Raw genomic sequence first — 72089 nt, 5'->3', positions numbered from 1 at the left:
TCCCAAATACACAAGATTTAGACTGCTCAGACTTTAGAGATTCAACGATTGTGGATAGAGAACCTTGACCTCCGTCGGGTTCTCAATCCCCAAGCGGCTACCATTACCACCCATGATGCTTGCATTTCTTCTCTATGAGAAGATATACATCGATTGGCACAACGCTATAGCAGTATGTTTTGTCATCGACGACGACTACAACGGAGAATGCATTATACACCTTTACGGCACTGGCCTTGACCACTTCATTGGAGTGAGCGATTACTTCAGCTCCAGCAGTCACATCACGTACGCCTTCTCTCACACCCTAGCACCACCTTCACCATCTTACTCGCCCCCAACTTCACCACCTGCACCCTGGCACTACAACACTACCACACTTGCCACACCTAGAACACACTTATTCTCCACTTTTGACACCACGTGAACAACACCCACATTATTTTCCCATGAGTTTCACTTCTTCTACCACTGTTTTCCATGCACACTCATCCTCTTTATGACATGCATCATCTCCAATGCTCGTTTCTATCACTCCCATGATACCACCACCCACTTCAAACAACCCACAACTCATCTCGGTTATGTCTACTAGATCCTCCTTATTGGCGATACCACTTGTCACATAGGGTACTTTGGTATAGTCTACGATAGGCTCCAATACATTCCTTTCCACAGCTTGCTTCTTCACCCATCTCTACACTCCCACCCTTCCTACCTACAAGCCCAATACCTCCATCTCTACCACCCACTCCACATATGCATAGTGTGGCCTCCATAGCTCCTCCTTTATAGTTCCACCCTTTTCAGGCCCACTATCCACATTACCCATTTCCTTACATGGGCCTCACCACACCTCATGTCTACCGTCCCCATGGGTCTCCCTCTCAATCCTCAAAACCTATCTATCATCCAATGCCGCCAGACTACTCTCTGCCGTACCCACCATACCCTCTCCACTTCGCTCCTCCACACCACTCTTTTCCACAGTCCCCCATGCCAACAACACCACCAGCCTCTTCCTCCCAATCATCAGAGCAGCAACAGCAATAGCAAAATTCTTAATGCCTCCCACCTTTTTTAAGACATTGTACATACCATGTTGGAGTTTCTTTCACTGTTAAATTCAATTTTCAATTTTCAGGTTCAGTACACTTTCAATTCTTGGTGCACCACTCTCGGGAAGATGAGTGGATTAGTGAAGTATCTGCTACACCAAGCTTAGCTTTCATGGACACCTTGGTGGACGTACTCCAGAGGAAACCATCTTCAATTTGGATAACACTTGGTTTGGGCGCCCATGCACTCTTGGACCGCCCATCGACCAGTGTGGATACACCGATCGGTTCGGGTGGGGCTTAGACCACCTTGGCTAGGAAGGTAGCATTGATCATCCAGAGTGTGGCCACCCCTTTTAGAGCATTCAGGAGCTACCGGACAAAACTTCTTTAGTAGCCGGGGTGATAGTGAACCAGGGCTAAGCTAGGCCATCAGTGGCCAGCTAGGTTGACTCACTGGTGGCTTTATTACTACACCACTGGCAGATACTTGTAGTTGTCAGGGTCACCTTGGCTTGATATTTTTCAGTCGGATCGGATATGTGTGGTGGTTGGACAACGCCCCTAGCTTGTGGATATATACAGAGCATGTGGACAACACAGAGAGACAGTCTTGAGAGAGTCTAACCAGAGTTCTAGAATCTGGTCCTAGTCTTGTACACTCTTGGGCACTAGTCTTGGAGCACTTCACCTTGGTGGTTTGGACTCAATTTTGTGAGCCTTGTAGTCATGTTGTCTAGTCCTATTGTGTTTTGCCTATCTGCCTTGTGGTTTTTGGTTGTACTTATAGCATTGTACTCTCCATTGCACCTCAGCCTTTACATCCCCATTGTACCTTGTTGGTAGTCGTGGACTGGGTAGAGTTGCTCATAGCTAGACTAGTCTTTGTATGGTCTTTTTGGTTATGTACAGGGTGCTGCCTTGGAGGGCTTGTGGACATTGTTAGTTTTTGTTCATTGTTCAGTTCAATTCTATTTTTGTGTCTCGTACTATTTGAGCTAGCTTGTGAGTCTGCATGCATACTGCATCCAGAGCACCCCACCACTAGAGAGAACCGTGTAAATATTTTTGCTCTACATTATGTCTACACTCATTGTGAGGTAGGCCTCTCTATAGGTCATGAACGTGGTCAGAGAAATTGTCATTTGTTGAGACCACTCTTTGGTGAGAGCTCATGAGGTGTGTGGATATGGAGAGGTGTGTGGCTATGGAGTCCTTGAGCTTATCCTTGCTCATGTGAATTTTATTAACACTAATCAATGCTTGATTCTCTTTCACTATGCATCTCTCATACTCTCTTGTGATAACGATGCTTCATTAGCTAGATCGTAACTAATTAGTGGTTAATCTCACTCTAATCTTATGTGATTGCCCTTTATTATTTTTACGTGTGCACTTGTGATTAGTGTGTTGCATGATATGATTAGTCATGTGTGCATCTTTGCGATCCATGTGTGTGCACTTGTGATTAGTGTGTTGCATGATATGATTAGTTATGTGTGCATCTTTGCAATTATTAATGTGTGTGACTGGGTTGATTTGAGGTGAATAGAAGTGGATGTGGAGATTGCCAAACATGTGGGTTAGCTCCGTCATAGGCCGAGAAGATCACTTCATAGAGTTTCCATTCGTGTTCCCATGATTAGATCACTAGTCGGTGAGTGCTTTCATGCTGTAGCCGGGTAGGTCATCACTCTAGAAAGACAATTATTGTTGGTCACACTGGAGCTATGCTACGATGGTATCCTCAACATTTGGTGCCATTTTTGGGGAGCGACAACCTCACTAATTTCACTTGTGTGCTTGTTGTTTTGTGGATTTTGGATGTGTTTCCTTGAGGCATTGTATTCAATTTCGCCTATTTTGCTACCAAATTTTGCTAGTTGTGTGTTTACACACTCTTCTTTCACATACTAATTTCGCTATTTTTTGCTAGTTAGACTAACATTTTGTTCTTATGCTTTGATATTGGCCTAATTAGAGGCTTGGATTGCATTCTAGCAATGCCGGTTTGTGCTAATCACTTCATGATTTGTTGATTTTGGAATGCAAGATTAGGGCTTTGGAGCATCGATGAAAGAGGGCTACACATTGTGTAATCAGCGGTTAGATGGTGACATTGGACTCATATCTTGTACGGTATGCTTAGCCGTTATCAATTTGTGATTAGGAACTTTTGATTTTGCATCTTTTCACGTCGTCGTATTGCCAAAATCTATTGGAATTGAATGTACAAATTGATGGTTTCATGTGCGAAGGTGCAATGTTAATTTGCCTAATTGCATGCTTGAATGGTCAATCGCTATTATGTGCACCAATATCAATTGTGTATGCATTCTGTATGTATGCCTAATTTTAGGTGTGTATGCACTATTTTGCCCTTGTGTGTGCATCTTAAAATCAATGTGTGCTTAATGATTTTGCCAATGTGATATTTGATTTGTGTTGTGGTCATGCCCAGTTAGACGTTCGTGTGTTCAATTTGCAAGTTTGATATAATTAACACTTGTGTGTGCACCTAAAAATTGGTAAAAACTGCTAATTATTAGTGTGTGCGCCTAAAAAATGCTTTAAACCGATGTTTGATTGCAAAATTGATGTGTATAATGGTTGACTACTACATTTTTGAGCTAAATACAAGGTTCTACACACTCCAAATGTGTCAAATTTTGACCTAAAATTGTTGGTTTAATTGCCTAGTTTTAGTTTTTATTGTCAAAATTAATTGGCAATTGAATTGATGTGCTAATTGAGTTTTGATTTGGCTGCACCATTCCTCTATGTGAGGAAACTTTTTTTTAAAAAAATGGTATTTTTGGCAATTTTCTGCATTATTCTTGACGAGCTATTTTGTGTGCGTATTTACGACATGATCTAGAGCGCTTTTGTGCCCTCATCGGTTAAGTTTTATGCGTTTTGCTATTTTCGGATCAGGTCAGTGATCTTGTCATAATTGATGTTTTTGATTAATAATGAGCTTTTTGGTGTGCTTGTGCATATCAAAAGTGTTTGAATGTGATTGCCGATGATCTTTTTAGATTTATGAATTTTTTTGGAAATTTTGGGTGGTTTTTAGCATTTTCGGTTAATTTTTGGGCTAATTTTGGCAATTTCAAGCACTTGAAGAAAACATAAAATTGGTTTCGATGGGTGCTGGCGGTTGATCTTTAACATTTGTGTACGCTCTGGTGAAATTTTGATATTCGTGCGCAGACTCAGCAAAGCATTTTTGACTCCCGCAAAAAATATCGACTTTGATGGGTTAGTTGGTGAGAATCTCTTCTTGAGTTTACTAAGGTCTAATTAAGTAAAAAAGAAAAAAAGCCCCCCATCCAAAAGTGCGATAAACAGCTCTTTGTCTCTTCTCCCACTCTCTTTCTCTCTGGTCTATCCACTCCCTCTCCCTTCTCTCTTCGATTAATATCTCTCTGTCCTCCCCACTCTCTCTCTCTCTCTCTCTCTCTCTCTCTCTCTCTCTCTCTCTCTCTCTCTCTCTCTCTCTCTAAAATAAAAAAAGGAAAAGAGAAAATTCATTAAAAAAAAGCAAAAATCACCCAAAAAAGAATAATAGAATAAAAGAACTTGATAATCGAAATCAAATTATTTTGGATCGTTTTTATTGTTTTGACTCAATTTTGACCCAAAATTTAGTCTAATTAGTGGGTTAATTAAACAAAGTTTTGCACATCAACCATATAGACAAGCAAATCATTATTTAAATCAATCCAATTTTCAAATTTTTTGACTCATATAAATCAATGCTCAAGTGTGTAAATTGCACATTAAGCACACATTTTACAAGCTTACACACTCTGAGTTCTTGCGTAATTTTGATGGAATTTTGGTGCAATTTGAATAAAAACAACTATATACCATAAGTAAGTCAATGACCACAAACGTATAATGGCTTTACATCAATTCATTGACACCAAACATTATTTACATTTGCACCCAAATGTCTGCACTTTGCCTACGCATATGCGCACACTAATGCACCTAAAATTTCACCAAATTTGATCAAACTAATCTTCAATAGAAACCTACACCTAAATCAACGAATTAGTGGGCTAACACACTCACAATTTCATCAAGAATTGTGTTAATTGACGCCTACACACATGTGTTTGTACTTAGCCCAACTCATTCACTGCAAATCACCTACAGTGAATACATAATGCCTTAATTACACATTCAAAATCACTCAAATCCATATAATATATTTGCAATTTTATTTCAAAAGAGAGATGTTAAAGCCTATAATTGAGCACGCACATATGTTTAGCACACAAGTTGATAGTAAATTAGTCACAAATTAGTGATCAATTTATAAAAAATTGAAAGTTTTCTACACCTAAACCTACTCTTAAGCACTCAATCTTCTAAAAAATTCTCCTCTAACTTAAGCTACCATCCTAAAAAACGGTGCCAAATGTTGGCTCCCCCATAGCATAGCTCCAACCAATCAACAAAATTATCAATTTATGGATGGTAGCGACTTGGCTAGGGCATGGAAGCATCACATATGGGTGAGTGTGTGAGAGTAATGAATAAGAAAAGAGTGGATAAATCATGAGAGGCCATCTAGAATAGGAAAAAGAGAGAACTAATGGAAGGGACTAGTGTCACACACATGCTAACCCTTATTCTTATCACACACTGATCTTTGTTGTCTTCCCTACTAGCATTTGTAGGCACATCCTAAACAAGAGTGCTCTGATGCTCATGTGGTTATGATTAAAGTGATAAATCATCAAGAAAAATATGAACCCTCTAGGGGCCCTTTGAGATTAAGGTTAATTAGAGGCCAATCAATAGGAAGAGGGGGTTGGACACACTCTACAACTAGGAGGATCTAAGTGTGTCATAGCTTGTCCCCTCCTTCCCTTGGTTTGCCTAGGTCAAAACAACCTTTTAGAGGAGAATACCATGCTCTTACAAGCCTTTAAACATGGAAAAGGGGGTGTGACAGTGAGGTGACTATTGGACAAGTGAACATGACATGAGGGTACAAGGTAATTTGAATTTGGGGAGGGGGGAAAGGGGGGGTGGGCTTCAATATCAACCATTAGATCCTTTTTTCATCCAAAGGATCTCATCTCCAAAGCTTGAGAAGGAGAGAGAGAGAGAGAGCTTTCTTGCTTCACACATGAGATTGTGGTAGAGTGTGTGTGATAATGCATTGCAAAATCAGCCCCCTCTCTCTCTTGGTCGACCCCTCTTGCAATTTAATCTTGCTAGCACCCCATTGGACCGTGCAAAGCTTAGCCTATAATTACATTTAAGCGTGCGAGGGGGGGGGGGGGGAAGGTGTACTTTGCAAGGGCTGTGAGTTTGCCCATTGACTAGAGTTAGAGAGTGTTAGGAAATAAGACGTAGCTAAATAGATAATTGAGTAGATTACTTAATGGAGAGAGACAGATTTATATACACGAGATTATAGAGTAGAGAGAGAGAGAGAGAGTACACACGATATACGTGGTTCACCCAATGTGGGCTACGTCCACGGAAAAGCAGCCACTCAATGGCTTTAGTACTTCAAAACAAGAAGTAGTTTACAAAAGGATTATACCCTTAATGGAGCTTCCACCTTGCTTCACTCTCACCACCTCACACTCACCTTGTTGCATCAACTTCACACTATGAAATATGTGTAGAAATGGCCTCCTTTTATAGGCCAAAAGGGATGCCCTCTCTTATGAGAGACAGCCATGTGTAGCCGCCCTTGTGCGAATAAGTACAAATCGGACCCTCCAATCCGCCCATGTGTGGCCACCCTTGCGAAGACAAGTCCGCTTTTGAATTCGGCCACCGGCCACCGGCCATTGACTTCCGACCACCGACCACCGGCCATTGAATTCCGACCACCGGCCATCGGCCATTGACTACCGGCCACCGGCCAACCGACCGGTTGTTTTCCGACCACTTTCCGGCTACCGTGTGGCCATAATATTCCGGCGAAAAAGAATATTCCGGTGCAAAAAAAGTCCCGGAGGCCTCCGCCCCCGAGGCCTTTAAAGTTGCCCCTGATTCTTGTCCGTGAAAATTTTGGTTTCCGGTGAGTGATTTTCCGTCATGCACGATGGCTTCTCCTCATAATGGGGGCCTTACAAATGTGCGCTTTTACCACAGAAAATTACAAGGATAAATCAGGCTCCATACTTAACAATCTCCCACTTGGAGACTGATCTCCAAACCAAACCTTTGACTGCTTTCCATTCTGGCTTCTTATCCTTGAATGCCGATTGAAGATGAGCAAAAGCTCAACTTCTCCTTGTTGACCACCTTTGTAAACATGTCTGCAGGATTTTCACTTGTATGCACCTTTCCTAGCTTTACTTGTCCCTCTTCCAAAAGAGTACGTATGAAGTGATATCTCACCTCAATGTGCTTTGTCCTTGAATGAAAGGCTGAGCTCTTTGCAAGATGGATAGCGCTTTGGCTATCACTGTACAAGACACAATTGTTTTGTTTGAATCCAAGCTCTTCTAAGAATCTCTGAAGCCACAGAATTTCTTTGCTTGCCTTCGTCATTGCTATATACTCTGCTTCCGTGGTAGAAAGTGAAACCACTTTCTCCAGCTTTGAAGCCCAGCTTACTGCTGTGCCTCCAACCGTGAACACATAGCCAGTAGTGCTCCTTCGAGTATCTTTGTCACCTGCCATATCTGCATCAGCATACCCTTCTAGAAAAATATCAGTTCCTCCAAAATACAAAGCATTTGTTGTTGTCCCTTTTAGATACCTAAGTATCCACTTCACAGCTTGCCAATGCTCTTTACCTGGGTTGTCCATGAACCTACTCACAACTCCCACTGCATGTGCAATGTCTGGCCTTGTCCAGACCATAGCATACATTAGAGAACCTACCGCTGCAGCATATGGAGCTTTAGACATATAGGCTATCTCCTCTTGTGTATTTGGACACATATCCTTCGTTAGTTTAAAATGACCAGCCAAAGGTGTGGAAACTGGTTTTGCATTTTGCATTGCAAACCTTTGTAGTACCTTCTTGATGTAATCTTCTTGAGATAGCTTTATTGTCTTCTTCGTCCTGCCCCTTGATATTTTCATACCAAGTATCCTCTTTGCAGCACCTAAATCTTTCATTGAAAAAGATTTGGACAGCTTCTCTTTTAGGTCTTTGATGTCCTGCATGTTAGCACTTGTAATCAACATGTCATCAACATACAACATTAGGATGATGAATTTCCCATCTCCCAAATTCTCCGTGTAGACGCAGTGATCCGAGTTGCATCTTGTGAATCCATGATCCAACATCCATCGATCAAACTTCAAGTACCATTGTATTGATGCTTGCTTTAAACCATACAAGCTCTTCTTTAATCTACAAACCATTTTCTCCTTACCTTTTACTTCATACCCCTTTGGTTGAAGCATGTAGATTTCCTCCTCTAAGTCACCGTGAGGGAATGCCGTATTTACATCCATTTGCTCGAGATTTAGATCATGAGCAGCCACAAGGCTTAAGACAAGCCTAATTGAGTTCATTTTTACAACAGGAGAAAATATTTCATTGAAGTCAATACCTTTCTTTTGAGAAAAAACTTTTACCACAAGCTTAGACTTGTACCTTTTCTTCCCACCTTCTTCTTCCTTTAGCTTGTACACCCATTTGTTTTGAAGTGCCCGCTTACCTTTAGGCAACTCAACCAACTCCCATGTTTGGTTGCGATGTAGTGAGTCCATCTCCACTTGCATGCTCTTCGTCCATTCTTCTTTGGATTCATGTTGCATAGCTTCTTCATATGATTCCGGCTCTCCAGAATTTGAGATCAAGAGATGGTTGAAGGAAGGAACAAACCTTTCTGGAGGTCTACTTGCTCTTGTAGATCTTCGGGGAATAGGTTGAGGCTCCTCATTTGGTTGACGTTGTTGCACATTGTCACCGTTTGCAGTCCTTGAGTCTTCACTGTCCTCAAGCTCCATGTACTCATCACCTGTTTCTTTTGTTTGTTTTCTTTCCAAGTAATCTTTGTACATATTTTGTTCGTTAAAAATTACATCCCTACTCCTTAAGATTTTACCATCTTCAGGATTCTATAGGCGATACCCAAAGTCTCCTTCTCCATAGCCAATGAAGAAACACTTTTTGGACTTTGCATCTAACTTTGATCTTAGGCTTCTATCTATGTGCATGAAAGCCTCACACCCAAATACTTTGAGAAATGCATAATTCACCGGTTTACCTGTCCATGCCTCTTCTGGAACTCCCCCGTCCAATTCCATTGAGGGTGACCGATTGATTAAGTACATAGAGGTACTTACAGCTTCTGCCCAAAGCTCAAGAGGTAGGCCTACATGTAGCCGCATGCTTCGTGCTCGTTCCATGATTGTCCTGTTCATCCTTTCCAAAATCCCATTTTGTTGAGGTGTCCTTGGGGTTGTCCTTTGCCTCCAAATGCCATTGCTAGCACAAAAGATTTCAAAAGCTTGGCTGCAATATTCGCCTCCATTGTCGGATCTGAGGCATTTAACCTTGGTACCTGTTTCATTCTCCACAAAGGCTTTGCACCTTTGAAATATGGAAAATACACCGGATTTATTCTTCATGACATAAACCCATGTTTTTCTAGTCGCATCGTCTATGAATGTTACATAGTACAATGAGCCACCAAGTGATGGTGTACTTGCAGGACCCCAAACATCATAATGAACCAACTCAAGTTTTTTATTTTTTCTTTCATTTTGCTGATTTTTGAAATTTTACCCTCTTTTTTTTACCATAAACACAATCTTCACAGAACTCTAAGTCCACTTTTTTCAAACCTGGTAGAAGCTTCTTTGTTTGAAGGATTTGCATTCCTTTGGCACTCATATGCCCAAGTCGGTAGTGCCACACCGCACTGTCAACTTCTGTAGTTGCTGCACAAGGTGAAGGTTGCGTGCTAACAGTACACAAGTAAAGTGTACCGACTTTTTCACCCTTGGCAACCACCAAAGATCCCTTTGAGATCTTCCACCGTTTGTTTCCGAATGCAATGTTGTGACCTTCATCGTCCAATTGTCCTGTAGAGATCAAATTTTTGCGAAGAGAAGGAACATGCCTAACATCTTTAAGCTTCCATTCCTTTCCGTTAGCAGTTTTGACAGAAACTGTACCTTTGCCGACAATCTCACAAGCTTCATCATCTCCAAAGTATACATACCCAAAATTACCTTTGGTGTAGTCTTGGAAATGTTGCTTGTGTGGTGTCGCATGGAATGAAGCCCCGGAATCTACTATCCAGGAATTAGACACATTGTCTAATGAGAGAATTAGAGCATCTTGCTCTACTTTACCTGCCACATTGGCCTCCAATGTTGGCTTGTTTTCTTGAGACTCTGTCTCCTTCTTCTTCTTGGACCAGCAATCCTTCTTGACGTGGCCCTTCTTGCCGCAGTTCCAACATTCAAGAACTGACATTGTGCGTGACTTGCTTCACCTTGAGCGATCACGACCCTTTTGGTTTTTGAACCTCTCCTTAATCCTTCCTCTTGTTTCCACTGATAGTGCAGCACTTGATGATTCTCTTGTGCTTCTCCTTCGCATTTCCTCGCTTAGGAGAACACCCACAACATCATCAAACTTAAGAGTATTTGTGCCAGAGATAGAATTACTTACAGCCATCACAAGGCTGTCCCAACTATCCGGTAGAGATGATAGTATAAGGAGAGCTCGCACTTCGTCATCGAAATTGATTTTCACTGATCGAAGTTGACTTATGTTTGTGTTAAAGTCATTTAGGTGTTTTGCAACTGAACCATTCTCTGCCATCTTTAGATTGAACAAGCGCTTCATAAAAAATACCTTATTGGATGCCGATGGTTTCTCGTAGAAGTCGTCAAGTGACTTCATCAAGTCCTCCATGGTCTTCATCTCTGAAACATTGAAGGCCACCGTTGAAGCCAAGCTTAACCGGATTGTTCCCAGTGCCTTTCGATCAAGGACAATCCATGCTTCATCTGCCATTGTTGCGGGCTTCTTCGCAAGACCGCCTAGTGGCAAATAGAGGTCCTTCTGGTAGAGATAGTATTCAATCTGCATCTTCCAATGTTGGTAGTTTTTGCCGTTGAACTTCTCAATCTTGAGCTTCCCTTCCCCCGCCATAACTCCCACTCAATTCAAGGAATCCTTTCCTTGAGATAATTTAGCTACGAGCAAACCTTGCTCTGATACCAGTTGTTAGGAAATAAGACGTAGCTAAATAGATAATTGAGTAGATTACTTAATGGAGAGAGACAGATTTATATACACGAGATTATAGAGTAGAGAGAGAGAGAGAGAGAGAGAGAGAGAGAGAGAGAGAGAGAGTACACAGGATATACGTGGTTCACCCAATGTGGGCTACGTCCACGGGAAAGCAGCCACTCAATGGATTTAGTACTTCAAAACAAGAAGTAGTTTACAAAGGGATTATACCCTTAATGGAGCTTCCGCCTTGCTTCACTCTCACCACCTCACACTCACCTTGTTTCATCAACTTCACACTATGAAATGTGTGTAGAAATAGCCTCCTTTTATAGGCCAAAAGGGCTGCCCTCTCTTATGAGAGACAGTCATGTGTAGCCGCCCTTGTGCGAATAAGTCCAAATCGGACCCTCCAATCCCCCCATGTGTGGCCGCCCTTGAGAAGACAAGTCCGCTTTTGAATTCGGCCACCGGCCACCGGCCATTGACTTACGACCACCGGCCACCGGCCATTGACTTCCGACCACCGGCCATCGGCCATTGACTACCGGCCACCGGCCAACCGAACGGTTGTTTTTCGACCACTTTCCGGCCGCCGTCCGGCCATATTATTCCGGCGAAAAAGAATATTCCGACGAAAAAAAGTCTCGGGGGCCTCCGCCCCCGAGGCCTTTAAAGTTGCCCCTGATTCTTGTCCGTGAAAATTTTGGTTGCCGGTGAGTGATTTTCCTTCACGCACGATGGCTTCTCCTCATAATGGGGGCCTTACAAATGTGCGCTTTTACCACAGAAAATTACAAGGGTAAATCAGGCTCCATACTTAACAGAGAGTGGTGTAGAGTTTCCCAAAGGTAAGAAGTAAGAAATTGAATTTTACTGGGGGGAGTTTTATAGATTGTTCACTGGGGGGGTGGTATAAGTGAAAAGGGGGTCTAAAAAAGAAAAATGGGGGGGGGGGGGGGGGGGGAACTAAAATGTGGCAAAGGAGGGGATAGATGGTAGGGAGGGGTTTAAAAATAACTTGAGGAAAAGTGATGAAATGGAATTCCGAAGAACTGGTGTATAATGTACAAGACTGGGTGTAAGGTGCTAATAAGGCGGGGGGGGGGGGGGGGGGGGGGGTGATTTGAGAGTTTAAAAGGAGCAAGGGGGAGTAGTTTGTTTCCCAAAAAATGGTGTTCCAGGAGTATATTACAAAGGGACAAAATTTGGAATGTAGGATCAAAAAATGTGAAAGGGGTGTCCGTGTTGTTGAAGAACTACGGGCTTTGAGAATCAACCTGCAAAATGAGCGGTAAGAGTTAGGGTAGGTTATAAAGAATATTCATTTGTAAAAATTGGGTTTAAATATGGTTTTTGGATTTAGTTAGAAGAGTGCCTAAGTTTTGGCCATTGGTTCAACATACGATGGGTTGGTCAAGATGCGCAAGGGTGGGGGAGAGTTTGCAAGCCGTATGGATAGGCTTACCAATTATTAGGGTAGGGTTTAGTCTACGAGTTTCTGGAGAAAAAGATAGTTTGAGGATGATAGGGGAAGGATTTTTTAAAGATGGGGTTTTGGTTAGGAGAGTGGTTTGTTCCTTGTAAGAGATCAATCCAAAGACCGTAAGGAGGAAGTTTCTTGGGTAGCCTCTATGAAGGAGCCTTATGAAGAAGAGGTTTCTCAAATGATAGAATCCATCAGGATTGCTTTTCCTGATAAGATAGCGTCTAAGTTCTGACTTGATAAAGGCTAATTTTTGGTGGAGAGGGTGCCAAGAGATCCAAGGTATATATTGGTAAGAGTTGAGAGGCTTTTGGTAACAATTGGAGTCCAAGATACCATACAAGTGGAAAGTATGTCCCTTGTGGAAGTGGACATGTAGGATGGTTGCTTCAAAAGTGGATATGATGGGTGAGATCTCTATTTGTTCTTGTAGAGGGAAGGCGTAGGAAGTGAGAGCTTTGGTAAGTGATTTACGAGAGCCGGTCCAGACCCCGAAGGCATAATCTATGTATCTCTTGTAATAGGCTAGGTTTGGGCTAGAGATAAGTAGAGAGTTGTTTTCTAAGTGGCAAAGGAAAAGACACGCATATACCACTGCGAAATTGGATCCCATTGCGGTGCCCTTAATTTGCTTCCATACTTTGTCTTTGAAACAAAGATAATGGTGTGAAAGAATAAGGGTGGCAAGTGAGATGATGAACTCTAATTTTGGGGTGTCGAAGAAATTAGTAATGGTGCTTCTGAGGGCTATGAGACCGTCAGTCATAGGGATGCTGGGGTAGAGGAGGTCACATCGAAGGTAAAAAGGAGACAATGGGGGGGGAAGGTCTTCGAGTGGAGATCGATGATGAGGGATAGCGAGTCTTTGAGGTGTTGTTTTTGTGAAAGGAGGACAGGATAAAGTTGGAAGTGTAGCCATTTGGAAGCATTTTCAAACAAGTATCCACGGTAAGAGCAAATAGGACGGGCTACAAGTATAGGTTTGTGTAACTTAGGGAGAAATTGGATAGGGCAGGGTTTGAAGGGTTTATGGAGTGGTGTGAGGATAAAGGTGGCTTCATCTCGGGTGAGGAGAGTGTATTTGAGGGTGATGGAGTGGAGTAAAGAGGCAAGGTAATTATGTGGTGGTGGGGTTAGGGGTTGGTATGTGGAGGGATCATTGAGTTTTCTATGGGCTTCTTGTTCATACCATTCCCGTGATAGGATGGTAAGACCTAGATTTTTATCCGCCGGTTTAATGACTATAGTGTAGTCTGTTGAAAGGGTTTTAAGGGCACGCTTGACAAATTTGGGAAATTTTGAGTGCAAAGTTTTGTAATGCATAAGTGTATCTTTCAGATTTATGAGGTTAAGGGATGTGATCTCCTCTAGTGTAGGATCTAAAGAGGGGGGTATTCAAGAGGGATTAGGGGTTTTGAAAAGGGGGGGTTTGTCGGACATAGAAGATTGAAAAAACATATTGAGTTGTAATTTTGTTGCCAAGCAGTTGTGGGCTTTAATAATGAGTTCCGCAGGGGGGTTAGGGGGAGGGGGGATGTACTTAAGCCCTAGATCTAAGCATTTCTTTTCGTCGATAGAGAGGGGGCGGGAGGTGAGATTATGAACAAAGTTAGTACAAGGGTTATTGACCAAGGTGCAGGAAGAGAGCTTACCAAAAACTATAAGTTTGTAGGCGTGCGGATTTATGAGTGGAAGCCAAAATTTATGCCTCTTCCTTCCTCTATTTGTGGAATCTTTCCTAAGAGGGATGTTGGGGGCTTCATTTAAAAAGGATAGGGTAGATGGTGGTGAGGTAGAGATGGAAGGGAGAGAGCGTTGAGTGTTTTTCCAAAGAAAAGGGAGGAGGGGGGGCTTGTCTAAAAGTAAGTGTAACCAAGAAGTTGAACAAGAATGCCCTAATCCCTCATCCCTTTTCCTTTTCCCAAATCTTTGTGGGTGTTGTCGTTGTGGTTGGTGTTGTTGTTGTTGTCGCCATCATGAGAAAGATTGGGAGGTTTGGTTAGTTTGTTATAGGGGAAAGGCTTAGGTTTATGTTTAGGATTGGAGGAAGAGGGGATAATTGGTGTGAAGAGGTTATGAATGCGATTGAGGGGGTATTTTGGGTTTGTCGTAGTTTTATTAGGAGAGTAAGAGAATGTTTTTTTGGAGGGCGGGGAATAGGGAGGCGAGTGGGGTGGTTCTTGTTTATTGAGGAGGGTTGGGATTGTGGAGGCCTTGGGGGTCCTTTTGGAGGTTTTGATGTGTGATGATGGAGGGTGTGTAAGGTGGGAGGATGAGGAGAGAGAGGTTCTAGGGGGGTAGAAGGGAGCTTTGGCCAGGGCATGGTTTTTTAAAGATTTTGTGAGATGGGTGTTAGTGGTGATGGGTGTGGAGATAGAGGGTTTAATGAGAGGGAGAGATTGGAAATGTTTGCGCACTTCAAGTTCTATGAGCTCCTTGATGGTTTGCTCCTTACGGAGGTGGGTGATAGTTTCTTTCAGGGTGGAGATGGTGCGCTTTCTAGTTTTAAAAGCTTCTTCTTCTTTGGTGGAGGCCACATGGGATTTAACTATAAGGGATTGCATTTGAGAGAGGAAGAGTTGGACGGAGGTGTCTTTCCATTGGTTTAGGTATTTGAGCCAATCTCCCGAGGCTAATCGGGGTAAAGTAATAGACGAAAGCTTGTTGACGAGGTCTGTGAGGCGGCTTTCTACTTCAAGGTGGTAATTATCCACTATCGTTTGGAGGTTTTGAACAAGGAGTTTTTGTGCTTGGATGAGGGCAAAAGTGTAATCTAGTTGATATTAGATTGTGAGGGAGGTGAACTTGGCGTTAAGAAGGGCTTGAGCTTGGGTATCTTCTAGTTGCAAATGAGGGGATTTCATGTTAAGACTATTGGGGTTGGCATTATTTTTGTGTAATTCCGTTAGGTGTGCGGTGTAGGTAGAGGCTTTGGCTAGATTTTTGTGTAGCTTGGTAAATTCAAGCAGGGAGAGATTGACGATATCATCGAACTCTTTGGGTTTTGAAAGAGAGTGAGGGAAAGGTTTGGGAGAGGGAGGGGGTGGTGGTTGGGGTTCCTTGGTTGAAGAAGATACCAAGGGTGTGGTTTTGATGGTGGAGAGGGAAATATGAATTTTGGACTGGGACTTCTTTGGAGGGTTTCAGTATGGAGGGAAGGGCTCCGTGTTGGGGTTTGGGTCTAGGCCAACGGGTGAATCTTCTACCCTAAGATCGGCTTGATGAGGGTTGGGGGAGAAGTCAAAAGATTCCTCCGAAAGTTGCTCGAAGTCGTCATCATCCATAATTTTGTAGGGGTCGAGCATGATGTGGTCAAGTTGTAGGTTATTTTCCAAGTGATAGGTCAATCCATGCTATTGTTGAGGCCTTATCCGTTATTGTGGTGTGCATCCATGTAGAGGTTACCAAGAGTGTTTGATGGTTGTGGCCTCTTTTTTTTTTTTTTAAGGGGGGTCGAGGAAGATGAAGAGTTGTCCTTGAAGACGCAAGTGGAGACTCCGGCAAGAGCCGACTTTGGTGACGAGGGCGAGGGAGAGTGCTCCAAGGTGGTTGAAGCTTGACGGCTGCGGCTTAGTGAGAGGCTGCTCAGCGCATGGTTGTAGACCTTCGGGTCATTGTAGTGTTTTGTCGATTAGTAGGTCGCTGAGTAGGGTTAAGACCATTAAGCTTGAGGGCCATTATGATTGAGGGCCGATTACTTGCGGGCGCAAAGAGTGTGAAGAGTGTGTTGTATTGCATTGAGTTGCAAAGCCGATTTCTTACAGATGCGAAGATTGTGGTGTAGTGTAGCGCACTGGGTTGCAGGGCCGAATATTTGCAATAGGATTAACTGGCAGTAGGATTAAGTGGCAAAGCAATCATAGGTAAAAACTAATATGCTTTACAGTGGGATTACCGGGCAGAGCAGACTAAAAAAAAGGTTATGCGCCATTAACGGGCTGAGTAAGCTAAAGTGTTTAACGCCATGTAGTGGAAGTTACCATTCAATAGTATCTTTTTTTGGTGTCGTTAGTGGGTAAACTAGGAGGCGGGCTCTGTGAACAACAGCGTGAAGATAACTGAACGTGCATGAGGGGTGAGATACCATGCTACGCCATGGCTTGATAATGAGTGGTGCGCAACAGCTTGTGACGTGTAAAGGATTGGATTGTTAGACTTGCTGGAACTGAGCAGTGGGAGTAAAGATGTAGGGTGACACAAAGCAGGCGGGAGCAAGGCTGAGAGTGTGCATGATAGGCGGGAGCAAGGCTTTGCTAATGCAGTGGTGCGCAACAGTTTGTGACGTGTAAAGGCTTGGATTGTTAGACTTGCTGGAACGGAGCAGTGGGAGTAAGGTTGTAGGGTGACGCAGAGCAGGCGGGACCAAGGCTGAGAGTGTGCATGATAGGCGGGAGCAAGGCTTTGACGCAGCTGAGAGTGTGCATGAAGGGAGGATAATGTAAAAGTTTAAGCCCATAGGCTTGTGGCGATGGTTTGTGTAAGCTAGCCTTAGGGCAGGAGCCCGGGATGGGGTAGGTGAAAGGTTGACAGAGGAGTAGGTTACGGCGAAGCGCATTACTGCACGGGTGATGAATAAGTTTCAGTGTATTGTACAGCGAAGCAAGTGAATTTGATTAGCCTTAGGAAAATATAGAAGGTCTTTTACTGCAAAGGGTTGAATTTGATTAGCCTTACGAAAATATAGAAGGTCGTTTACTGCAAGGGGTTGAATCCAATAACCCCCATCCAAAAGTGCGATAAATAGCTCTTTGTCTCTTCTCCCACTCTCTTTCTGTTTGGTCTATCCACTCCGTCTCCCTTCTCACTTCGATTAATATCTTTCTGTCCTCCCCACTCTCTCTCTCTCTCTCTCTAAAATAAGAAAAAGGAAAAGAGAAAATTCATTAAAAAAAAACAAAAATCACCTAAAAAAGAATAATAGAATAAAAGAACTTGATAATTGAAATCAAATTATTTTGGATCGTTTTTATCGTTTTGACTCAATTTTGACCCAAAATTTAGTCTAATTAGTGGGTTAATTAAACAAAGTTTTGCACATCAACCATATAGACAATCAAATCATTATTTAAATCAATCCAATTTTCACATTTTTTGACTCATATAAATCAATGCTCAAGTGTGTAAATTGCACATTAAGCACACATTTTACAAGCTTACACACTCTACGTTCTTGCGTAATTTTGATGGAATTTTGGTGCAGTTTGAATAAAAACAACTATATACCATAAGTAAGTCAATGACCACAAACGTATAATGGCTTTACATCAATTCATTGACACCAAACATTTTGTACATTTGCACCCAAATGTCTGCACTTTGCCTACGCATATGCGCACACTAATGCACCTAAAATTTCACCAAATTTGATCAAACTAATCTTCAATAGAAACCTACACCTAAATCAATGAATTAGTGGGCTAACACACTCACAATTTCATCAAGAATTGTGTTAATTGACGCCTACACACATGTGTCTGTACTTAGCCCAACTCATTCACTGCAAATCACCTACAAGCAACCAATCACCAAAGACTTATGTATATCATCAAACCCATGGAAATTAAATACATATCATCAATGGAAACACATCCCAATGCTTGATTTATCTATACATAGCATTAAACTTACATGCAATCAGTGAATACATAACGCCTTAATTACACATTCAAAATCACTCAAATCCATATAATATATTTGCAATTTTATTTTAGAAGAGAGATGTTAAATCCTATAATTGAGCACGCACATATGTTCAGCACACAAGTTGATAGTAAATTAGTCACAAATTAGTGATCAATTTATAAAAAATTGAAAGTTTTCTACACCTAAACCTACTCTTAAGCACTCAATCTTCTAAAAAATTCTCCTCTAACTTAAGCTACCATCCTCAAAAATGGTGCCAAATGTTGGCTCCCCTGTAGCATAGTTCCAACCAATCAACAAAATTATCAATTTATGGATGGTAGCGACTTGGCTAGGGCATGGAAGAATCACATATGGGTGAGTGTGTGAGAGTAACGACTAAGAAAAGAGTGGATAAATCATGAGAGGCCATCTAGAATAGGAAAAAGAGAGAACTAATGGAAGGAATTAGTGTCACACACATGCTAACCCTTATTCTAATCACACATTGATCTTTGTTGTCTTCCCTACTAGCACTTGTAGGCACATCCTAAACAAGAGCGCTCTGATGCTCATGTGGTTATGATTAAAGCGATAAATCATTAGGAAAAATATGAACCCTCTAGGGGCCCTTTGGGATTAAGGTTAATTAGAGGCCAATCAATAGGAAGAGGGGGGTGGACACACTCTACAACTAGGAGGATCTAAGTGTGTCATAGTTTGTCCCCTCCTTCCTTTGGTTTTCCTAGGTCAAAACAACCTTTTAGAGGAGAATACCATGCTCTTACAAGCCTTTAAACATGGAAAAGGGGGTGTGACAGTGAGGTGACTGTTGGACAAGTGAACATGACATGAGGGTACAAGGTAATTTGAATTTGGGGAGGTGGGAAAGGGGGGGTGGGCTTCAATATCCACCATTAGATCCTTTTTTCATCCAAAGGATCTCATCTCCAAAGCTTGAGAAGGAGAGAGAGAGAGAGAGAGAGTTTTCTTGCTTCACACATGAGATTGTGTGAGAGTGTGTGTGATAATGCATTGCAAAATCAGCCCCCTCTCTGTCTTGGTCGACCCCTCTTGCAATTTACTCTTGCTAGCACCCCATTGGACCCTGCAAAGCTTAGCCAATCATAATTGAGAATCATAAGTGATAGCCTTGTGACATGTGTCCCCCTTTCCCCTTTTGTGAGAGCTTTAGGTAATTAAATAATGCAACTTAACTCTCATTGGACCCCTTTGTCTTCTGGCCAATAAGAAGCAGGCAGGCCATTGGGTTGTTGAATGCTCATTGGACCCTTGGGAGACTGTCCAATAGTCTTCTAGAGAGCTTAATTCTTATTGTTTCTTTTGTTAAGTGTTTTTAAATGAATTGAACTAGATCTAGTCTAGCCTAATTTTCATTGGTCCACCTCTATGGCCATCCAATAGGATTTGAATACACCTTGTGGGCAATTGGGCTAGGGAGCTGACATGTGTCCACTATGCCCTTTGTGTAAAGGGGCTTGAATGAGTGTGTATGTGTGTGTGTGTGTGTGTGTGTGTGTGTGTTTCTCTCGCATCCCCTACTAAAAGGGCTCGCCCCTTCTCTTTAGGATCTTGCAAAGACTTTTTGTACACTATCAAGCATCCAATTTTCCTAAGCATTGACCATTGGACTTAACCTTTGAATTTTGGAAACTTAGCATTTTGGAAGTCTTAATGGGCTCAACCTTAGGTCTTTGAAGCGATTTTCTTGCACATTGCTCTTCTGCAAATGGTCCCCCTTGGATCCCTATTTTTCCTCCTTTGGATCCCTATTGTGACCAGTCTGCTAGCCTTACCAATAATCTAGCTTTTTATCCCCTAGTATTTTCCCATATTAAATGATCACTTTAACATGAGAAAATCATTTAGGAGAATTAGATATTAGTTATTATGAAAGGAGGGAAGAATGCTTGAGAAACCCGCCATGTAAATATTTATTCTCACATTAATTGTATCGTACTGTTTTCTTCAACAATCACATGTGTGATAATTTGAACCATTAGGAAGAGAATGGGCTTTAGGAGGGCCTCTTTATTTGGAATGAGATTATGAACGTGATTCACATTCTAACAAATAGGTGCATGCCATGTATGCAAGAATTGTTGGTGTGTAAGAGTGGTCAAAGGATGCATGTTTCACCCCAAAAGGGGGGTGAACAACTTTATAATTATCAGTCTTCCATAATTCCTACATACTATCTCCAATTTGAGCGGAGAATCTTATAAATTTGTGATCTATATGCCAAGCTCTTTCCTTAGATATGCTACATTATATGGTTTTTTTCGCTAGATTTGAAACTTAATTCTGGGGAGAAAATTTGAATTTAGATAAACTAGCCATTTTGCCTATTTGAATTCAAAAGTTGTCCTTTGATTGCTTTTTGAATAGTAGAGGATTGAATCCTTTAAACTGCCAAATGAAGAGACTCTCCCTAATATTTAGCTAGAAGCAATAGGCAAAAGAGTGTTGGCGGGTGAACACAGAGAAAGCTTTTTCCAACTTTTTGTATCAATATTTTTTAGAAACGGAATGACATTTTGTAATGGTTTAAGAGGCCAATACTCTTTGTGCGAATGAGCCTCTAAGGAGGAACTGTATATAAGACAATTTTTGTAACCCTAAACCAACTTTTGACTTAATCTAATCTCACATTTACTGTGTGCTGTGTTTGAGAGAGAGAGAGAGAGAGAGAGAGAGAGAGAGAGAGAGAGAGAGAGAGAGAGAGAGAGAGAGAGAGAGAGAGAGAGAGAGATTTCTTCTCTTCCCTACGCACTCTATGGAGCCTCCATTGCAAAAGAAACACCACCAATGTGTTAGCAACAACTAGAGCTTCTATCCAATGCCAAGCTTGCACGATTCTGGTGTCGTCGTGAAGTGAGCTCCAAGCTTCTGGGTTAGTTTTCTTGAAAACCGTGTGTGTGATTGGTGATTTCTTTATACTTGTGGGTTTACAGCGAGCAAAGATACATATTAGATCATACAAATCAAAAAGTAGTGACCTGCATTTTACTGCCTATCTTTATATGAGATTGTTGCATGGGGTGGTTCTAGGTAGCATACCAAGTCAGAGTCCATAGGCTAGTGACATCTTAATGAGGAGAGCTTTCCCTATGATTTTTGTGACTTTTCAAGTGTGTTTGGACTAGTTTTGGAGAGCATGAGCATTGTAGTTTGAATTGTATTCACAAGTGCATATATGACATCTAGATTTGGTTTCCTTGAGTAAAGATTGTCTTAGAAGGTCAAGTAGGTGATTGACATCCATCTCCTTGTTTCCATGTGCTTACGGGTTAAGCTTCGTCCTTGGGTGACATAGATTTGTTGGGCTTGTTCTCGCTATGCTAGCATCCGCTTGCGACGTATCCACCAACATTGGTGCAGCTATCAAGGATGAGAGCCCTAGGTAGGTGACCTTAGACCAACCCTACCAGGTAAAAGTCTTCTTGGTTCACCGAAATTGTATTACTTTACTTTATGTAGAATCCAATAGTAGGACTTTTGAGACTGTAGAGAGGTGTGAGTGGGCATACAGCTTGCCCATGTCATCGACGTTGATAGATTTCTTGTAGTTAGTGTAGTTAGGGAGTGAGTGATTTGTGAGGTGTTAAAAGCATAAACTAGTCCGTGTGTGGTAGTAAAGCATTTTTCTACTCATGAATGCAATAACCCCATAGGATCTGTAGGAGTAGGGTAAGTAGAAATTGTGATCGAGATCTAGAGCTAACTATCATAGAATAGATTTTCTTGTTTGCTTGTTTGCATTTGCAATCTTGATAAGAGAATTTAGAAAGAGAATTGAAATAAATAAGCATCACTGGTTGATTGAACATGGTTGGGTATTGCTGGGCATAAAAGAATCACATTGGATTGCAGGATAGTTTATTCAAAGCCCATATTTTCATCATTTCAAAGGCTGCAATCAATTCTGACACTTTCGAGCTAGAGTTAATCAACTCTTGTGAGTCTAAGAGCAATCAAATGCAAAATTGCTTTACTCGAGTAGGAGAAATTCTGCTAATCAACACGAAAATCTTATAGGAGATAGTTTTTACAGAACCAGTCGACATAGACTCAAGTTGAGTTGAGAATTCAAGTACAACATAGCAAGCTAGAGCACAAGTGCAACATAGAAAATTTTACAACTATATGGCTACACTGGAGATAAAGTCTTATATGAAGATTCAAAAGGCCATAGATACTTGATGAGCAGCAAAAGAAGCACAGGAGCCATGATCCTATTGATTAGAGTGAAGCCAGATTCAGAGAACTCCGAGATGTTCACAGACTTTAGTGGAGCTAGGTATTGCAAGCTCAAAAATGAAGTGCAGATAGAAGTGAAAAAGATTGACCCAAGAGGTCATCCAAACATCTGCACAAGCCAACAAAACATACATTTAGTGCATATGCAATCAGGATCATTGTACATCGATTATAGTGGCCAGATCTATAGTCAAGAACTAGAATCGCAAGATCCAAGAGATCAACCAATAGGACCCACTCTAATTAGAGAACCAAGCCAAAGATAGTACGAAGGTCAAGATGGAGCAGTCTACAACTTGATGCTTAGTGTTTGAAAAGAAGATACCGAAAACTTGGCTTGCATAGAAGCAAAAACTTCTTAGCAATAGCTTGACATGACAGAACCAATTGAAATACCACCATTCATGGTGTATTTCTCAGATTGTGGAAAAAAAGGTGGGCATTTTTCTGAAGATTTTCTAATAAATCCAGACAACAGAGACACATCAACTGCCAAGCAAGGTACAAACAATGTTGGAAATTCAAATCTCAATGTAGGTGTATCTAGCTCGTCACTTTTAATGCAATTATTTGATTTTGCATTATTGTTAGAAGCACCAGTAAAAGCACTGCAAGTTCAAATTCAACATAAGGATGCACAGACACTGGAAAATCTTAGAATTGGTTCTTTAAACAACAAATTCCTACAAGAATTCGGTCAAGGTGTCCAGATATCACCGAACGTTGAAAAGATTGCTAGGTTTGCAAATGATTTAGCATTCAGTTCCACAAGTGTGCAATCATTCATGATTCTAAGGGACAAATCAAACAGAATATTATTAGCATGTATGGTATACATAGTTCATATGCACACTATGTAGACCAAAAAGGGCAACTGTACAAAAAGGATCAACTAGTGTTCGAATGGCCCACATACCAGCTCATAGAAGTGTGTCCAGTGATAGATTAGAAAGGGTGGTTCATTTCAGAGGATAGAAACTATTATAGCCCGTCCTCTCTATAGCTAAAGGATATTACCCGAGTGAACCCAGAAGTTTGTTTAGGGCCAAATTCTCCTCCATTGGAAATCAAGCTTCAAAGTTGTAACCAAACGAGCATATACTTTGACTGAAATAGTCATACATATAGACAAGATTCTAGCATCTATGATGCCCTCGGTCCTAAAACCACAGAAGCTTATATCATAGGAGACCCATGGGATAGACAATATCAAGGCAAAGATAATGATATCCACAGCTTGACTTGGGAAATAATTTGTCATGTTTCACGGAGATACATAGGAAACTATGCAGAAGGTTTACAGATGCCAAAAATCAATAGTTCTACCCAAAGTGTGCCTTCACAATCCCAAAAGGTGAGACTAAATCAGAGTCAAAGAGTTTTGAAATCTCATAATGAAGCAAGCTATAGTGATCACCCTAGGAAGGGGGGAGTTGCAAACCCATCAAGCTTAGCTCTAGAACCAAGACATGCTACACCAGCTCAAAGCCCAAGAACTTATAGCCAGTAGACCCTTCAAATAAAAAACCATTGAAAGATCATATAGTTGTTGAAAGTTTTCAATTGACCCAGATTCCATCAGAGTCTACAAATAATTGCATCTATGAAGATCATCAGGGACAAAAGTTTCAGCTGATCTCCATAAGTAAAAGTCGAAAGCCAATACATCTCATAGTGTTCAAGAAATTACATGTGACCAAGCTCACATATGCATATCAAGATGCACATGGTAAAGAATATCAACAAGATCACAAACCCATACAGATGGCCGGGTTGAAGTCAAAGACTATTTGAAGATGATGCAAAGCCTCAAGTTTCTAGAACAGGTGACAAAAAAGTCAAAGTCTATAAAAGCTAAAGTCCAGAAAGCTACACAAAGGTCACCACCAAAACTCATTCAAAGAGAGAGATTCTGTCAAAAAGTACAGTGGATCTTCTAAGACCAAAGTTACCCAAATGCAGGTAGACAATGCTCAACAAGTGCAAGCAAAAAGTGCAATATTACAGTCAATGGAGTCAGCATCGATTGAAGCAGGTGGTCAAAGCAAAGAAAATGAAGATAAAGCTCAACCAAAGGACACTAACACAACAGAATCAATGAGTGCAAAAAGAAATCTTGAGAAGATCAAGTGCAACATTGTTGTTGTAAAAGAAGAAAAACTCTCAAGTGAAGTAAAGCTAGATTTTCAGCTAGACAAGAACCTCATGTCGTTTTACACTTGGAAAAGATGTGGCCAACCACACTTGGAAGATTCTCCTGAGCTATTCAGGAAACAAACAAGCAGAACGCTAGGGAATCATCTCCACCACCATTGAAGTAAGTTTATAGAACATTAGAGCCCAATTCCATGTGATCACAATAAAAGATGTACCTGATGGCCTCATATTAGGAAAGCCACTATCTCGGAAGGTTTTAGAGATATAGAATGCAAACAAGATGCAGTCTTCAAAGACAACCAAGAATGAAGATCAAGAGTGGTCACCCTTGGACGACAACATAAAGTCCTCAAGCACAGTTGCAATGGATATTGATATCAAAGAAGATCTTATTGAAGATGATTCATCTCCATCAAGTAGAACTTTAGAAAAGCTTGAAGAAAATCAAGCGACAACAAGTGCAGATAGAAAAGAGCAAGAAATACCATAAAAAAAAAAAAGAAGATCAAGGTTGCTGACAACCAGGAGAAATAAGAAGTCCAACGATCCAGTCATTGCCAGCTAAATCAGCTGATGAAAGTCGGATCGGAAAATAGAGTCTCAAGCCACCCTCGATAAATACACAGCTAGATCAAGATGAGACCATGACAAAAGAAGAACATAGATCTTCAATAGAACCAACAATGAGAATAGCTATAGTCCTCAATAGTGTAAATGGAGCAAGTGTCACATGCAATGCTCTACTGGATACAGAAGCAAAGTTCAATATGATTGTAGAGACACCCAACAAATCAAAGGTATATTAGCCAAAGTACTCAAGAAATCAAAGGATAGTCAAGCAAGTGCTTGTTCCAAGCAATTTAGTCAAAGTCAATGATCCGGTTTGGATTAAGGATGGGAAATCAACACAAAAAGACAAAAACATGGGATGGATAACATCACAATGGAGCTTAAATGAATAGGAGTACTATGGAGGTAACAGACAGATATGGGCACCCACAAGAAGTGGAATTAAGACCTCCCCAAGAAAGAAGACCCACAAGATATCAACCTCAAAAAATTCCTCAACCCCCTAATGCTTCAATAACACTTGGCGATCCTGTTGATTGTGGAGCAAACTTTGACCAAGTCAAAATGGGCGATGGGGTCTAGTTGGGGCATATGGGGACTGAACCTAAAGATTTCCTAACAGCTTTCTCTAACTGGAAGTCGGAGGAAGAAGAACAGGAAGAGTACAGTCTGATCTTCCTTCAAGATTATTTTTCAAAACTACTCGGTGATTTAAAACTTCAGATTGCTTCAAAGGTGTTTTAGTGTTACAGGCAAAGTTACTCCTCTTTGGATTATCAAATGGTCCATTTAGTCTAACTAATTGTCCCAGTAGTAGGCAACTCAGAATTTTCCTGAAAATTACAAGAAGAAGGAGATATTTATGAGTGATTCAGAGGATCCACTACCAACAATCTCCTATGGCACTAGGTGTCAAAGCCAGAAGGTGGGATTCATGGTTGGAACTCAACTTCAGAGAATAGGTAGTCATACAAGGAAAGAGATTCCTGAAGTAGGAGCAGTTATAGGTTTTCCACCAATTCCTGAAGGGACAAGATCCAGAGGGACCAGCAACACAAGTGGAGATCAACAACAGGAAGCAGGGGAAACTTCTTCACCTAGGCCAATAGAGCAGGGAAGAAACCAACTCCTAAAAGGGTCATCCATCAGTTAGTTGGCATTCAGGTAGTACATCAATTTTTTAGGGCAAAGAGGCAACTGTAGTTTCCTATACCACCACCTTTACCATTGTTGAACTTCAATCTTTTGGGAAGTCAAGAAATTCAACAAGTACCCATTATGGCACAACCGCCACTCAACCCTAAAGTCGGGGCAACAAAATTCAGTGGGAAAGAATCCTAGGATGCTGACAGTCATGTGGGACAATTTGAGACAAGATGGTATGCTAGTGGGAATGATATACTTTACAATGATGCTATAAAAAGGAGCATTTTGCAGCAACATTGGAGGGAAAATCCATGTCTTGGTTCGCACAATATGGTACTGCTGCATTCCCTCATTATGATAATTTGAAAATCAGATTTTTGACCAGGTTCAGGGTAGAGAAAATCCCTGAAGATGTTTTGAAGAAAATCAAAAAAATAAAGCAAAAGGATTTATTAGTAGAAGACTATGCCCAACAATTTAGAAACTTGATGAACATGTTGCAAGCCAATTAAAGACCCTCTTGGGAGCAATTGGGTGACTACTTCTATAGAGGTTTGAAGAAGCAGTTGAAGAGTGCAATTGCAAGTCATACTCCTCTTACCCAACCTCAAGATTTTGGAAACATAGTAGATGCAGCCGTGAGAGCTGAGAGAAGATATGGCACTAGTGAACAAAAGAAAAGTAAGAAGAAGAAGTCCATGAAGGACTCAGATTCAGAGGAAGAGGATTCAGATTAAGATTCAAATGATGATGAGGAAATAGATTCAGATTTTGATCAGGAGACAGATTCTAAGAATGAGGAAGATGACACATGAAGTTCCAAGAAGAACAAGAAGAAGAAGAAATCCAAAAAGAAAGGATCAAAGTCAAAGCAACAAAAAAAGCAAAGGCAAAGCCAAGAATGATAAGTCTGAATCTAAGGAGCCAAATAATATCAGTAAACAGATTTTGGACAAAATGAAGGAGATGCAGCCACAATCATTTTCCAGTCCTGCCAAATCACCATTTCTTTAGGTATGTCAAAGACCTGGACATGATTATGATAATTATTATTATAACCCCAATTTTAGAGGAATGAGACCAGCACACATTTTAGCAAAAATGGACTTAGGTGCTAATGTGGTTGCACCACAACCTTTCAGGGGTAGAGTTTAGAATTCAAATCAACCAAGGCCATTCCAATAAAGGAATTGGCAAAATGGGCCAAGGTTTCAACAATCAAATAATCCAATGCAACCATGTACTTATTGTGGTACAATGGGGCACATGCAAGGACCTTCTTGTGAGCTTTGGTGTAAGCATAGGAATGAGAGAGGGATTCCAATTGTGAACTTCAACTCTCCAAATGCAGCGACTAGTTCTTATAATGATGGAAGAATGAAACAATCAACTCAAGTTAATGTAGTCTTTTTGAAAGAAATTGATACTTTAGTAGAAAAGCAGGGTAGTCAGCAAAAGTAGAAACTGACTACAACCACTTTATTGAGGAACCAAGGGACAAAATCACAAACTCATACACCCATTCTTTACATTCTTATCAATGTGATTGTTTTCAATGTATTGAAATTGAAGAAGTACCGGGTATGTACACATATTCTTTTGTAAAAACCTAATAAGAACTCACTATGCTCTACACATTACAGTAGAGCGAGTTCACCATATCGTCGTGCTCTTATTCTCGCACTCTCTCTCGCGTCGCACTTTTGCTCGTACTCCTTCAACCGGTATCAGAGCTCATATCGAGGCTCGGGGCAGCACTGCAGGAGGCTAGAGTCACCAACTCAGATTGGAGTGAAATTCGACAGGCGAAGACACGGCCCCAAATCCTGTGGGCGAGCCCGACGGGCTCGGTGTTCTCAGAATTTCATTTCGAGGTCATCTCGGCCACCGTTCGGCTTCGACAAAGGTTTGCGCAGGCCATTTTTGACTACGTGGTCTCGGCGGGTGCAGATCCGACTCTGCAAATTTGGGGTTTTCGGCCTACGACTGCAGGTGCTGACGATATCGACACTCCCAGAGTGTTAATTTGTGGCTGTCTACACATCGAAGGACGGCTCACAGTTCTTGGAGGCGTGTCACATACGACACGGGCGCATCTACACACAGACTGTAGGCGACATCCACTAGTTCATAAGGTAGCTTGTGTTTGCTGCTTGATATTCCAGATTTCATCCTGACATTGCAGGTACTTCCACATGGGATGTATTGTCAGAGATGATGTATGTTTGTTGAGGGTTTGCTGGCTGTGAGTCACGCAGCAAACAACCGCCGCAGCGGTTACAACATATAGTGGGAAATTTGTGGATGTATGACTTGTGGGAAGTCTATGTACTGTCAGATTTACTGCAGCCTTTGTTGAGGGTCGAGTGAGGTTTTATTGAGCTGGGGGATTATCGAATGTTGAGATCCTTTCGGTGATACAGGTCTTGGAGCGATCCTTGGAGCACCCTTAGATAGGCATCTAGGATGTATTGACTGTGAGTTAGACAGTTGGGATTGCATCTTTGCTTTACTGCCATTGAGGCATTGTCACAGTCTATGCTTACAGGACAGTGACAGGACAGTGAGAGACATTACAGGTGCAGGACAGGTTTACCCGTAGCTTACAGTGTCAGAGAGACAGTGTTTTTTGAGCTGTTTTTTGGTCTGTTTTTTGAGTACACTAGAGCCATTTTACAAAGGAGACTCTGCCGAAATTTATGCAGAATCTGAAGCTTTCTTGGTTCATTTGACAGGTTGATATTGGTTTAGAGGTTAGTTTACAGGTGAAACTCTGCCGAATTTTTCCTAGGAAACTATACCACTGTGAAGTGTAGCTATGGCTGGATCACAGGACACTGCTCTTTACAATATCAAGAAGCTGGATGGAACCAATTTCCCATTGTGGAAGAAGCAGATTTGGCACGTGTTGGTACAAAAGAAGCAGATAAAACCTATAAAGCTCAAGGGGATAAAACCAGAAGATATGGACGAAGATGAATGGAGCGAAATGGATGAATTGGCACTTTCTACCATTATGCTGACTTTGGCAGAAAGCGTTTACTTCAATGTAGCAGACGAGATGTCGGCTTATCAAGCATGGTTAAAGCTGAGTGATCTTTATGAGAAGCAGAGTGCAGCTTCACATGTATACTGGCTTAAGAAGCTTGTTGACTTGAAGATGAAAGAAGGGACACCTATGTCTAATCATCTGAATGAATTCAACACAATCTACAGTCAGTTGTCAGCTCAAGGTGTCAAGTTTGATGAACCTGTTAGAGCTATGTTCCTGTTGATCACATTTTCGGAAAGTTGGGACACTTTCGCACAGCTTTGAGTAATTCTGCACCTCCAGATGGTTTGAACATAGCAGGTGTAGAAGGAAGTCTGCTTACTGAAGAAACCAATAGAAAGACAATGGACAAAGGCAAGGGAATAGCCTTAGTTGTCAGGGGAAGGACCAAAGAAAAGTACAAAGGTGGAAAGAGGAATCAGTCTCGTAGCAAGTCCCGCAGTGCTAAAGGCAAGAGTGACATAGAATGATACCATTGTGGCAAGAAGGGTCACATGAAAAGAGGCTGCAGAGAATGGAAAGCAGAAAAAGGCAAAGAGAAAGCTGAAGACCATGGTGAGAAGAACAAGTCCTCAGTGAAGATTCAAGAAATAAATGTGACAAACATTGTTGCAGAGGATGACAGTCTAGTGTTAGGAGACATCTACTTCTTGAATAATACAATGGACTCAACTCTTCTTACAGCATCTGATGGAAATGCACTGAGTGACTGGATTATAGACTCAGGGGCATCACTTCATGTGTCTCCAAACAAGGAGTGGTTTACCTCTTATGTGACCACTAAAGATCATGTTCGGCTAGGCAATGGGCAGACATGTGAGATCTTAGGTGTTGGAGATGTTCAATTGAAGTTTCAGAATGGCTCTTCTTTCACGCTGAAGAATGTGAGACATGTTCCCACAATTACAAAGAGCTTGATCAGCACAGGTTTACTTGATGATGCTAGCTACGTCACCACTTTTGGACAGAACATGTGGAAGATATCCAAGGGTTCTATGACAGTAGCACATGGAGTAAAGTCTAGAGGACTTTACATGATTTATGTATCAAATGTCTCTAAAAATGTAATCAATGTAACCGAACAGCCGAACGTTTATTTGTGGCATAGCCGGTTAGGACATATGTCCAAGAAGGGAATGGAAATCTTGTCTCGTTCTGGTTATTTTCCTGGCTTTTCATTTAATGATTTTGAATTCTGTGAACATTGTCTGTATGGTAAGCAAACACAGCAGCCACATAAGCATAGAAGCAGTAGAAGAGATACACAGTTGGCACTTGTTCATAGTGATTTGTGTGGACCTATGCCTAACCTATCTCTAGGGGGAGCTTCTTACTTTATGACATTTATAGATGATTACTCGAGGAAAGTATGGGTTTACTTTCTCAAGCACAAGGATGAAGCGTTTAGTGTTTTCAAAACGTTTGTGACACTTGTGGAGAATCAGAGTGGCAAGAAGCTTAAATGCTTACGCACTGACAATGGTGGAGAGTATGTTTCAAAGGCCTTTCAGGACTTTTGTGAGTCAAAAGGTATAAAACGTGAACTTACTTATCCTTACAATCCTCCTCAAAATGGTGTTGCTGAGAGTATGAATAGGACCATACAAGAGAAGGTCAGAAGTATGTTGTCTAATGCACAGCTGCCAAATGGGTTTTGGGCTGAAGCTGTATCAACAGCTGTTCATCTTGTAAATAGATCTCCTAGCAAGGTTTTGCAGAAGGATTCAGTGCCAGAGATGGTATGGTCAAGCAAAATGCCCTCATACAAGCATCTCATAGTCTTTGGCTGTGAGGCATATACTCACGTTCCAAAGGAATTTAGGAACAAACTTGCGCCAAAGAGTAGAAAGTGCATCTTTCTAGGCTATGGTAATTCTGGTGAGATGGGGTACAGACTTTGGGATCCCGAATCCAGAAAGGTTGTCCGCAGCAATGATGTTCACTTTAATGAATCCAAATATCATTCTAAACCAGAGAGGGTTGAGGAGATTAGAAGAGTTGTCTTCCAAGAAGATGGACCTGCACGTGCAAGACAAAATGTCAGGGCTCAAGAGGAGCAAGGACAGGATAGAGTGGAACCACAGGTTGTGGCTGAGCCTGAGCCACCTATTGTGCGTAGATCTGGACGTGTCACGCGACCTCCTGATAGGTTTGTTCCATCTATGAACTATGTCATGTTTACTGATTGCAATGAGCCTTCATGTTACAAGGAAGCAGTGCAAATGAAGGACTCCGGGAATTGGCAATTGGCCATGCAATCAGAGATGACAGCTTTGCATAAAAACAAGACATGGAAGCTAGTTAAATTAGCACAGGGCAAAAAGGCTCTACCTTGTAAATGGGTTTACAGGTATAAGATCACCGCTCATGATAGTCAGCCAAAGTACAAAGCAAGGCTTGTTGCCAAGGGCTTTAAGCAAGAACAAGGCATTGACTTTGATGAAGTCTTCTCTCCGGTGGTCAAGATGACTACATTGAGATGCTTTCTTGCATTGGTTGCCATATTAGATTTGGTGTTGCACCAAATGGATGTCAAGACAGCGTTCTTGCATGGTGATTTAGATGTGGAAATTTACATGCAGCAGCCAGAAGGGTTTGTTGAGAAAGGCAAGGAAGATTGGGTATGCCAATTGTTAAAGAGTCTTTATGGCTTAAAACAATCACCGAGGGCATGGTACCATAAATTCCACAAATTTATGATTTCTCAAGGCTACAAACGTAGTGAGTTCGATCACTGTCTATATACAAAGAAGGCTAAGGATGGTAGTTGGTTGATCCTTATTTTGTATGTGGATGACATGTTGATTGCTGGCAAGCACTTGGAAGAAATTTCAGCTTTGAAGTCAAAGATGGCAAAATCGTTTGACATGAAAGACATGGGTGAGGCAAGTCATATACTTGCTATGCGCATTGAGAGAGGCAGATCAAAGAAGTTGATTTGGTTATCTCAAACAGAGTATATTGACAAGGTTTTGCAACGTTTCAATATGGAGAAGGGAAAGGCATTGAGTGTTCCATTGCCACCATATGTGAAACTTAGCAAACAAGATTGTCCTGTGTCTGAGGAAGAACATGATGAAATGGATAAGATTCCATATGCGTCTGCAGTGGGTATTTTGATGTATGAAATGATTGCTACTCGCCCAGACATTGCATTTGCAGTGGGAGTAGTAAGTCGATACATGTCAAACCCAGGCAAGAAACATTGGGAGGCAGTGAAAGGAATATTGAGATACGTGAAAGCTACAAAGAGTATGCGTATATGCTATGGGAGTTAGGAGCTAAGTGTAAAGAGTTTTACAGACTCAGATTATGCAGGTGACTTAGACAACCGAAGGTCTACGTCAGGGTATGTCTTTACATTGGCTGGTGGAGCAGTATCATGGCGTTCTAGATTACAAGATTGTGTTACTCAGTCTACTACAGAGGCTGAATATGTTGGAGCATCAGAGGCATGCAAAGAATCAATGTCTTAATCGACTAGTAACAGATTTGGGAATCAAAGAAGAGATGCCTGTGTTATATTGTGATAGTCAAAGTGCTATACAATTGGCTCGCAATCCAGTTTATCACTCAAAGACAAAGCATGTGGATGTGAAGTATCATTTCATTAGGGAAATGCTCGAGGATAAGCAACTTCAGCTTGTCAAAGTTCACACCACAGAAAATCCTGCTGATCTACTTACAAAAGAACTTCCCTGAGAGAGCTTTGCGCATTTTTGCAAGCAGTTAGGTGTAGGGTAGTACATCACTTCTCTACATCTCTTGTATATTAGCTTGTATAGTAGCTTCTCTCACACTTAAAGTACCACATTGGACTTTAAGTGGGAGGTTGTTGGGGTATAAAGCCCAATGTGGTCGCCCAGGTAAGTGGGCGGGCCTCCAGGTATGTACACATATTCTTTTGTAAAAACCTAATAAGAACTCACTATGCTCTACACATTACAGTAGAGCGAGTTCACCATATCGTCGTGCTCTTCTTCTCGCACTCTCTCTCGCGTTGCACTTCCGCTCGTACTCCTTCACAATGAAGGTGGGACAATTGTTGAAATTAGTTCATGACTTTAGTCAAGGATTCCTCATGAAACTGACAAATCAGGTTAGAGAAAGGGATTTGCAACCGAAGGAGGAAATGAGCCACATTCATCTGGCACCTATCGATTTTGGAGAGGTAGCATCAATAGATGTGGACAACAAGGTTCCAGTAATTAGTCTTTCTATTGGGAAAGTATCTTTGTCAAATGTGTTAGTGGATGGAGGATCAAGAGTAAACATTCTTCCTGCATCAATTCATAAGAAACCAAATTTAACCAAATGGGAACCTGCACCTTTTCAAGTGAAGATGGAAGACCAGAGAAGAGTGCAACCTTTAGGGATTCTCAGGAACAAAACCATAAGTGTTGCAGGACTAATCTTTATTGTAAATTTTTTGATTCTTAGATTGGAAGAAACAACCTGTTCCTATCCAAGGATCCTGGGCAGACCATGGTAAAGGGCAACCAAAGTCAAATAACTTTGGGATGCAGACACCATTGTTATTCAAAAGGGAAAGAAGAAGGTGAGGATGCAGACGATTCCTAAGAAAACCGTCCCACCAAGTTTTAGACCTTTGTATGCAGAGGGCATCAACATGGGAGAAGCTATTGAGGAAGATAAGGAAGAAGAATTCCTTCAAAGGATTAAAACCATTATTTTTATTTTTGAAGTAGATGTGCAAAAGATTGCAGATATAGTTCATAATCAGGTACAATCACTTGACATAAAACGGATAGATAGCAAAAATGTTTCAGGTAACACAATCATTACTAAAGAGTTGCAAGAGGAGTAGGAAACAATAGAATCAATAAAGCATGTAGAGAGAATGTTTGTGGAGCAAATGTCAAAGAGTTCAAGGGTCAAAGTAGATGATTTAGAAGATATAAATTTGGGAGAGGAAAAAGAGTCCAAATTTGTCAGGCTGTCCATTGAATTGGACCTGAATTTTAAGAGGTCATTGAAAAACTTATTGTAGGAGTTTAAAGATGTTTTTGCCTGTTCTTATATGGATATGAAGGGATCAGATCCAACGGTATGTCAACATAGAATCAATTTAAAAATTGATGTAGTACCAGATAAGAAGCAGAGGTATAGGATGAATCTTAACTATGCCAAATAGGTGAAGGAGGAAATAGATAAACTGTTGGAAGTAGGTTTCATCTATCCAGTGGATAAAGTAACTTGGTTGTCACCCATTGTGGTGTTTCCAAAGAAAAATGGCAAAATCAAAGTCTGTGTGGATTACAGAAAACTAAATAAGGAGTTTGGAGCGAAAAGCTCTTCTTACAGCTCAGGCCATTGCAGTTGCAGATGTCATCATTGAGGAAGAACTGTCAACACCTCTTGAGGAGTCATCACTTGCCATCGAGAGTGGTCTTGTTGACTACAACTTCCTTGACATGCGCCAGGAGTTAGATTTATAGGTGGTGACACATAAAGAGTGGCTCAAGAGGACTGGGTTACTTCAGTATGCAATGCTGCCTAGAAACATTGGAAAACAAATCAATCCCTGATGACTTTGTGAAGTCATATTCAAGATACTAAAGGTAACATCTTTCGTAGTTTTTGGTTAGGTCCTGAGTTGATATCTTCAATATTTCACCTTCACTTGGAGGATGATAAATCAGTGGGTAGAGCTTTAGATGCCTTAATGGAGTCAGAATTTGGTTAGGCACAAGGGGATAGGGGTTACTACCCAGTAAGCAAACTGCAAAATCCTTACAGATTTCAGCAAATTAAGAGGTTTTTGGAAAAGGTCTGTGTTTTGGTAAAGCTTGAATAAAATTTAAAGAGACTCCAGGCGGTTGAATCTATCTATGCACAAAAACAACAAATGTAAGCATTTCATGACCACCACATGATCAACAAAGAGTTAATGAAGGGAGACTATGTCTTAGTCTATACCTTGAACCAACACTCCAAGGAACTAAAAGATGAGGTAATTGACCATATGTGATCAATGAAATATCACCAAGTGGCACCATATAGCTTGCATCATTAGAGGGAGAGGAGATGTCAACCCCACCATTTTGCATGTCGGCCTTCTATTGGCTATTTTCCTTGTGTCTACACCTCGTCTCTTTAACTGCATGATTTTTGAGGCTACTAGGTTAACCTAGTATGCATGGGTCTAGAGAAAGATCCCTCTTCTCCTGGTAAATAAATAGAGATATGCTGCACATGGATTGCGCAGGATGGGGCTAGTGAATATAGCCTAGAGGTGATGACCTGAGAGAGAGAGAGAGAGAGAGAGAGAGAGAGAGAGAGAGAGAGAGAGAGAGAGAGAGAGAGAGAGAGAGAGAGAGAGAGAGAGAGAGAGAGAGAGAGAGAGAGAGAGAGAGAGAGTTGTATGTGGAGCATTGCACTACATACTTGAGGGTAAGATTTTGCTATGATTTTAACATTTTAAAATTCCTAAAAGCAATCCGCGATGTGTGCATTGTTTTCAATAATTTTCAAACCTCTTTCAAATGAGAATAAGAGAGAGAGAGAGAGAGAGAGAGAGAGAGAGAGAGAGAGAGAGAGAGAGAGAGAGAGAGAGAGAGAGAGAGAGAGAGAGAGAGAGAGAGAGAGAGAGAGTCAAGGCCCACACCTTCATAAGAGTGAAGGGAGATGTAGTCCTCCCCATGACTTGCCATTCTTCATCATCCATCCTCCTACGGCTCCCCATTCTTTATATTGTCTTCTTTTGTATCCTCTCTTGCGTGTGCCTTCTCTGGCATGATGACTGAGAAATTGAGAAAAGAGCAGATCTTGCTTCTAGTCTCTTTGATAGTGTGATGTGCTTAATTGGGAAAAACCCACCAGAAGAAAATCCACAAGAGATGATCAATAAAGTGCTTGTGGGTGGCAATGGAACGATCAATTTTCCTGAGTTCTCAAAACTGATGTGTCGCAAGATGAAGGACATTGAATCTGAGGAGGAGTTGAAAGAAGCATTCAGGGTTTTTGATAGAGACAAGAATGGGTTTTATTTTTTTGCAGAGCTTTACCATGTGATGAAAAATTTGGGAGAGAAGCTGAAAAATAAAGAGGTTGATGAAATGGTTTGAGAGGAAGATGTTGATGGTGATGGATAGGTGAATTACGACAAATAATTGAGGATGATGCTCTTAAAGTAGTGCTTTTGACAAGTGAAAAATTGACATGATGCTAAATCAAACCTCAATGTTGCTTTAGTGTGGCACCATCATATAGAGGAGTAGTGGTTTAATTGTTTGTACACTTCAGATATGACATTTATTCATTGTTTCTTGGTTTTATTCCTAGAGAGAGAGAGAGAGAGAGAGAGAGAGAGAGAGAGAGAGAGAGAGAGAGAGAGAGAGAGAGAGAGAGAGAGAGAGAGAGAGAGAGAGAGAGAGAGAGAGAGCATATATCCAGATCCTAGCATGCCATGAGCGGGTTGAATTTAGTTACCCTTGACCACGGTCTATGTAAGAAACCATTGATCGCACTCTACGGATAGCTGTCAAACTAGGCCTACTGATTTTCCTCCACTAGCATCAAAGATCCAAATCTACTCTCTCTCTCTCTCTTTCTGCCCCAAGTTCTTCTCAGAATCTTACTAGACTATGAAAAACACAGATAGAGGCAAAGCCGACAGCCAAGTAGTGTGTGTGGGTGGGGGGGTGTAACATATTTATCGAGTGAGGACAAGTTGGCACACTGTATCCAATGCAAACCCAAGAGAATAGTGGAGACAAAGGCTAAGAGGTATGGGAAACAACTAGCATGCAAAGAGGCAGCAATGATGTGTGCAACTATACAATGAAGAAGAGCAATCTCTAGCGCCTCTCTCCCTCTCTCTCTACCCAATTTCTTCTAAGAATAATCCTAAACTCTTTCATTCTTGGATATCATCATTTATCCAAGTCATCACTAGGTGGATTGGCATGCAACCATGCACATTATAACGCCCCTACTACCGACGACCTCTCACTACTTAACAACAATCTTTGCATCATTAGACTTTTGGCCATGGCTAAGGTGGTAGCCATCAACATGGCCACTCTTGTCACTACCCGCAAGGTCTTCCACCACCACATCGAGTGTTAGAGCTTATAAAGAATTCCATCCATGCAAATGTCCTACAAATGTGGGCATAATATTTGAAGCAAATTAAGATTGAGTTGCTATGTATGAGAATTGGCCATCAATTAAGGTGGATGTCACACTTGGGCAAGTACGACGGGCTTGCTATGTCAAGGTGGAGGACCAGAACAAAAAGAAAATTTTTGCCTTCAACACATTTTAGAGAGACTTCGTAAACTCCTTTGTTAGAGGGGCAGCCTTAGCCTCTCAACCAACTTCTCAAGGCTAGCCCGCTACAAAAGGCATTATAGGATGATGTGATGGAAATTGATATTTGACTATCATCATAAAAAATGGAATCTTTACAACCTCTACAGCCACATCTTTGTTGCTAAAATGAGCAACTTATATTTGAAGGCTTGATATGACAACAATTTTTTTGGCCCCAAATAGATAAATACTAGGGTGGGTGCCCGAGTGACACAAAGCTAATGAGGGGATTAATAAAAGTGTAATCATGGATATGCTCTTTCATTTTCTTGTAACTTTCATGTGTCTTCTAGTGGTGATTTCCTTCCTAACCATAATGAACTAGAAATTAGACTCATTAGAGGCATCATGTATAAACCAAATACTATTGTCAACATAGTGTGGACCGTATTTGTAGAATTGAGTGAAATTTCAACAATGATTCTTTGGTAGTGCTAACATGTTGATTTGTGCATTCCTTCTTGCTCAAACTTCATTTCAAGTGGCTTCTATATGGGTTTGATTAGGAGGAGTTCTCTGAGAGACTATGATGTTTCATCAAGTCCAAAAATCTATTAGCGGTGGCAAGGCTACATACACTCCTTGAGCTTTGATTGGATTAGTTTTCTCATTTCTTTATTTTCTTGAAAAATATTGCTCGCTCTTTGGAAATGATCGTTATTTCAAGTTCTTTAGAATACCAGGCTAATATGGTAAAGAGAGTAGAAAACACTCTCTTTATCCATAGGTGCCTGAAGATCATACTTATCTATATTGTATGCATGATGAATGGTGATTAATATCTATACTTACCCCTAAAGCCCCACATAAATTTATTATCGACTTTTAAGTTACTCTTATTCTCTTACCTAAATTACTTAATAGATATAAATGCCATAAATAAAAGGAAATTAAGTTTTAAATTTTTTTTGGAACTAACTTTAGTTTCCAAAGAGGTAATATAATTTCTCCAAAAGAAATGCTCTCATAAAAGGCTCATAATTTTTTTTTTAAGTTATGCATTCAAAGTTAAATGAAGAGATATACTCTCTTTTTCCTCTCTATAAAGTATGTGATATAATTAAGTTAATATCTAATTTTCTCAAGAGGAAGTTGAGTTTTGAAGGGTAATTTTATCATAATCAAAAGATTTTCTTTGAAAGAGGATTTTCCTTCCAGGTAAGGTTAACCTCCTCTTGTCACTTGGAAAATCCCAAATCTCTAAGCTTCTCCTAGGTACACAATTAATCCTCTCCAAGATAGGTATTCCTAAATTGCATATTGAAGAAGATTTTATTTAATCATTCATACTCCATTGCACAAGCATTTTTCACTACACTAGCATATCCAATCTTAGGATTTTTTCATTTTACTCTTACACTATCATTCAGTGAAGGGTTATACTCTTGCATGATCAATCATTTACATAATCAATCATCTACTCTTGCATAATCAATCAAAGGAAGTTTTAAGATTACTACCTTAGGATAACAAGTTGGTGCATTCTAAAGTTTTATATTTACAACTCATGGCTCACACTAAAACAAAGGTCATTGTAGAGAGCATATGCATTGTTCATTTCAAGTTTGTTTGCAATTACGGGGGGGAGGGTGGGATAAGGGGATAGCTTCACGAAAGTGACAACCGTGTTGCTTAAACATTAAACTCCCACCGCTTCCATGGAGATGTCCCATGGATAGCAAATGATGCAAAGACAACAATGTCACCATATACATGTGCTAGTGATGTGTGTGAACACACTAGGACCGTCGGGGCATTTTTTCCCTCTTTAGGAGGTTTTTTCCCCCGTGCATTGTATATACGCCCATCACTCTAGGGCTATCTATCTTTCCATTGCACACTAAGTAACACACTCTCTATTGTGTGCCTTGAGCTTCCTTCGTCTTCTCCAAGCTGTGTGTGTTTCTCTGCAACCCTAATTCCAACAATTGGTATCAGAGTAGGTCACGTCCTCCCGGGCTTAGTCGCCAGCTGCTCCAGCACATGCCTGCTCACTTTCTCCGATTTCAGTGAGCTTTGGCGAGCGTTCGCAGGTCGACAAATATTTTGGGAGAGCTCGAAGAGCATGGTCTGCTCAGAATTTTGATTTGGGCTCATTTCGGCCTCCGTTTCCACTACAGGCAGTACTGCACAGGCTATTTCGTCATTTTGTGCAGAATTTCTGTCAGTGCCGTTTTTTGCATAACAGGTGCCTTATAGTCTTCTACGGTTTGTGCTATATAGCACAGGTTGTTCCCGCTCCATTTCTCCTATTTTCGGGCAGTTTTCACATCAGGTGCACCATTTACCATGGCTAATAACAACAACACAGATGTGTTCAAGATGTTTGCTGCTGAGGATAGGTTGGATGGGGACAACTACCCTATGTGGGCTTATATGATGCAACATGTTCTTGTGTCAAAAGGTGTCTGGAACATTGTGCAGGGCATTGATGTACGTTCTGGTTCTGAGGATGTAGGCGATGTTGAGGATGTTGCAGGTCTTGCTGCAAGGATTGCAGCGGTTAGAGTTGTTTTGCCTACGACATAACAAGCTCGTTGGGATGTTAAGGATGCGCAGGCTCATGCATTGATTGAGTTGTCTGTGAAGCGCACCATTGTTCCTCACATCCGTTCAGCAAAATCAGCAAAACAGGCTTGGGATATTTTAGCAAGTCTTTATGCAAGCCGCAATGAGGCTAAAATTGCTTTGCTTCGTAAAGAGCTGGAGTCGAAGATTATGCATGAGGGAGATGATATGGAAACTTTCCTTGCTAGTGTCAAGGATATCAATGAGCAGCTTATTTCTGCAGGTGAAGTCATTTCAGACAGTTCCCTTGTGCAGACTGTTCTTGATGCCTTACCAGATTCCTACCAGACTTTTGCTAGTACTTGGAGACTGATTACCCAAGGAAATCCTGAAGTTGTCAAGTTTGATGCATTATGCACATTGCTGTTGCAAGAGTCACTTTCCAGAAAAAACAGGACTAGGCAACGTGCAGTTGAACAGGCTTTTATTGCTTCTCAAAGAAAGGGTGGTAACAGTAATGCAGCCACTTCTTATGGTTTTGCTGCGAGTGGCAAAAATTATGTTCCTAATGCTTCTACTGGCAGTACTTCGTCTGGCAATTCTGGTGATAAGGGCAAAAAGAAGATGTGTTGCCATTATTGTAAAGCCAATGATCACTTGATCAAGTCGTGTCCTAAGTTGAAGGCCAAAGAGGCTAAGAAGAAAGAGGGTGATTCCAATGCAAATGCTGGTTCCACTACAAATGAAGCCATTGTTGAGTCTTCTGTGAAAGGAGACTGTGTTGCTGATGTTGATGTAGAATGGGCTTTTAGTGCAGAGTGCACTTACAATCCTGCTGTCCATGATGCATGCTTGTCAGTTGCTGCAGATTCACATGTGTGGTATTTCGACAGTGGTGCTACAAAGCACATTACCTCACATCGTGAATTGTTTACCTCTCTCGAGTCTGTCCCTCATGGGAATTCAGTCACTTGTGCCAACAATGCCTCTTATCCAGTTCAGGGAGTTGGAAAGATTAAGCTCACTGCTGCTAATGGCAGTTCCTTCACACTTGTTGATGCACTTTATGTACCTGGGATCAAGAAGAATCTCTTGTCTGTATCCGCACTTGCTAGACTTGGACTTGTAGTCAAATTTGTGGATGATAGATGTACAGTTCATGATCTTAGTTTTGGTGATGAAATTGTTGCATCTGGGCTTTTGTGCTGTGGGCTGTATAAGCTCACTTTGTATAACAAGTGTGGACAAAATTTTGCAAATGCTGGTTCAGATTTAAGGGCTATTTCAGATGCAAAACTTTGGCATGCACGTTTTGGTCATCTGAATTTTGCCAGTTTGCTGCGTTTGCAGAAATCTGATATGGTTGCTTCTTTGCCGCCTCTTGAAGCACCTGTCAAACATGTTTGTGAAGGCTGTATTTTGGGTAAGATGCAGCGTTCTAAATTTCCAAAGGATGGTTCAGTTCGGGCCACATGCAGGTTGCAGCTTGTGCATAGTGATGTTTGTGGGCCCATGCAAACTCTGTCCTTGGGCAATTACATGTACTTCGTGACTTTCATTGATGATTACTCCAGGCATGCATGGGTATTTCCGCTTAAAGAGAAGTCCAAAGTTTTTATGTGCTTCAAACAATTTCTGGCTATGGCTGAAAATGTCTCGAAATGTAGTATGGGCACCCTCCGTTCCGATCGAGGGGGGGAGTATATGTCTCATGAATTTAATGCATTTCTGGCTAGTCGTGGGATAAAACACCAATGTACAGTGCCTTATACACCTCAACAAAATGGTGTTGCTGAGACGAAAAACAAGTCACTGACGGAAATGGCACGATGTATGGTCAAAAGTCAAGCTTTACCGCATTCTTTTTGGCTTGAGGCCATCATGTGTGCCACTTATGTACTTAAGAGGTGTCCTATGAAAGCTTTGCAGTCTATTACTCCATATGAAGCATGGCATGATAGAAAGCCTTCTATTAATCACATGCGTGTTTTTGGCTATTTGGCATATGCTTTGGTGCCACAAGTGCAGTGCAGAAAATTGGATGATAAGGCTGTCAAATGCATTTTTGTTGGTTATAGTGCTGAAAGCAAAGGTTACAGGTTGTATCATCCGCAAAAAAAACGTATTCTGGTTTCTCGGGATGTAGTGTTTGTGGAAGATTCTGTTCAACCCTTGCTGTCATGTACTAGAGACAGTAATGTAAGCTCACAGGACATTTATGACACTTTGTTGCCTCTTTTTAGTGGTGGAAATACGAATGTAAGTTCCAATGAGGCAAATGTATAGCCTATGGGGGTTTCTGAAAATGTTTTAGATCAGCCTATTACTGATGCAGATGTACATGATGTACTTGACGAGGAAAGGGCTGAAAATGAGCAGGCTAGAGGTATGCCAAAATGGCTGGTGCACACTTTGCGTGACAGTAAATTGGATGCACCTTTGTCTAGTTGTACTCGTTCAGGCTCTTGCCATGCATCTTATGCATCAGATTGTTATGCTTTGGCTGTGTCTAGCTTACATGATGTTGAGGAGCCTCTCTCTTTTGATGAAGCACAGAATTCAGAAAATTGGATGGCTGCCATGCAATCTGAATATGATGCACTTATAGAAAATGACACATGGACTTTATGTGATTTGCCTCCTGGCAAAAAGGCCATTGGTAAGAAGTGGGTTTACAAGTTGAAACGCAAGCCGGATGGTGAGATTGATCGCCATAAGGCTCGACTTGTTGCAAAAGGTTATGCACAGCAAAAAGACATAGATTATGAAGAGACTTTTGCTCCCACTTGTCGTATGACTACTATGCGTTTTCTATCTGCATTGGCAGCTCATTTTGGTTGGGATGTACATCCATCAGACATTGTTACTGCTTTCTTGAATGGTGACATATTTGAGGAAGTTTATGTAACGCAGCCTCGCGGTTTTGTCATAAAAGGACAAGAGGACAAAGTGTGCAAATGTAACAAGGCTTTGTATGGGTTGAAGCAATCTCCTCGTGCTTGGTATGAGAAAGCTGACACTCATTTGGTCAAACAAGGCTTTCGTAACAGTCCAACAGAAAGTACATTGTATGTAAAGCGTGAGGGTGATGTATTTCTCATCGTGGTTCTTTATGTTGATGATTTGTTGATCACTGGCCCAAATGAGAGACATATTGCTGAATTTAAGGCTGATCTAAATGCTACTTTCAAGATGAAAGATTTGGGGCTGTTGCATCATTATTTGGGTATACAGTTTAAGCAGTGTGATGGTGGTATTGCCTTGTGTCAGAAAAGTTACATAGAGACATTGCTATGTAAGTTTGGACTTGAGGATTGCAAACCTATTGCCACTCCCATGGAAACAGGTTTGAAGTTGAGTCTACATGATGCTGGTGATCCTGCTGATGTCACTCTTTACCAAACTGCTATTGGCTGCTTCATTTATGTATGCAACACGAGGCCGGATATTCAGTTTGCAGTCTCACAGGTCAGCAGATTTATGCATAGCCTAGGGTCTAAGCATTGGCAGGCTGTCAAGAGGATTTTCCGCTACCTTAGTGGCACTTTACATCTGGGCTTGTTTTATCCCAAGGGGGGATCATTGCCGCCAGACTTACATGCTTTTTCGGACTCAGATTGGGCTGGTTGTTTTGACACGCTAGTGTCCACAAGTGGTTTTTGTTTCATGCTTGGCTGTTCATGTATATCATGGTTGAGCAAGAAGCAACCTACTGTGGCCACTTCGAGTTGTGAGGCTGAGTACAGGGAAATCTTCACAGCTACGGTTGAGTGTGTATGGCTCAGACACCTTATGGATGATTTGGGTGTTGGATAGGACACTGCCAACACTATCTACACTGCCAGTCAGAGTGCATTGGTAGTTGCGAGGAGCCCAGTTTTTCATGCTCGCACAAAGCACATTGAGGTGCATTACCACTATGTCAGGGAGAGGCTCTCAACAGGAGAGATCATATTGGCTTATGTGCCAACACATGACAACCTTGTAGATCTTTTCACAACGGCATTGTCTCGTGAGAAGCTTGAAGCTTTCCGCAAAGCTTTAGGCTTACTCCCCTTTATGAATTGATCATGTCCTCAGGGCATGGCACTTCCCTTTACTCATGTGCCAGCTCTCGTTCACAGCATCACTCCAGGGGGTTTTGTTACCATATACATGTGGTAGTGATGTGTGTGAACACACTAGGACCGCCGGGGCATTTTTTCCCTCTTTAGGATGTTTTTTCCCCCGTGCATTGTATATACACCCATCACTCTAGGGCTATCTATCTTTACATTGCACACTAAGTAACACACTCTCTATTGTGTGCCTTGAGCTTCCTTCGTCTTCTCCAAGCTGTGTGTTTCTCTGCAACCCTAATTCCAACAAACAAATGAGATTCGCCCAAGACGGGGTTAACTTAAAACTTGTATCAAGACAAAAGCTTAAACTCCCAAGAGACTCGTTGTTTTCTTAAGGTCTTGTTTAAGTAGCTAGGAATTAAGAGATTACAACTCAATGAAGAAAATCTAAATTTCAACTAGGATAAAAACTTTATCAAGAAGATTTGATGTGGATAGCTCTATCATAACAAATAAGTGTTAAGTATGACATTTATCTTAAATATTTGGAAGAAGGTCGATGCAGGTGTTTACTTATGGGATGCAACGGGGGATGGCCCTTTCAACTAGAATTGATAATTGTTGGTCTATGGGTTCATTCAATGCCCTGAAATTGAGATTAGATGAGAGTGAGTCCCGACAACAACTAGGGGGGAGGACCTGTAGATGCTTTTGGAAATTGGCATAGTTCGGGTATGCTTGTTGCAAACGGGAATGGAGGAAAAAAAAGGATCCAAGAAGGGCGTAGATATGGGAGGAAGATGTGATTTAATCAAGGAACACTTCTAATTGTTTGGTAAAAAGGAACTTTGGAAAGGCTAGGAACTTAAATGGGTTATCCCGCAATTTTCCTCCATCAAACGGCCCTTTCCTCTACGTCTTGGATTATCTATCTAAAAGGAACATAGAGTAGATTGATTTTGTAAGAGTTTTTCCAAACGAGATTTAAGAAAAAATAAGAATTGAAAATTATGTAAAGATACCGCCTCCACACATGGTTGAGGAGACATGATACTTTAGTCTTGGGATGACGATAGGGATATGCCTAGAAAAGTATATATGATTGCTTGAAAGATAGCTAGATAAATTTAATAATACTAAATAAAAAAGGAAGTAAAATATTCTAAAAAGAAAAAAGGTAGGAACAACCTGAAAATTTCTCACTTGCAAGAGTATGCAATAGTTTGCATATTGCTTTCAAATGCTTGAAATATATTCTCTGTTTGAGTTGATTGGAATCCTCTTTTCCTAGTACCATCTTAGGAATGTGTATTTACCAAACAGTTTGGTGGGAGGTTGCATTTCAAAGGGTTATATTGCTGATCAAAAAGTTGATACAGATTTTTATATTGTATGTTAAATTAAGAAACAGGGAAAGAGATTTCAATTTACGGAGTATGGATCAAACTTGGGAACATGGGATACCACTAGTTGATAATAGCCCTCACCTAAGGGGAATGCACTGATGGCTGTAATTGGTCATAACCAAGAAAAAAGCATCAATGACCTTGAACCAAGAGTGAATTAGAGAACTCTCACTAGTAGACCCTAGGAATTTTGAGTTTACCTTAGTTTGATGACTTCAAATTGAATGATCGATCTGATAAGGAAGTATTTTTTGGGTTAAGGGATGTGTGTAGGGAAGATGGAATGTTATCACCACCTTGAATTGGCATCAAAGAGAAAGAGGTGTTATAATAACTAATATCAATTTCTCTTAAATGATTTTCTCATGTTAAATTGATCATTTAACATGGTCAAGTGCCAGGGAAGAAAAAGCTAGAATATTGGTCAAGCTTGCAAACCGGCAACAATAGGGATCCAAAGGAGGGAAAATATAGATCCAAAGGGGGGACCATCTGCAAAAGAGCAATGTGCAACAATGGGCTTTGAAGACCCTAAGGTTCAGCCCATTAAGACTTCCAAAATTCTAAGGTTCCAAAATTCAAAGGTAAGTCCAAATGGTGCTTTGTGTGTGTACAAAAACATCTTCATGACTCCTACATAGGAGGGGGCGAGCCCTATAAGTAGGGAATGAGCGAGAAACACACACACACACACACACACACACACACACACACACACACACACACACACACACACACACACACACACACACACACACACACACACACACACACACACACACACACACACATACACACACTCACAGGCTCCCTTTACACAAAGGGAATGGGGGACACATGTCAGCTCCCTAGCCCAGATGTCCACAAGGTGCACTCAAATCCTATTGGATGGCCATGGAGGTGGACCAATGAGAATGAGGCTAGAGTAAATCTAGTTTAATTAATTAAAAACACTTAATAAAAGAACCAATAAGAATTAAGCTCTCTAGAAGACTATTGGACAGTCTCCCAAGGGGTCCAATGAGCATTCAACAGCCCAATGGCTTGCTTGATTCCTATTGGCCAGAAGGCAAAGGGGTCCAATGAGAGTTTAGTTGCATTAATTAATTACCTAAAGCTCTCAAAAAGGGGAAACATGGACACATGTCACAAGAATATCACTTAAATCCTATTGGCTAAGCCTAGATGGGTCCAATGGGAAGCCAACAAGAGGAATTAGCAAGAGGGGTCGACCAAGAGAGAGAGAGGGCTGATTTTTCAAAGGCATTATTCCACACACACTCACACTAGCTCATGTATGAAGCAAGAAGACTCTCTCTCTCCCCTTCTCAAGCTTTAATAGAAAGCTTATCACCTACTCCAAGCTTGTGAGAAGGGAGGCATACACCAACAACTCTTGGCTTTTTGATGCAAATCCAACCAAGAGCCAAGATTCAATGCATTCTCATCTCCTCTACCATGCTAATTACTAAGCTATGCTATGCTAATATGAGTGATTATGTGAGGAGACGTACATCTTTCTCGTAAGACTACTCCTTCCTCTCAATCTACTCTCATATGCACATCTGCTATGCTAATATGAGTGATTATGTGAGGAGATGTACATCTTTCTTGTAAGACTACTCCTTCTTCCTCTCAATCTACTCTCATACCCTGCTAGCTCTCACCATCTTTGAAGGTGTGTGAGGTCTTGGGTCTATGACCGTGAGGGAATTGATGTTGTGTTTTATAAGTGTTTTGCTTAGTGCTTGAAGCTTCCATCTTCGTTGCACTAGCTAGTTATTGAAGGAACACAAAGAATTGTATTTTAAAATGTCTCTCTTGATGGGGGAAACCTATAATACAAAGCCTTTTGGAGGGGGGACCAGCTCCATGTAAATCCGGTCCTCATTTGTTGTCAATAGCTTAATTTCTCTCTTGTTGGAAGTATTTTTCATGCCTATCTAACTAGGTGTTATGCTTTTTTTTTCTCTCTCCACCCAAGCACTCTTGTTATGCTCATTAGAAATCTATTCTAATGAAATTTTCACTATGTTCATGCTATTTTCTGCTACACACAAGTTACTAGGCCATTAAATGTTACATTGGTATCAGAGCACAAGGTTTCTTGTTTCTTGCTCAAGAAGGGAGTTACTCAAGCTAGCTATAAATGGTTGGTAGTATTAATTGCAATTGAGTAAGTAGAATAGGGAATTTTTAGCCTTGTAGTTTGCCTACCTTTGTGTAGATAACGAGGCATCCCCGTCGAGAGCTATGGTCTTAATAGTGGAGTCCTACGGGGCTTGCCTAAGGCTTAACCACTATTGAGCTATTAAAATCTTGACAGAAGTCGGTGCCATTTTGGTGTTGAAAGACCCTCTCTTCTATTCCTTGCAATTAATGGTATTCGAGCCACGGGTACATTAGCTTCAGTGCTTTTCTGAAGGGGGTAAAGAGGAGTAGCAACTAGGGCTTGAAGTGCCAAAGTACACCTAAAAAAGTTTACACCTAAAAGTTGCTAGAATGGCTAACAATAATAAAGAGAGTGAAATTAATGTTGATAGCTTTGATTTTGCTAATGAGTAGTCTACTAATGATGCCCCTATGCTTGTTAACTACCTTGTTTCTAGGCTTCAAGAAGCCATGGGCAATCCATCCCTCCAAAGTGAAGTGGAATGGTAGTTTTGTGCTCATTGGATTCTCCAAACTCTCCACCATGACGAGAGAGTACCTAGGAAGCCTCCTTGTAAGACTCCCAAAAGAGGCCTCTCTCCGATTCAGGAACAAGAAGAGGATCCATACGAAGTGCTCAAAAATTTGCTTCTTGATGATGCATCTCCTTCTCAAAGGAGAACTCAAGATCTCCCATCAAAGGAACGAGAAAGAAGTGAGTCTCCTGCCACCTCAGCAGAGATGACTCCACGAAGACCGCAGGATAAACACTCTCCATCACCTCCTAAACGGAGAAGACCATCGCACACTTATCCACAACATAATTCAAAGAGGGATGACAAAAATCAAGAGAAGAAAAAGGTGAGAAAGAGGTCACCCTCTTCTCCATCTTCTTTATTCTCTTCCTCTTATGAAGAAAGTGATGGTGCAGACAAAGAGGATCAAGGCAAGAAAAAGGTGAGAAAGAGGTCACCCTCTTCTCCATCTTCCTCAAATTCTTCATCTTCTGAAGAAAGCGATGGTGCAACGTTTGAACCATCAAAAAGAAGAGGCCATAGGATATCCTATGCCACATGGAAGAGGTCGTCCAAGCTCAAGAAGTTCAAAGAGGGAGGAAAGAGCATCTCTCTCCTTACCTACAATGGCACCTTTGGTGCTAGGAAAAAGTCTTGGCCTTTATCCAGCAATTTGATGCGGCGTTTAGTGATGATGGATTCATGGAGTCCTCTAAGCTATGCCATGTAGCCATGCACTTTCAAAATTCCGCTAGGCAATGGTGGTCTAGCCTGCGGGCCAACGCTGAAGCTCCACAAACATGGAAAGCTTTAAGAGCTTCCATCATGAAGTAGTTTCTGGCCACCGATGCCAAAGACAAAGTACTCACCGAATGGTGAAGCATGAAGATCTCTCCCTACCAATCCATTCATAAATATGTAGACAAGTTTTGGGACTTACATCTCAAAGCCACTGTCTTCAAAAAGATGGATTTTGGAGAGCAAAAACAACAATTTTGTGTGGGCTTAACTGAAGAAATGGTGGAGTATGTCAACTCCCAAAGGCCATGCATCATATCTGCGATTATACACCATACTATGGTGGCTTCTCAAATCAATTTCTAAACAGGGGCTAAGAGAAATCTTAAGCCCACAGAAAACAAGGGTTCCAATGAGCCTAAGGGGAAGGACAATGTCCAAAAGTCTCCTAAGGGAAATTCCAATAACAACAAAGCTGCTAAGGAGAAGGGAGTTTACAAAGGCAAAAATAAACTCTCTCTTGAAGAGCTTGAGTGTTATCGCAAGGATAACCGTTGTTCCAAGTGTGGAAAGCAAGGGCGTGTATACCACGCTTGTCCCCAAAAGAACACCAGCCAGGAGCCTCCTACAGCTACCTTGGTTGAAATCCAAGAAGAGAAAGCTCACCACAAAGGATCTCCTCTATGCCATGCTTGGGGAAAGGTAAGAGAATATGATGCTTTTATTCTCTTTGACCCTGGTTCTACTCACAATTTCATATCCACATAGTTGGCCACCAAGCTAGGCATCCAAGCCGAAGAGATGGAAGATGTCCTACCCGTCGATGGTGCTTACAAGGGGCAAGAATCTTCATTCACTCCCTTAATCGGTAAATTGAGGCTCCATGTCCAAAGCTATGTGGAAAAAGAGGACTTCTTTATCTCTCCTCTCAAGCACAAGGATGTAATTTTGGGGGCACCATGGTTTGATCACATGGATGCCAATGTTAATTCCCTGAAAGAAAAATCTACTTTAAGTACAGGGAAAAATATATGTACATAGATGCCAAAGAAATGGTTAACACCATACCCCATACGAAATCTTTCAATAAATCAGTAAAGAGCTCTATTTTTGTGTACATGATTTTTGTTAAAGGTTCTCAAAATGAACCTAATTCTTTAGCAAAAGAAAATATAAACAATCACAAGGAATTAGAGTTATCCAATTTTCTCAAGGGGTTTCAAGATGTCTTTATTGATGACATCCCTTGTGAACTACCTCCTAAACAAGGCAATGATGACCATGCAATTCAACTCCTTCCAGGAAGTTCACTGCCTAATAAACCTCCTTTCAGAGTTTCTCAAGCTCAACAAGAGAAGATTATGCAGCAAGTACATGAGTTAGTTGAGAAGGGCATGGTTAGGCCTAGCTCATCTCCATTTTGCTCACCCGTATTATTAGTGCAATAGAAAGACGGCACATGTCATATGTGTGTTGACTATAGAGCACTAAATAGGATCACTATCAAGAATAGGTTTCCCGTTCCACGGGTAGACCTATTTAATTAGTTACAAGGGTCCATCTACTTCAATAAGATTGACCTAAAAAGTGGCTATCATCAAATAAGGATACTTGATCAAGACATTGTAAAGACCGCATTTTGCACTATGTTTGGTCTTTACAAATACATTCCCATGCCTTTTGGCTTGACCAATGCGCCAGCCACATTCAACCGCTTGATGGAGAATCTATTCAAGCCTCATCGAACCTTTGCTGGAGTGTTCTTTGATGATATTATCATCTACTCTAATTCGCTAGACGAACACAAGCAACACCTTCACGTAATATTTCAAGTCTTAAGAGAAAATAAAATTTATTTTAATCGAAAGAAAAGTGAGTTTTTCTTACAAGGGATTCAATATTTAGGTCACATTGTCTCTCAAGATGGCATCCAAATGGATCCATCAAAGTTAGAGGTAATAAAAGGATGGCCTAAACCAAGGAATCTTCATGAACTAAGAACCTTTATAGGTATGTGTGCATACTATAGACGCTTTATAGAAAAGTTCTCACTAATAGCAAGACCATTACATGACCTAACAAAGAAAAACGTTAGGTATACATGGTCTGCCAAGGAGAACAATAACTTCAAAAAGATTAAAGAAAAGCTTATCTCTCAACCTTTGCTTACGCTGCCAGATTCTCAAAGCCATTTGAGGTCCAATGTGACGCTTGTGGTGATTACCTTTAAGCTGTTTTTCTCCAAGAAGGGCACACCATAGCCTATGAAAGTCAAAGGCTCGACCCTGTTGAGCAAGCTCTAGGCATATATGAAAAGGAACTCCGTTGTAGTTCTACATGCCTTAGACTCATGGAAGCACTATTTATTGGGAACTCCTTTCATTATGTGGACACATCACCAAAGTGTTAAGTAGTTCATGACGCAGACCAAGCTCTCCAAAAAACAAATGAGGTGGGCAAATTTCTTTTTGTAGTTTTATTTTCATATTGCTCACATTGCTGGCAAGCATAATCAAGTAGCTAATGCATTCTCAAAACGATCGAGAGTGAATGAGGTTTCCAAGAAACTCACAATGATCTATCTTCTATGATAGATGAGTATGCTATTGATCCCAATTTTAGAGCTGTGATTTCAGCCCTTGCACTAGGGAAGAAAGAGGAACCATTTACGTTACAAGACGGTTATCATCTCTATGGAAATAGACTATGCGTTACTAACTCACTACATGAGAAAGTAATGTATGAATCTCATGCTCCTCCTTAAGCAAGGCGTAGAGTGATTCAGTCTACCCTAAAAGGGATTGACACATATTTCTATTGTCCTACCATGAAAGGAAACATACAAAGAGTATATTTCTAAATGTGTGGTATGCCAAAAGATGAATTTTGATAGAGGGAAGCAACCCAGATTGCTTCAACCTTTGCCAATCCTAATTCACCATGGGAGAGAATATCCATGGATTTTATCTTTGGATTGCCTAAGTCTATCCATGGGAATATGAAAATATGGACAATAGTAGACAGGTTCAGTAAACAAGCTCATTTTATACCTGTCAAAAATACTATCAAAGCCCATCAAATGGCAACCCTCTTCATTTCACAAATCTTCAAGTACCATGGCTTTCCGATGTGCATAGTGTCGGATAGAGATCCTAGAATGACCAGTAATTTCTGGAAGGGTCTCTTTGAGAATTTAGGAACAAGGCTAAATTTCTCTTCGGTCTATCGCCCACAAATGGATGGCCAAAGTGAAATGGCCAACCTAACAATTCTTGATCTACTAAAAGCCTATGTAACGGAAGTAGATCAAAGATCTCAATGGGAGAAGTACTCACCCTTAGTGGAGTATGCCTACAATAACATTGTACATACTTCCATGGGAAAAGAACCTTTTGAGGTAATTGAGGGAAGGTAAAAAATTCCCCTGCTACTTAAGGTACACAGGAAGATCTTCACTGCAAATGAGTATAGCCGAGACCTACAATAATCTTTCCAAAAGATTAAGGATTCTATCTCTATCTCACAGCAAAGGAAAAAGGCTGCTATTGAGATAAGCACAGAAGAGCCCAAGCCTATAAAGAAAATGATTGGGTCTTACTTAAATTTCCCAAGGCTCGATTAAGGCACACAACAGGCAAGAATCCTACGGGACACCAAAAGTACTATGCTAAGTTAGAAAAAAGGTACTATGGTCCCTTCCAGATTCTTAGAACAATCAATGAGATGGCTTATCAGATCAAGTTGCCCAGCCATTGGCTCATACACAATGCTTTCCATGTGATCCTACCAAAGCCTTACAAAGGAGAGCCACCTCAAGAACCAACTATTGAAGACCCACCAGAGATCAAGGACCAAGAAGAGGTGCTGCAGCCTGAGTCCATTCTCTGACATGAAGACGAGGTATTAAGAGGCGGTAAGACTATCCGACGAGATCTTATTAAGTTTAAAAATTATCCTTTTGAAGATGCTAGATGGATGCAAGGCATACAATTAAAGGATAACCTAAACCTTGTCAATGCTTACAATGCTTCCCTAGAGTAAGCAAATGTACAAATGTTTAAAATGAACAAAGTTGTCTTATAAGACTCTCTTTTTCTTTATTGTGCACAAATGTGAAGTAGTATGAATGCTTGTTGTGGTTCATCAACACAGAAAAATGCTAGTTCATCACAATTCTCTCATCATCTCATAACTCAGAAATAATACACATAGATACTAACATCATACTGAAGATAAGAGATAGAAGGAATTGATAACTCAGAATTAAGAAACAAGAGTACTTCATTGATCAAGAAGAGCTACAACATCTCTGAATATAACTGCGCCATCACAACTCACAGAACCGACTTATAACCACCATACAAACAGACTGGTAATAACAACCTCAGTCTTGATATATCATAACTGTTAAATATCCGATTAAGCAACATTCGACTAACTATGATCCGACTGACTACATTTGATGAATCACTTCTGATTAACTACTAAATTGACACTCTCATATGCCTGTCAACACATGGCATAGCCCGGTGGTGGATTTCTCAAAAATCCGACTCGAATCCACATATCCCTTGATCAGCAAGAGATAGACAAAAATGAGTCCTTACCACCCTAAACTTCAAACATATCTTTGAGGATTGTTTCAGCATCAGTTTCTTGGATTGTAGTCACCACAATCTCCTCATTCTTTGCTGCACTCAGTTCTAGAACTTCAACATTTGCAACATTTGTAATCTCCTTCCGATTTTCAACCTCCATTGGCAAAGCTTCTCCACTTGACTTTTGAATTTCCTCAGCAGCTTGTAGTGTTTGAACAGAAACATGCACTAGTTTTTTAAGTGCAGAACCACCTTGTATCATGAATTCTTCATCCACCTACAAGTGTTTATCCTTGAACTCCTGGAGCTGCTCGTGATAAACATCTTTTTCCTTCTTCAGAGATTCCACTGTCTCTAATAAGGTAGCTTCATGAGAATTGATGAAGCCTGATCTCACAGCCTCATAGGGATACTTGATAACTGATGTCAGCCTTTCTCTCATTGCTTTCCAAACATCCTGCATCCCCTCAACCAACTGTTGCCTTACTAGATTGAGATCCCCTTCAGCCATGAGCACTCTAGAAACATTGATATCTTCTTGGGCTAATACTTGCTTTTCCAGAGCTTCCAAAGGTTTCAACCTTTGTTGTAACATTTCATTCTCCACCTGCAACTATGTATTTTTGCCTGATATCTTATCCAGCTCAGAATTGACTATGCCTTCCAAGTCCTTAGTCCATTCTTGAAACATTCCCAAGGAGAGCTTAACCTTTGCTACTTCTTGTTGATGTAGTTGCAGCTGAACCTGCATCTCTTGTTGATGCTTCTCCTTCAGCTCTACCAATTCCTGCTTCAAAGATTCCACCAACTCCGACTGCTGGTGCAACATTACTTTAGATCGACCAGATTCAGCTATATTTTGTAACTGTTCCTCCATATTGTGCTACTGATACCTTACAAATCCCTGTAATTCCTTCAACATCTTCAGAGCTGTTGGTACATCAATAATAAGAAAATCAGATTTAGCAAAAGTGCTAGGACCAACTGGAGAGAAATCTAATGATTTGGCCACCTCATTTAAAGCACTATCTAGCTTCCTCTTTTCGGGCATGTAAAAAGTTTTGCCTATAACCCTACTAGGATTTTGTGCCTCAACATCCAAACTCTTGAGCAAATTCCCCATAAGCAGTTTATGCTCATGACTAGACAACCCCATCTTGGCCTCATCCTCAGTGTATCCTGCTTCAATAAAGTCCTGTATGGTCCTCAGCTTTTCATCCATGCTTTTACTAATCTTTGCTTTGTCAGATATTCTCCCCTGTTTTGGCCCAGGACTAACCTCATTGATAGAAGTAATGATAGAAACTGTGACCTACCCTACATCAACTTTCTGGGCAAAAGCAAACAAAGCAGACAGAAATGCTACTAACCTGCTACTCAATTGGGTCTTTCTTTTATCCGAGGTAAAGATTTCTGCATGAATCCTATCATACACCCAATGTGCCCAACTGACCTTCCACCCATTTTCAGCAAAATATAGTGGTGCCCAGTTTTCCTTAGACATGTAGTCATATTTAGCTAGAAAACAAACTCTTTCCAAAAACCATTTCAGTTGTTCTCTCCTCCAATACTCGACATTCTTCAACATAAAGTACTGCCTACCTCCTTCTCTTGGTCCAAATTCTTTTTTTAGATCTTCATCTGAACATTTTGGTACTGCAGTAACAGAGGTAAAGGGAAGCTGAAATACCTGAGCTACCACACCAGGACTAAGATTTACCTTCTCAGAAATGGCACCTTTGGATTCTCGTAACAGCTCCATTTGAGTTTTTGCGTAAATGTTCCCTTTCCACTGGCCCCAGGGTAGAGTAGCAAAATCATATAAACCTGTTGCCTTCAACCACTTCTCATTGCGTTCTGCCTGACAGTCAATTTCTACCCTGAAATCAGTGAAAGGCTCCATTAAACTTTGCAGCATCTTGCTTGATGACATTGGTGTTGATTCTTCCTCAGGCAGCACTTCGACCTCGTCTTCTGGGTCAGATACATCAACTTTGAGCACTACTCCTTTTCTACGAGGGCGCAGCTTACTAACCTCCCCTTGCTCATCTTCTGGCAATGGTCTCACGACAGAAACAGGTTTAGGCTTAGGCATAGCGGAAGCAGAAGTAGTAGAAAGCTTAGCAAGTTGTGGAGTATGCATGCACGCGCTACTTACGTGAATCACACAAGCGTGAAGGCCTCTAAAAGTGTGTGAGGTAATGATGTCGTCCCTAATTCATATGATGGAGTTAAGTGGAAGGGACTTTGCACCCTTTTTGACGCAAATTTTGAAATTTAAACGTTGTTTAAGTAATCGGATCAGGTGAACTCCGACCCAGTAGACTCTGAGCCAACAAACTCTGATGTAGTACAATCCGATCCCTGACCTGAATGCAAAGCCTATGCACTTTGATGATAGATCAATAGTGACCTGGTCCATAGTACCTGAAGAGAACTCCACCATTTCACAAAATGCAACCTCTGGTATAGCATGTTTGAGCCAATCCAAATGGGGTGGCTTGCACTGAATTTTTTTAAACCTGAATCCATTAACAGGTTTCTCTACCCTTGTGCCAAAAACATTTGCTACAATAAAAGTTCCTTGACCTAGGTCTATCATAATTTGATATGGCCCCTTGTACCTTAAATTGAGCTTCCCAGGATGTGGACCTAACCTGGAGTTGTAAAGCATTACCCAGTCACCTACCTAGAAAATCTTAAGCTTGACATTCATGCTGACCCAGGATTTCCTTCTTCTTTGAATGACTTCTGTTATATAGGAGCTGATCAACCTGTCTTCTTCCAGTTGCATCAAATACTTGCTTCTATGCTAAACTGACAGCTTTGGAGTCATCTTCTCAGCAGTAATCCTCAGACTAGGTACCACAAACTCCATTGGTACTACAGCTTCCAAGCCATACACCAATCGGAACGGGGTCATACATGTTGTCACCTTGAAAGCTATTCTGAATGACCACAGAGCAGAATCCAGCTTTGCATCCCAATCCCTCTTATTCTCCTGTACAATATTTATAAGAGTCTTATTAGTACTCTCAGCCTGTCCATTAGCTTGGGGATGGTAAGCGGTAGATTTCTTGTGCATTATCATGTGGGTTTTTGTTAACTCAGAAATCACTTCATTCAAAAAATGTGTACCTCTATCATTGACCAACTCTACTGGACATCCAAACTTGGTCATGATGTTGTGATACAAGAACTTTGCCACACTCTGAGCTTTGTTATCTTTCAATGCCACAGCTTCCACCCACTTGGTATAATAGTCAGTAGCTACTAGAATGTACTTGCATCCCTTACTTGTTGTAGGCTTGGCTGGTCCTACAAAATCCATACCCCATTTTTGAAATGGCTCTAATGGTAGTATAGGATGATCTGTCTTTCTGTCTCTAGAATCATGTTGACCAAACTGTTGACACACCACACAGCTTTTTGCATAGGAATGAGCATCCTTCAACACAGTTGGCCACCACAAACTAGCTTGGAGTATCTTTTTTCCTGTAATGTCCCCTGAGAAATGTCCTCCTGCTGCTCCATAATGGGCTTCTTGCAACAGAGCCGATTGTTCAAAATCTGGTACACACCTTCTAATGAACTGGTCAATCCCTTTTGTGTATAATGCTCCAACAATCACTAAAAAGGGTCTTCTTGTTAGGGCAAATTTCCTCCTTTGTTCTGTTGTAAACCCTGTTGGCATAACACCATCAGTCAGGAACACCAGCATTTGGTCATACCATGAATCAAAAATGGAACTCTAAACTTCAAATAAATATGCATATGGCAACAACTGATCCGGAATCCCTGTCGGTTGTTCCCCTGTCTCAATCCGACTTAGGTAATCAGCTATTGCATGTTCCTTGCCAGGCGTATGAATAATAAGGAAGTCAAACTCCTGCAACAATAGCATCCACCTTGCCAATCTACCTGTAAGTAAAGGCTTTTTAATAAGATAAAGCAATGCTTGATGATCCACATGGAATATGACCATATTGCACAAGAGGTAATGTCTGAATTTGTTTAAAGCATAAACCATCCCTAATGCCTCCCTCTCAGTCACTGCATAGTTCTTCTCAGCAGATGTAAGCACCCTACTAGCATAGTACATAGGTCTAAACCACCCTTGGGTCTTTTCCTGCATTAAAACAACTCCAATGGCTATATTTGAGGCATCAACAAACACATGAAATGGCAATACCCAATCTGGAGGTTGTAATATGGGAGCAACTGAGAGCATTTTCTTGAGAATCTGAAATGATTTTTCCTGTGGTTCAGACCAAACAAACTCTACATGCTTCTTGGTTAAATGGGTAAGAGGCATACATACATTAGCCATATCTCTGATGTACCTGCTGTGCCACTTAACTTGTTTCACAAACCTACTCAATTCCTTGATATTGCCAGGTGCTTGTGCTGATTGTATTACCTCAATCTTCTTCACATCTATTGACATCCCTTCTTGAGAGACCACATGACCCAATAGCACACCACTCCTGACAACCATCACACTTTTGTAGGGATTAAGGGACAATTTGAACATCCTACACCTTTCAAAACATAATTTCAGATGCTCAAGGTGTAAATCCCTTTGACAAAAATTGAAAAGTCATCTACAAACACTGTCATGAAATCTTGCAAATAAGGTTCAAATGTCTTATAAGCTGTAAAATTAAAGGACGGTGGTCCATTCTTAAGGCCAAAGTTCATGACAGTAGATGCAAAGGCTCCCCAATCTGTAATAAAGGCTGTTTTATGTTGGTCCTCCTCTGCAACCTCAATCTGATTATACCTTGAGAAACCTTCAAGGAAACTATACATCTCTTTCCCTGCTACTGCATCTAAGATAGCATCACAAAAGGGCATTGGGAAAGGATCTGTAATAGTTGCATCATTTAACTTCCTGTAATCCACACAAACCCTAATCTTCCCATTCATCTTTGGTACCACAATGATTGGAGATAACCAAGTAACTTCATGAATAGGCTTGATGAACCCAACTGCCAGTAATTTATCAATTTCTAGCTTAACCTGCTGTGCAAAGTTGGGATTCATCCTATATCTCTGTTGGACAATCGGAATGGCATCTTCTCTCTGATTAATGTGATGGTGATGCAGTAATGGATCAATACCTTTTACATCTGCATAATCCCATGCAAAAACATCTTTATATTCCAACAATAACTGCCATAACTCTTGTAGGAATTCCCCATCCACATAAATGGTAACCTTGACCATCCTGGTTCTTCCTAAGTCCCTAAATTCAATTCTTTCAGTTCAACCTGCTGAACCCTTTTAGATCCTCCAAATCTTTTGTTGTAAATATTTTCCACCATATCTCTGGAATCCCTCTCCTCCTGCTGAACTTCCTCTTTGATACTAGTTGATACATTCTGATCCATCAGCTTTAGTATGTAAGAACCCTGAATTTCCTGTCCCATGACATGTTCATCAAAAAGCTCCTCTGTTTCCTGATCTTTTTGCAAAATTCCCTCAATATCAACTTCAAAAATGGGTATGACAGTCGGATTAGCCTGCGAAAAGGCTTCCTCCTCATCATCCTCTACTTCCTCAGCAAGACTGATTGATTGAGCAAACAAGGGTCTTTCTTTTCCAAGAATGTGCTTTCTTCCCAACATAGGTATGCTGATTATCTGTTTCCCTTTGGTAAGCACCACCTGATTCTGATCCCAATCCTGTTTCACCTTGGCTAACCTAAACCAAGGTCTTCCCAACAACATCTCATAGGAAGCATCACCTTCCTTCATTCTGAGAATAACAAAATTAACTTGAAATTGCATCCCTGCAATCTGAATAGAAGAGTTCCTTAAAATGCCTATTGGTTGAACCCTCCTTTGATCAGCCATTCTAACTTGGAAAGGTGCTGGTTCCAATCTCCCTAAGCCCATTGTGAGATAAACTGACTCAAGTAAGATATTGACACCAGATCATCTATCCAACAATACCTCCTCAAATATCCTGTCCTGTAAAGTCACCTTGATAACTGGAACCATGAAATCCACATCAGAAGGATGAATGCTATTCACCCCAGGCTCCTCTTTCTGCTGCATCGAAGAGAAATAGTGCTTTCCCAGTAACTTATGTAGCAATCTCTCTTTAAATGCTGGTACTATAGAAAGCATTTGGTCTAAAGACAAGTGTAAAGGAGAGTTAATTAGTACCTCAAACCAATCTGGTTCAGGTACTTCAACCTGCTTTTTTTGTTGCACTGGTGCATCAGAAGATTCTGCATGATCCTCCAAGTGTTGACCTTGCTGCTCCTTCTGAACCTGCTTCTGCACCTGATCTCTAACCCCTTTTTGTTGTTCCCAATCAATAGGACCTTTAGCCTTGGATCTTGTCACAACCAGCACATCAATTTCATCTTCCATATTATCTGGATATTGACAATCATTCTCCACATTGTCATACTCTCCAGTCGGAAGTACTGTTGCTGTTTCATTAGGGGTACCCTGATAAATCGGAATGTTGATAATGATCACATTTGCTTGTGCCTGTGGTTGATTTTGAGGTGGTTGTGGAGGACCTGTTTGCTGGTTCTCCTGATTGAATGGAACAACAAGAACACCTCTCTCCTCACGATGTTTTACCTATAAGGCACAACGAAGGCCAACCCAATGTGTAGGGTCACCACAGTATACACAAGGCATAACTCCTTGGGGCCTTCTTTGGTTATTATCCTGATTTCTTCCAGGTCCCCTCTGAAATCTCTGTCCAGGAGGTCTTCCTCTGAATGGAGCCACCTGATTTGCCTCTGCTAAAGCAGTACCCCGCCTAGCACCTGTACCTATTTTACCCCTTTGCTTAGGGTTGTACCAGCATTGAGCAGTGGTGTGTCCCTCTCTTTCACAAATATCACAGTACCTTTTTTCTTTAGGTGCTATGACTGAATAGCCAATATTCTTTAATTGATGAACTAAATCAACTTCACCCCCTGTTTTGTCCTTCTTCTTCTTCTTAGGACTCTTCTTTTTCTTCGTTTCCTCCTCATCAGATGAACTGCTAGTATCCGATTCTTCAGAAGAAGATGTCTCTGACTTTGAACCCGTTTCAGATTCCTTGTCTCCTCTCTTACTAGACTTTGCCATTCCAAGCCTCTTCTCAACTCTAGAAGCTGCCTGTACCAAATTATCAAAACCTACTGCAATGTCAATGTTGGCCACTGCATTTTTAATACCACTCCTCAATTCTTTGAGAAAGTAGCCAGTCAACATTTCATTAGTTGGCCTTTCATTTCCTTGCAATCTCTCAACAAATATTCTAAATCTCTGAGAAAAATCTTCTACCAACATTGTCCCCTAAGACCATATTAGGTAAAGTGGGAAAATCCCAATTCCCAGGTTGGACAACTTTCAATATATCATGTATAAAATATAGAGATTTTGTCAAAAATTTGAGTTTTCTTAAGGTCTCATTCCACTTTATGCACATACAATACACAATGAAAACAACTAAAATATCATGGTTTCAATCAATTGGATTATTAGGAGAGGAGTATATTGCATCCATTATCGTTGTCTATGTTCTAATGTCCTACCTACAACTTATCTCAACATGGAGAGCTTGGTTTCTAGGTCCACCACTTGTCCAAGTTAATGTAAAAGTGACTCAAGGTTCACAACTTGTGAAAGCAAGGATCCATTGAGGAATACAATCCACTTGGCTATTTTTCCTTAATTTATTGCATGTGACATTTAAGCAAGGTCCACTTCTAATCTATAACTTCTTAATTTGAGGCATGGGGCATACATAAAATATGTAGCATATGCTCTATTGCCTCATAGGAAGGTTGGTTTCAAGGTGCACTTATCCCATGCTAGCCTATCTTGGAGAATGATGGAGCTTGCTTCTCTCCTTGTTTCAATGGAGGACTAGCTTGGACAAGTGGTAGGACCTTTGCTTACTCTTCTATGTTTCATTTAGAGTTAGCTTGGACAAAGTTGTGATCTTGGAACAAAACCCCATGTAAAACATATCATGGGTATTCCAAGTGAATTAGAAAGATTACCATTTAAGATATAACCTTATAGGTTGGACAACTAGATCTTGGCTTGGAGAAATGGTGGACCTTTGATTCTCTCCATGTTTCAATGGAGTCTATCTTGGAGAAATGGTGGAGCTTGCTTCTGTCCATGTTTCAATGGAGCCTAGCTTGAACAGTTGGTGGACCTTTGCTTCTCTCTATGTTTCAATAGAGTTAGCTTAGACACGTGGTGGATCTTCAAAATAAACCAACTACTATCAATGTTGCCTAGCTTGGACAAGTGGTGGAGTGTTTCTCTACTCCATGTTTCAATGGATCTTAGCTTGGACAAGTGTTGGACCTTAAAAAAAAACCCCATGTACAACATAGAATGGATTTTCTAGATTTCAATGGAGTCTAGCTTTAACAAATGGTGGAGCTTGTCTTCATCCATGTTTCAATGAAACTAGCTTGGAAGTGGTGGACCTTGTAACAAACCCTCCCATGTACAACATATCATTGGTTTTCTAAGTGATGGGAAGGAATACCATTCAAGATATAAACTTATAGCTTGGATAAGTAGTTGACTTTAAAACCAAATTCATCATAATACAATGAAATACAGGTCAGCCAATTCCTAAATCTTGAGACCAAACCTCCCATGCTATTAGAGATAATATATTGGATAAGTGGTGGACCTTCTATTATTTTCCCATGCCTAGTTTAGACAACGGTACACTTCGCAGCTATAAAGGTTGGACGAGTTGTGGAGCCTTGTTTCTATCCATGTTTTAATGGATCCTAGCTTGGACAAAGTGGTGGACCTTGGAAAAAAGCTTCCATGTACAACATATATGAGGTTTTCCATGTTTTAATGGAACCTATCTTGGACAAATGGTGAATTTTCTTCTCTCCATGTTGATTTTGGAACTACCTTAGACAAGTGGTGGAGCTTTTCTTTTCTACTCTTCATAATACAATGAAGTATATGTTGGTTACATGGTGAATCTTAAGGCCAAACCTCCCATTTTACTAGAGATGATAGGTTGGACAAGTGGATCAACCTTCTATCATTTCTCCATGACTATATTGGACAATTAGTAGACATAACATCTCTCTATGTTGTCTAGAGATGAGCTTGGACAAGTGATGGACCCTGCTTCTCTCTCCCCTTGGTTTACTAGTTTGAAGACTCAGTATATATACTTTCTTAGATCTAGCTTGAACAAGTGGTGGACCTTGCATCCACAATCTTAATTCAGTATAAAAAAGTATATGAAAAAATAACATAGGAATCTTGGTTTGAAGGTCAAGCAATTAGGTTCCAAATGCACATAATAATATATTTTCCACCCATATTAAAAGAAAGTTAAATATGCACAAATATAATATATTTTCAAATGCACATAATAATATATTTTCCACCCATATTAAAAGAAAGTTAAATATGTTATTACCAAATTGACAAAGGTAACGTCCAAGAATTATATCTTTCCATCTTGTCAGATCTAAATCTTCATCAAGGCGACATGCATGTATACATCAACTTTCAAGCCATTCAAGAATACATGCACTTAGATTCCATAGTTTTGTTTTCAAAGTCTTTTAGGTTCTAAAACTCTTTCACATAAAGTATGTAATGACAAAATTCTTGAAGCAAACATTTGTGCCCAAGAAAAAGATCCCTCTCACATATTTAAAGTCCATGAATTCTCTGATCCACACTTACAAGTTTTATTTTGACATCAAACATCAATTCTTTCATAGTTCCAAATAAATGCAACCTCGATATGAATTGACAAAAAATGAATTTCTTTTACTATATGACCCAACATAGGCCCCAATCAAATAAAAAATGAGTCCCCAAAAATTTGGGTGCACTCTAGCAATACATCAGAGTCCCCTTACAATAGGATGCACTCCAATAGTACATTGAAGTCCCCTTAGAGTAGGGTGCACTCCATTCAAGTGTTCATAAAATTGACACACCTTTTATAAAAAAAAAAAGACTATATCAAATTATACAAATGTTGAAAGATACACACTAGAATAAAAAAAGCATCTTATAGCCATATTTATTCAATGCTTTCGTGTTGACAAGTACACACCAAGGACATAATTTGTCTCAGAATCACTATACTGATTTACAATTGTGTTATATGTATAGACTCTCTTATCTCTTGCATACAACCATCCTACCAACCATGGAATTATGGTTCTCTGCAAGAAGTTTTGAAGTTGCTCGGAAGTTTGCCTCCACATCTTTGGAAATATAAGATATGTCCCTGGCATGTTCCACATCACCCTATATGGAGTGTCATCAAAAATTAAGGTATTGTTTGCATCCAAATCCTCAAATATCTTCCAAATATCACTCAGATTTTTGTGATAAACCCTTGTAAATCCTAACATGATATTTGGATTTTGGCAATTTTTGTTACTCATAAACACCTTGAACTTGGTATACTGCTCAGGAAAACACTTTTGTGTGATGCGTTGCACCCTTGTTAAGTTATAGCAACTCCATATCCATAGCTCAAAGTATTCAGCACAAAAATCCAAAAAACTTTGTGCGTCTGGTCGCACCACATGATAAACTTCATCTTTGTCCTCCACAAGTCGCATGTGTTGAGCCCAAGATGGCATAGAATCTCCATGTTTCATTTCAACTGTCTTGAGAAGTAACCCCTCTAGATCCAAGATAAGTACTCTTTTGATGTCCTTGAAAGCAAGTGGTAGGTGATAAGGAGGTGATTCATTCCTTGGACAAGGTCTTGGAGGAGGTTGGATGGGTAATTCAATAGTTTTCTTCAATTTATGCCAGCATATAGCCAATCCATTTTTCTGTAATGGTTCTGAAATTAAAGAACAAGAACACTTAATGCAAACACAACAATAGACATGATTTTTACATTGTCTACCCTAAGGTTTTATTAGATACCAAAATCCATCTATGATCTACTCATTAATAGAAAGAAAGTCAAATTAAAATCCTGACTCTTTTTTATGCTACACTCTCTCTTAGTCTCAATACCATGGAGTTCAACTAGACTTAAGTCAACTAATAACTACTACTTGTTGTTAAAGGTATGCTTGAAGTGTATAAGGCTTAACCAATGCTCTAGTGTAGAATGGGTATTTAGGTCTCAAGGTCTACCACTTATCCAAGCAAAGATCCATTTAGATATGGAAACCCAATTTTTCTTAATATAATGATATAGAGTGGACAAGTGGTGAATCCTGAGACCAAGCCACTCATGCTACTAGGGATAATAGGTTGGACAAGTGGTGGACCTTGAATGTAAACCCCCCATGTACAAAGTATCAGGGGTTTTGGGTATTTCAATGGACTCTAGCATCTTGGAAACATGGTGGAGCTTACTTCTCTCCATGTTTCAATGGAGTCTATCTTGGATAAATGGTGGAGCATCATTCTCTCCATGTTTCAATGGAGCCTACCTTGGACAAGTGGTGCATGTTTGTTTCTCTCTATGTTTGAACAGATTAGCTTGGACAAGTGGTGGACCTTGGAACAAAATCCCCATGTAAAACATATCATGGACATTACAAGTGGTGAGAAAAAATACCATTCAATATATAACCTTATAGGTTGGAAAAGTGGTGGACCTTAACACCCAATTATTATTAATATAATGACATAGAGTGGACAAGTGGTGAATCTTGCGACCAAACCTACTAGGAAAAGTACGTTGGACAAGTGGTGGACCTTGAATGCAAACCCCCATGTACAAAATATTACTCATGCTACTAGGAATAATTTGGTATTAAGGTCCATGTTTCAATGGAGCCTAGCTTGGAAAAGTGGTGGACCTTTGTTTCTCTCTATGTTTCAATAGAATTTTCTTGGACAAGTGGTGAACCTTGGAACAAAACCCCCATGTAAAGCATGTCATGGGCATTACAAGTGGTGAGAAAAAATACCATTCAAGGTATAACCTTATAGGCTGGACAAGTGGTGGACCTTAGCACCCAATTCCTCTTATTATAATGACATATAGTGGAAAAGTGGTGAATTGTGAGACCAAACCTACTAGGGATAATAGGTTGGAGAAATGGTTGACCTTGAATGTAAATCACCCATGTACAAAATATCATGGGTTTTGCGTATTTCAATGGAGCCTAGCATCTTGGAGACATGGTGGAACTTACTTCTCTCCATGTTTTAATGGAGCCTATCTAGGAGAAATGGTGGAGGTTCCTTCTCTCCATGTTTCAATGGAGCCTAGCTTGGACAAGTCGTGGACCTTTGTTTCTCTCTATGTTTGAATATGGTTAGCTTGGACAAGTGGTGGATCTTGGAATGAAACTCCCATGTAAAACATATCATGGGCATTTCAAGTGGCGAGAAAGGATACCATTTAAGATATAGTGGTGGACTTTAACACAATATAATGACATAGAGTGTACAAGTGGTGAATCTTGAAACCAAACCACTCATGCTACTAGGGATAATAGGTTAAACAAGTGGTGGGCCTTGAAATAAAACCCCCTAGAGTGTTTCAATGGATCCTAGCTTGGAAACATGGTAAAGCTTGCTTCTCTCCATGTTTCAATGCAGCCTATCTTGGATAAATGGTGCAGCATCATTCTCTCCATGTTTCAATGGAGCCTAGCTTGGACAAGTGGTGGACCTTTGTTTCTCTCTATGTTTAAATAGAGTTATCTTGGAAAAGTGGTGGACCTTGGAACAAAAACCCCATGTAAAACATATCATGGGCATTACAAGTGGTGAGAAAAAATACCATTCAATATATAACCTTATAGGTTGGACAAGTGGTGGACCTTAACACCCAATTATTCTTAATATAATGACATAGAGTGGATAAGTGGTGAAATTGGGACCAAACCTACTAGGGAAATAGGTTGGACAAGTGGTGGACCTTGAATGTAAACGCCCCATGTACAAAATATCACTCATGCTACTAGAAATAATTTGGTATTAAGGTCCATGTTTCAATGCAGCCTAGCTTGGAAAAGTGGTGGACCTTTGTTTCTCTCTATGTTTCAATAGATTTATCTTGGATAAGTGGTGTACCTTGGAACAAAACCCCCATGTAAATCATGTCATGGGCATTACAAGTGGTGAGAAAAAATACCATTCAAGCTATAACATTATAGGTTGGACAAGTGGTGGACCTTAACACCTAATTCCTCTTAATATAATGACATAGAGTGGACAAGTGGTGAATCATGAGACCAAACCTACTAGGGATAATAGGTTGGACAAGTGGTGAACCTTGAATGTAAACCCCCCATGTACAAAAAATTATGGGTATTGGGTATTTCAATGGAGCCTAGCAACTTGGAGACATGGTGGAGCTTATTTCTCTCCATGTTTCAATGGAGCCTATCTAGGAGAAACAGTGGAGGTTCCTTCTCTCCATGTTTCAATGAGCCTAGCTTGGACAAGTGGTGGACCTTTCTTTCTCTATATGTTTTAATAGAGTTAGCTTGGACAAGTGGTGGACCTTGGAATGAAACCCCCATGTAAAACATATGGGCATTTCAAGTGGTGAGAAAGGATACTATTTAAAATATAACCTTATAGGCTGGACAAGTGGTGGACTTTAACACATATTTCTTCTTAATATAATGACATAGAGTGTACAAGTGGTGAATCTTGAGACCAAACCACTCTTGCTACTAGGGATAATAGGTTGGACAAGTGGTGGACCTTGAATGTAAACCCCTCATGTACAAAATTATGGGTTTAGGGTATTTCAATGGAGCCTAGCTTGGAGACATGGTGGAGATTGCTTCTCTCAATGTTTCAATGGAACCTATCTTGGAGAAATGGTGGATCATCCTTCTCTCCATGTTTCAATGGAGCCTATCTTGGACAAGTGGTGGACCTTTGCTTCTCTCTATGTTTTAATGGAGTTAGCTTGGACAAGTGGTGGGTCTTGGAACAAAACCCCTTTGTAAAACATAGCATGGACATTACAAGTGATGAGGAAAAATATCATTCAAGATATAACCTTATAGGTTGGAAAAGTGGTGATGGACCTTGATAAGTGGTGAAGGATACCATTTAAGATATACCCTTATAGGTTGGACAAGTGGTGGACCTTAACACCCAGTTATTCTTAATATAATGACATAGAGTGGATAAGTGGTGAATCTTAAGACCAAATCACTCATGCTACTAGGTATAATACGTTAGAGAAGTGGTAGACCTTGAATGTAAACACCCCATGTACAAAATATCATGGTTTTAGGGTGTTTCAATGGAGCCTAGAATCTCGGAGACATGGTAGATCTTGATTCTTTCCATGTTTGAATGGCACCTATCTTGGAAAAATGATGGAGGTTACTTCTCTCCATACTTCAACGGAGCCTAGCTTTGACAAGTGGTGAACCTTTGCTTCTCTCTATGTTTGAATAGAGTTAGCTTGGACAAGTGGTGGACCTTTGCTTCTCTCTATGTTTGAATAGAGTTAGCTTGGACAAGTGGTGGACCTTGGAATGAAACCCCCGTGTAAAACATATCATGGGCATTTCAAGTGGTGAGAAAGGATACCATTTAAGATATAACCTTATAGGTTGGACAAGTGGTGGACCTTAATACATAGTTCTTCTTAATATAATGACATAGAGTGTACAAGTGGTGTATCTTGAGACCAAACCACTCGTGCTACTAGGGATCCTAGCTTGGACAAGTGGTGGACCTTGGAAAAAAGTCCCCCTGTACAACATAGATGAGTTTTTTCATGTTTTAATGGAAGAGAGATTCGACAAATGGTGGAGCTTGCTTATCTCCATGTGGATTTTAGAACTAGCTTGGACAAGTGGTGGAGCTTTGCTTTTTTACTCTTCATAATACAATGATGTATAGGTTGGTTACATGGTGAATCTTAAGGCCAAACCTCCCATCTTACTAGAGATGATAGGTTGGACAAGTGGTCAACCTTCTATCATTTCTCCATGCCTATAATTAGACAATTAGTAGAACTAGCATCTTTCTATGTTGTCTAGAGCTGAGCTTGGACAAGTAGTGGACCTTGCTACTCTCTTCCCTTGGATTATTAGTTTGAAGACTCATTATATATACTTGCTTAGATCTATATAATTACTCATTAGTTAGGTTACAAGTGGGTATGTAATTTGTTAGCCTCAAGGGACTTTGAATATTGAATAGTAAGACCAAGTGCTGGTTTGAAGATCTTTTGCTTATCTAAACTAGACTCTAACTCAATAATAAGTTTCATAAGTTCCACGAATTGTCCTATCTAGGCTCCAAAAGAGTCTTAATTGGTTTGTGCTAGATTATAACTTCCTTGATGGGGTAGAATCCTAGAAAAATGAGGCACTATAAGTTTTACCTTAGCTCAAATGGATTTTTCACTTAAACTCGACTGCAATTTGGCTATCTAGTCTTTGTCTCGATGGAGTTTAACACTAGATACATAGTAGTGATATTTAAGCTTCATGTCTCTTCACTTGATCGAGATATGAGACCATACTTTCAAGGTCACCACTTGTCTTACCTAAAGACCAATGTGAGACATGGGAGCAAGAAAGCCATCCGATATTGTTTTAAGGACTATTACATAGGCAATCAATAACTTAAGTAAAGAAAAAAAACTTGGATCTTTCACAATTAATAACTTAAGTAAAGCCAAAAAGACTTGGATCTTTGACAGTTTTTTTCAAACTAAAAAAGCACAATCTCATGCTAACAAAACTATAAATCACAATTGAAAGGTTTGAACAAGAAAAAGATCAACAATCTTAATAAGAAGGATACTTTTCATTTCATTTGATGATTACAAACTAAAATAAAGTCTCTCAAGAAATTGATAAACAAAAAATGTAGGTGACTGCTTCATTATTTTGAGCAAAAATATCAAAATCTCTATTGATTGAGCTCCATCTAGTAGTATCCTTTGTAAGATCCTGCAAGAAGGAATAAAAAGAAAGATTTGTTAGATACCATGCACATGAGTGTTCAAGCATGTGTATCAAGAATATATGACATGTCACTAGTACCTTAGGGTTGCTTTCTATCCAGCCTTAGAAGATTGTTCTCAGCTTTCACCTTATTTATATAAGCCTTTGCTGTGGTTGCCTTCAAAACTCCTTTTGTGTTACAACCCAATTGCCTAGCTAAAGTGGTCAATTGTGACGCCTTCATGCTTTCAATGGGTGTACGCTCCTTTGCCAAGATCTCTTGTATTTGGGCTCTTCTCATTTCATTGCGGTGGCTTGTGTCACTTGCATCTTCAATGATAGTTTCATCTCTGTCACCTTTTGCAGGTGGTATTCTTCTTGTAAAGAACACCTTAGCTGACCAAACATCATTTTTCTGCTTCCAATACTCCATGATTTGTTTGTATTCACTATCATTTGTCACTATAGGTTGTCCATAACGATTAGAAGCAATTAAATCACGCACATCCCTTCTCTCATCAAGCTGAATCAAGTATGGCAGTAGCTCCTCCAAGAGCATATTGTCAACCATCTTCTCAGCATCAAATTGTGGTGGAAAAATGCAATTGTTTGCTGGTGAAATACATCCCTTGTAAGGAGAGTCATCAATAAGCACTGTTCTTTGTGGATCACATTCAAACCCCATGGCAATTTTGGCTAGAGGCTTGAACATTGCCTCAACGTTTGGATTGTCGGGTCTAAACAATTTTTGAGTTTGAGCGGTGTAGCAAACATCTTGCGACCAAATTGCAAAGAAAGGCAATGTATCCTCAGCTAAGTTGTTTAGTGCTGCAAGGATTTGATACACATTATTCCTAGTAGCTGTCGACCAAATTGCAACATTAAACCTTTGTAAAATAGTCTTCAAGAATTGGATGCAACCTGGCCTGAGTATAATATATCTTTTTGAATCCATTTGCACTGAGTTGTGGTGTGAGGATGGTTGAGGGGAACGTTTCAACAATAGACCATTTAAATCCAATATAATTGTAAGCATGGATTTCTCAACATCTACGCTACATGACGTAGTACCAATTGGCAATAGCTCGTGAGTGGACTTTTCAGTCTCTTTTGATGTATGTTGCATTTTTGAAGCATCGATTTCTTGGTTCTCATTATTGGAAGCTTGCTCAAGTTGCACAACACTAGACTCTAGTATAGAAATATCATCCATCTTGGGCACTTTAGAAACCATAGAATCTATGGATTCTATAGTTGTTGACTGAACCATAGGAGCATTATCCATCCCAGTTTGTGAATCTAAGAAAACACACACACAAATGGTATCTCAAAACCACTAGAATTTTATTCACCATATTTATATGTAGAACTCCTAGTAAGAAATTTATTTAAGGTAAAGTCGTTGTTAGAATCCTTGCAACCATTTTCAGCATTCGTACACCAAACACCACTTGTCTAAAATACAATCTACTAACTCAACATTTTCCATCCTACACTTTATTAAAGATGAGTACTTAAAGTGAAAACTAAAAGCCACCCTTGTTGAGGAAACATGGATACAAGGTCCACCAAATGTCCAACCTAGACTACAAGAAAATAATTAGAGATTTGGCTTAGATTTGGATTCAAAGGCCACCACTTATTCAAGTAAGATAACTCCACTTGTTTAAGACAGTAATGTTTGAAGCCCCACCACTTGTCCAACCTAGACATTGATTAAATTTTGGTAAGATTTATCACAAATCTAGAGTAGAATCAAGATTCTATGGCCAAGGTAGTCAAATATGTTAGACAACACACAAAGCATAAGAGCACTCTAGATTCTCGTTGAGCATAAACTAAACAATAATCAAATGTTATATTCACTTGAGATTTCATCCATGAAAAATGAAAATGATGCATGTACTTGAGATTTCCATCCATGTACAATACTTTACAATGTCAAGTAAAGTTATAGTCAGCAAACAACTCTTCTCCTGCTTCAACTTGACAAATAGTCTCAATGCATACATGGCCATATTCTTCTGACTTGATGTGTGAAGAGGTGCATTTATGCCAAGGTGGCAAATTTGGATCAAATGTATAGCGTACGTTGGGACAGACATTTGTACTGTGAGAACTATTTATATAGCCCGACACGTTTCCTTCTTCTACACAACCAATAATGTATGATTGATCTTCCTCTTCTTCTATGTTTGGATCCTCTAGAAGAGAATATTTATAAGCTCTTGGAAATATTTTGCATATCTTTTTCCAGTCTTGAAATCTATACTTATGCCCTCCATAGTTTAGAATAGTCAAACCACTTTCCAGGGTAGTATGCACAAA

This window comes from Adiantum capillus-veneris, chromosome 19 (assembly GCF_014529385.1).
Source record: "Adiantum capillus-veneris isolate H3 chromosome 19, ASM1452938v2, whole genome shotgun sequence".
NCBI classification, from domain to species: domain Eukaryota; kingdom Viridiplantae; phylum Streptophyta; class Polypodiopsida; order Polypodiales; family Pteridaceae; genus Adiantum; species Adiantum capillus-veneris.
This window is presented reverse-complemented; position numbering follows the sequence as displayed.